At 40.6% G+C, this 71,523-nt stretch overlaps 4 protein-coding genes across 6 annotated transcripts; 2 read left to right on the top strand and 2 right to left on the bottom strand.

The window, feature by feature from the left end:
• Positions 1-9,266: 9,266 nt before the first annotated feature.
• On the top strand, positions 9,267-13,748 carry LOC122037981. The gene is made up of 5 exons (XM_042597496.1): positions 9,267-9,522; positions 11,669-11,749; positions 11,826-11,870; positions 13,266-13,363; positions 13,445-13,748. The coding sequence occupies exons 2-5, from the start codon at positions 11,696-11,698 to the stop codon at positions 13,521-13,523; spliced, it is 276 nt and encodes a 91-aa protein (XP_042453430.1). The 5' UTR covers positions 9,267-9,522; positions 11,669-11,695; the 3' UTR covers positions 13,524-13,748.
• An 8,111-nt stretch (positions 13,749-21,859) lies between these two features.
• On the bottom strand, positions 21,860-33,696 carry LOC122037979 (DEAD-box ATP-dependent RNA helicase 46-like). 2 transcript variants are annotated; one of them, XM_042597491.1, is made up of 8 exons: positions 33,545-33,696; positions 31,547-32,937; positions 30,685-30,894; positions 30,167-30,235; positions 25,331-25,600; positions 24,547-24,897; positions 23,879-24,156; positions 21,860-23,220 (listed from the first exon to the last, which is right to left on the bottom strand). In XM_042597491.1, the coding sequence occupies exons 2-8, from the start codon at positions 32,840-32,842 to the stop codon at positions 22,188-22,190; spliced, it is 3,507 nt and encodes a 1,168-aa protein (XP_042453425.1). In that variant the 5' UTR covers positions 32,843-32,937; positions 33,545-33,696; the 3' UTR covers positions 21,860-22,187. The 2 variants fall into 2 exon arrangements, with proteins under 2 accessions (XP_042453425.1, XP_042453426.1); XM_042597492.1 differs by having other exon boundaries at positions 31,547-32,889; positions 33,545-33,684.
• A 698-nt stretch (positions 33,697-34,394) lies between these two features.
• LOC122037980 (lon protease homolog, mitochondrial-like) lies at positions 34,395-54,290 on the top strand. Of its 2 annotated transcripts, none has more exons than XM_042597495.1 (20): positions 34,395-34,938; positions 35,752-35,817; positions 36,408-36,593; positions 36,682-36,747; positions 36,816-36,857; positions 38,467-38,589; positions 39,181-39,279; positions 39,710-39,775; positions 39,855-39,941; positions 41,448-41,487; positions 41,600-41,771; positions 41,970-42,094; positions 46,504-46,634; positions 46,732-46,836; positions 46,973-47,086; positions 48,332-48,499; positions 51,721-51,822; positions 52,559-52,789; positions 53,063-53,581; positions 53,734-54,290. In XM_042597495.1, the coding sequence occupies exons 1-20, from the start codon at positions 34,597-34,599 to the stop codon at positions 53,917-53,919; spliced, it is 2,970 nt and encodes a 989-aa protein (XP_042453429.1). In that variant the 5' UTR covers positions 34,395-34,596; the 3' UTR covers positions 53,920-54,290. The 2 variants fall into 2 exon arrangements, with proteins under 2 accessions (XP_042453429.1, XP_042453428.1); XM_042597494.1 differs by having other exon boundaries at positions 38,464-38,589.
• A 530-nt stretch (positions 54,291-54,820) lies between these two features.
• On the bottom strand, positions 54,821-64,029 carry LOC122037978 (acyl-CoA-binding domain-containing protein 1-like). The gene is made up of 5 exons (XM_042597490.1): positions 63,182-64,029; positions 61,499-61,604; positions 61,327-61,430; positions 61,145-61,215; positions 54,821-55,158 (listed from the first exon to the last, which is right to left on the bottom strand). Exons 1-5 carry the CDS (start codon positions 63,940-63,942, stop codon positions 55,103-55,105), a joined length of 1,098 nt encoding a protein of 365 aa, XP_042453424.1. The 5' UTR covers positions 63,943-64,029; the 3' UTR covers positions 54,821-55,102.
• Between the last annotated feature and the right edge of the window lie 7,494 nt (positions 64,030-71,523).

Genomic DNA, 71,523 nt, shown 5'->3' with positions numbered 1-71,523 from the left:
AGGTCTGGAGAACCTGATCCCTGGGCAACCGAATACTGAGTCTTGGTAAGTGAAACCAAGTGGAGAAAATCTTAAGGGGTGGTAACCTTAGGTTCTGGTGAGTGAAGCCAGATGGTGAAAATCCTAGGGGGAGATAACCTTAGGTAGCGAGAAGTCTTTGAGGAGTGAACTCCAAGCAAGGATATATCTTGGGGGCTCAAATGGAATTATGAGGGGAGGGAGGGCATTTTAGCTTTTCACATGTTGAGGGTAGAGGTTTTGGAGAGGAGCACTGTTCACACGTAGAGGGGGTTGGCTTCTTCGTGCTTTCGCCCTGCCGCCAAGGGGAGGGTCACCTTCTTCCTCCCTCTCACACTCCTCTCCTCACTGACCACGGTCGCTCCCCTCCTCTTCTCTTCTCTCCTCGCCCTCTCCTCCGGCCGGTCGCCACCTCTTCCCTTCTCCACGCTGACCGCCAACGCCGCTTGGGAGCCGCCGCCGATGCTATAGCCCGTTGCCACCTCGCACATTGGCCTCTCATCGCCTTCTCCTCAACCGAGGAAGCTATTGTGGAGCCGCATCTCTCTCCCTCTCGCACGCCAGCCCCCCTCCTCTTCCTCATCTCCTCCTCCCTCGCATGGCCTCAACAACGTCTCCATTGTCGTCTCCACTGCACTGGCCCCCATCGATTGCTGCCTAGAGCCACCTCGCAGCCCCAGCCACTGGATCAGTTGCCGGCGTCTATAGCCATTTCCAACGGTGGCCAGCGTCCACAGCCGCCTCCTGCGCCCGTCGGTAGTCCAACTTTGCCTTCCTCTCCATCCTTACCATTGCCCTTCTCTTTGATGTTCAATGCCATCCGACACTGCCCTCCGGGGCCACCGCCCACCTTACCAACATTTATTAAAGAAAATCTTGGTCAAACCTAATATCTGTCAAATGGATACATTCAGTTAATAATTTGACTTCATTTTGGTTCAACACACCTCTAGAGAAATGATCCACCATTAAATACAGGATATCCACGTGTAAAATCATAACCGTAACGAAGATAAACCAACAAATTCAACTTGACTAAATGTTTCCTGATACGGATATATCCCAAGGGCAGAGTAGTAATTAGGAGGGGGAGGAAGGGTATTTTGGTCTTCTTATTGGTTAGGGCTTTAAGAGGGGAAATGAGGCACTGTAGCAGGTGGGGGCTAGTTCGGGTTTGGAGGTCGCCACCAAGAAGAGGGTCTTCTTCCTCGTCCTCACGCTCCTCGCTGACGACGACGTCGGTCGTCACCTGCTCCCCTCCTCTTCTTCCTCTGGTCACCACCTCCTCCCTTCTCTCCACCTCATGCGTTGCCACCGCCACAGGAGCGTGTATCGTTGCTGTGGCTACGAGCTTTCTGCATCGTCGCCGGGGGAGGACACATGGACCAACCTCCTTCTCCTCTCTTCCTCTCCTCTCCTCGGTAGATGCCTCCGGTCGTCTCTTCCCCTCGCCTACACGACCCCCGTCTCAAACGCCGCCGCCGCTTCCTCTCGTGACGCCACTGCCACCTCTCCTCCTCCGATGCCGCCGACGTTCGATGCCGACAGCTCCCTTCTCTTACGCACGAGGCCTCATGTGAGCACGATGACTTCCCCTCCTACCCTTTCTCCTCTCATGCGTCGCCACCTTGTTGGTCCTCTTCCTCTCCCTAGTCATCTCGCGCCTACAACGAGCATCAGTTCCAACGGGCCATTCCGACCAAGTACTTCTTGGCCTGCTTGTCCTTCACCACAGCACTCTTGGCGCTGCTCGTCTCCTTTAGATTTACAGAGGGCAGAGAATGGAGTCCGACGACTTGATTCTGCTCATACTAGAGCTCACCGTCTTCCCTACCCTTTACTTGATTGTGTTGTACTATAGGGAAGGCACCTTTTGGTCGGCGTTCAGGAATATTTGGAAGCAGCCAACCAAAGTCATGCATTCATTAGTGTGTCTGGAGGGCTAATACTTGATCCCATTTTGTTATGTCCTGTGAGCCGTGATTGTATTTTGGATTGTGTGCTTTGTGTCTAGCTTTTGTGTTGTTGTCATATTCCGATCTGCGTGTCGATATCTTATCTCGGCCTATGCGTCGAAGTCGCATCCGATTTCATGCCACTGCGTCTGGCTTCGAGTTGTCAGATCTAGCTCTTCATCCGGCTCGACGTCATCTGTTCTTTCGGGTCACAACAACTTGAGCAGCATCCCATCCGAGGGCGCTCCCTAGGCTAGAGTACGTTTTCAGTACTCACGCCTCATTTATCTCAGTATTATATTATTAGCCTGTTACTCATATATTCGTTGCATCTGCCTCGAGCCTTGGGGTTCCAAGGACCGGGGGCAACCCGATCACTGGCTGCAGGTAGCGTTGACCAGAGGACTTATGACGACTTAGTCAACATAGAAGTCATCTCAGCATACCCCTCCTTCGGGACGTTGCGATTCGGTCAACATTCCATCCACCTCACCCGGCGGTCCATCTGACTCGGTTTCCGGATAGGATCAATTTGGTGTCGTCTGTGGAAATCTTCTCCACCTGTTCTGGAATATGAAGATGGACGATGTTGGGAGGTTCTCTGCCATTATCACAGTCTCGAAGGATCCCGATGAACGTATTATCTTCTACCCTCACTCCACGGGTATTCAGGAGTCGGAGAATTGAGTTGGAGCTTCAGCTGGCCGACAGATTAGTTTTTTTCATTATATTTTTTCCTTGACTCCACGAGTATTCAGGAGTCAAGGGGTCGATATCAACCCTCAATCAGTTGGTGCGACTCCTCGATCAGGTACGCTACGGGCTCTAGTCTCTTTTTACGGTTATAGGATCTACTATACTTCTTTGATAAGAGAGTAAGATCTTAGTTCCTTGATCAAAGACTAGGGTCTTTGATTTTTGATCGGACACTAGGGCCCCAGCTCCCCGATCAGACATTAGGGGCACAACTCCTCGCTCATACACTAGGGGCACAACTTCCCAATTAGTGATACAATACAACTTCCCGATCAGGATCTAGGGGTCTTACTCTCCAATCAGGGACTAGGGGCTTAGCTCCCCAATCAAGTGTGCTACAGGCTCTGCACCTTTCATCATGGGACTCTGCATCCTCTTAGTGCTACGGGCTCTGCATCCTCTTACTATTGTAGACTCTGCACCTTTCACCATGGGGCTCTATATCCTCTTACTGCTATAGGCGCTGCACTCTATCACTGATATATATGCTATATATTCTCCACCTGTTTTGCATTCTCTTACCTCTACTGGCTCTGCTCCTTTTACCTACGGTGCTCTGCTTCCTTCTAATGTTACGGACTCTACTCCCTTATATTGCTATGGGCTTCACTCCTTTTGACGATCAGGGCTTAGGATTATTCTCTCCCGGACTCTGTGGACATTTGGGAGTTACGGGATCAACACTATTTCTCTCCTTGACTTCATGAGCATTTGAGAGTTGAGGGATCGAGACAGATCCTCATCCGGTGACACCACTCCATGGTCAGGTACGATAAAGGTTCTCCTCCCTCGTATTGCTACGGGCTCCGCTTTTATGGATTTCAAGGCTTTCCCTTCCCCATTCGGGGTCGATCTATCACCACTGGTCTTGGACTAGAGTATCACCACCGGTCTCGGATCGGAGCATCGCTAACGATCTCTCGGTCAGGCTTCCAGACCAATTTACGGTCAGGCCTCCAGATTGCATTTTGGTCAGGCCTCCAGATTGCTTTTTGGTCAAGCCTCCAGATTGCTTCCTGGTCAAGTTTTCAAATTAAGTCCTGGTCATACCTCCAGATCAATTCCTGGCCAGGTCTCCAGATCAAGTATTGGTCAGGCCTCCAGATCACCTCTCGGTCGAGATTTCAGACTCTCGCCCTAGTGCGAGTTATAAGTGAGTATGCTCTCACGCCTCCAGACTCTCGCCCCAGTGCAAGTTATAAGTGAGCATGCTCTCACGCTTCCAGACTCTCGGCCCAGCGCGAGTTATAAGCGAGCATGCTCTCATGCCTCCAGACTCTCGCCCCAGTGCGAGTTATAAGTAAGCATGCTCTCACGCCTCCAGACTCTCGCCCCAACGCAAGTTATAAGTGAGCATGCTCTCACACTTCCAGACTCTCTCCCCAGCGCGAGTTATAAGTGAGCTTGCTCTCACGACCAACGACCTCTCAGTCGGGATTCTAGACTCTCGCCCCAGCGCGAGTTATAAGTGAGCTTGCTCTCACGACCAACGACCTCTCAGTCGGGATTCTAGACTCTCGCCCCAGCGCGAGTTATAAGTGAACTTGCTCTCACGACCAACGACCTCTGGGTCGGGATTCCAGACTCTCACCCCAGTGCGAGTTATAAGTGAGCATGCTCTCACGCTTCCAGACTCTCGCCCCGGTGCGAGTTATAAGTGAGCATGCTCTCACGACCAACGACCTCCCAGTCGGTGTTCCAGATTCTCGCCCCAGGGCGAGTTATAAGTGAGCTTGCTCTCACGACCAACGACCTCTCGGTCGGGATTCCAAACTCTCGCCCCAGCGCGAGTTATAAGTGAGCATCCTTTCACACCCAACGACCTCTCGGTCGGCGCTCACCGCTCACTCGTCGCTCTGCTCGACACTCATCATTCGTGACTCACCCGCTGCTCTGCCCGACACTCACCATTTGCGTCCCAATCGCCGCTCTACCCAGCACTCATCGTTCGCGACTCACTCGCCGCTCTGCTCGGCACTTATCGCTCCTACCTCACTTGCCGCTTTGCTCGGAACTCATCCCTCGCATCTGACTCATCGGTTTGCCCCGCATTTGCTGCTCGGTCGATACCCGCTTTCCTCCTTGTACGACATTCGCATAATCGCCTGATTGTTCTGCTCCCGTTCATGCTCCATCCATAGGCTCTACTCACGTTCGCGCTCGATCCACGGGCTATGCTCTCATTCTTATTTGGTCTCAGGTTCCATGTCTATCCGGTGCACAGGCTTCATGCCCACTTGGCATTCTTTCGATCACCTAGTTGACCTTCTCTTAGTCAACTGATCAGTATCGCTTGGCTATCTGCTTAGTTGTTCGCTTTGTACCGGTCGACATTTTTCTTAGTCGTGATTTATTATCTCTCGGTTGACATTTTCTCGACCGTGCGTTTGATACCGCTTGCCCATCGTCTTTCGACCCGCTCAGCATTTTTTCATCCAGGTCAGCATTTTTCGATTGCCAGCTCAGCATTTTTTGATCCAGGTCAGCATTTTTCGATTGTCAGGCCAGCATTTTTTGATTATCAGGTCGGCATTATTCAATTTCCCGATCGTGAGTTACTGTCGCTCGGTCGACATTTTTTCTCGGTCGCGGTTACGACTCCGCTCGTCCATTATTCTCTCGATTGTCTGGTCACGATTTATTATCGCTCGGTCGACATTTTCTCGATCGTGCGTTTGATACCGCTCGCCCATCGTCTTTTGACCCACTCAACATTTTTGATTGTCAGGTCGACATTATTCTCTCTATTGCCCGATCATAATGTACTATCACTCGGTCAATATTTTTCTCGGTCGCGCTCACGGCTCTGCTCGTCCATCATTCCCTCTATTGTCCGGTCGTGATTTATTGATGCTCAGTCAGTATTTTTCTCGGTCGCGCTCACGACTCTGCTCGTCCATTATGCCCTCTATTGCCCGATCGTGATTTATTGACGCTCGGTCAGTATTTTTCTCGGTCGCGCTCACGGCTCTGCCCGTCCATCATTCTCTCTATTGCCAGGTTACGATTTATTGATGCTTAGTCAGTATTTTTCTTGATCGTGCTCACGCCTCTACTTATCCATCATTCCCTCTATTGTCCGATCGTGATTTATTGATGCTCGGTCAGTATTTTTCTCGATCGCGCTCACGGCTCTGCTCGTCCATCATTCTCTCTATGCCCCGGTCGCGATTTACTATCGCTCGGTCGATACTTTTTCGATCGTGCCCTTGGAACCCTTCGCTCGTCGGTTCCCATTCCATCCGATCAGCATTATCTCTGTTGTCTGGTCAGTATTTTTTCGGTCGTGCGTTTGGTACCGCTCGCCCATCGTTTTTCAACCCACGACATTTTTCGATTGTCAGGTCTGCATTTTTCAATTTCCTGATCAAGTTTTACGGTCACTTGGTCGATATTTTCTAGTTGCCCGACCATAGTTTGTTGTCGTTCGGTCGACATTTCCTCGGTCACGTGCTCGACACCGCCCGCCTATCGTCTTTCCACCTGTTCGGCATGCCCCCTATCGCCCGCTCAACATTCGATCTATCGCTCGGCTTAGCATCGTATGACTGTCTGCTCGATATCGCTCAATCTCCCGCTCGACATCCGATCGATCGCTTGCTCGACAAACGCTCGGCACTATTTTTCGTTGCTCGCTTAGTATTATTTTAGTCACTTGCTCGGCATCGCTATAGCTACTCGTTCGATGTTATAAAACAAGCCCAGTGATATGAGTTTGCATTCAGTAGCGATTCTGTTTTACGATTGGGCTTGGTCTAGTCAGTCGGACTTGCGCCTCCTTCGACTAGACTTGGAGGGGAGGCTTGTGATACGGATATATCCCAAGGGCAGAGTAGTAATTAGGAGGGGGAGGAAGGGTATTTTGGGTTTCTTACTGGTTAGGGCTTTAAGAGGGGAAATGAGGCACTGTAGCAGGGGGGGGGGGGGGGGGGGTGGTTCGGGTTTGGAGGCCGCCACCAAGAAGAGGGTCTTCTTCCTCGTCCTCACGCTCCTCGTCGACGATGACGCCGGCCGCCGGCTGCTCCCCTCTCTTCTTCCTCCGGTCACCACCTCCTCCCTTCTCTCCACCTCATGCGTTGTCGCCGCCGCAGGAGCGCGTATCGTTGTCGCGACTTCGGGCTTTCTGCACCGCCACCGGGGGAGAACGCATGGGCCAGCCTCCTTCTCCTCTCTTCCTCTCCTCTCGCAGGCAAACGCCTCCGGTCATCTCTTCCCCTCACCTACACGACCTCTGTCTCAAACGTCGCCGTCACTTCCTCTCGCGACGCCGCTGCCACCTCTCCTCCTCCGATGTCGACGACGTCCGATGCCGACAACTCCCTTCTCTTACGCACGAGGCCTCACGCGAGCACGGCGGCTTCCCCTCCTACCCTTTCTCCTCTCATGTGCCTCCACCTCGCTGGTCCTCTTTCTCTTCCTAGTCATCTCACCCTACAACGAGCATCAGTTCCGGCGGCCCATAATTCCGACCAAGTACTTCTTGGCCTGCTTGTCCTTCACCATAGCGCTCTTGGCGCTGCTCATCTCCTTCAGATTTACAGAGGGCAAAGAACGGAGTCCGACGACCTGATTCCGCTCATACTAGAGCTCACCGTCTTCCCTATCCTCTGCTTGATTGTGCTGTACTATAGGGAACCCACCTTTTGGCCGACGTTCAGGAATATTTGGAAGCAGCCAACCAAAGTCATGCATTCATTAGTGTGTCTGGAGGGCTAATACTGGATCCCATTTGTTCCGGCCTGCGAGCCGCAATTGTATTTTGGATTGTGTGCTTTGTGTTTAGATTTTGTGTTGTTGTCATATCTCGATCTGCGTGCCGATGTCTTATCTCAGCCTATGCGTCGAAGTCGCATCTCATTTCATGCCACCGCGTCGTCAGATCCAGCTCTTCATTCGGCTCGGCGTCATCTGCTCTTCCGGGTCACAACAACTCGAGTAGCATCCTATCCGAGGGCGCCTCCTGGGCCAGGTACATTTCCCGTACTTACCCCTCATTTATCTCATTATTATATTTTTAGCCTGTTACTCATAAATTCATTGGATCTGCCTTGAGCCTCGGGGTTCCAGGGACCGGAGGCAATCCGGTCACTGACTGCAGGTAGCATTGACCAGAGGACTTCTGACGACTTGGTCAACATAAAAGCCATCTCAGCATACCCCCCTCCAGGACGTCGTGATTTGATCAGCATTCCATTCACCTCATTTGACGGTTCATCTGACTCAATTTCCGGATAGGATGATTTCCCTAGTGGCAGAACATAGTAGGTCCATACAGATGCAATGCTGTGTATATTCAGTGTAGAGCTGGGACCAAAAGAAAACCTAACCAAATGAGATGGAGATCACAAATGTGGTTTACGATGTTTGCCATAAGGTGTGAAATAGAGAACACTGTCATTCTCACTACAGCATTCACATATATTTTTTATCCTTTTTAAATACAATTTGCAAAAATAATCCAAGTTTTTTCTTCCATTTTAACCTTCATAGGTTTAAAGATGAAACAAATCATTATTCTCTACATTACATGTACTACAAAATTACCAATACCATCGGACATTTTTTTTTTGGATACATGGATGAATGTGAAAAGTGAATAGACCAACCTCACCCCATTTGCGTAACAAAGCAGGGTGGCCTCAATCATGGTGGAGAGGACCTGGATCAGAGTAACAAATTGTCATCTCTAGTCAGATGAAAACCCGCAAAATCAAGAAGCAACCCTCTAAAAGCAGAGTTAGGCATGGAGGATCATTGTGGCAACAACTAGAAACGGATCAGGCACACAGCAGCCAACTCCAAGAATCATCACAATGATCATCGACTAAGAAGTTGACAGATCATGAAAATGCTGAGAAATCCTGAGCAAAGAAACTTGTTTGCATGATCTAGAATTACCAGACAGTAAAGATTTGGGTGCAGACTCTCCTAGAAATCGGAACACCTAGGTTGTCCAGGCTATTATTTCCCAATAATGGGTGCACAAAGGATCACATCTATTGGATGGTACAAACAATACAACGGATATCACCAAAACCCAAGAATCTTCTTGGATGGAGAATATTGCACTATTCCACCAAATCGAGAATGCATACTTGTGTTTCTTGAAGCTTATAGTGGACAATCCTGATGTCTTTAGCCTCAACCAAAGGACCAACAACACCTGGATTTTAGACCATTAGCCAAGAGCAACAAGATGGGAGAACTTCATGAGTTACACTAGAAGGAGTCAATACAATTTTAATTTTTTTTAAAGTGTTGGACACGGACATGATACGGACACGATACACAAATACACGTGTCGGATACGGTAAAAATTATGTCATTGACTTTTTAAAAGATTGACCAGTCGGATACGATTAGGACACGGCTAAAATACGGATGAGAGATATTTTCAGATATTTTTGGACTCAATTACATAAAAAAAATAAATTAAAAATTTTAAAGGTTAAATTAAAAAATAATAAATTTATGAGGACTAATTAATAAATAAAAATAAAATTGGCCTACAAAACCCTAAATCCTTTATTCTCCCGATTCTTTCCCCTTCTCCTTCTTCCGCCGAACAAACGCCTTATCCTACTTCCGCCGAACAAACAAAAGGGCAGCCGCTTTTTGTTTCTGCCGTAGACAAAGGACGAACTGCCATCGCCCACTGGACCCTGGCCTGCCTCCCTCCTCTGGCGAACCTGCTGTTTGCACCGCCGGACCTGCTGCTTGCTGTTGCTTCCCTTTGTGCCACCGGACCTGCTGCTTCCCTTTCCCACCGCTGCCCTCCACTCTCCAGTTTCTGGCAAGTTTACTGTTTTGTTTTTTCTTTTGATATCACTGCTCAGAATTTCTGAAACGCCGCCTTCCAGAATCTGTTTTTTCTTAATTGTTGTTTTTAGCAGAAAAATTAAAATGTTCAACCTATTTTGCAATGGAATAACAGTATAACACTTCTTTAATTTGTTATGCCAAAAGAAAAATATTGTACCATAGGATGTTGGAAAAGTCTATTGATCAATATGTTTACGTTATTTTCAGCTTATTGGCTATGGAAAGTTTTCAAAATGAGAGTGGGCAGGAGGATATGTATATTAATCGCCCGTAAATTTGTATCCAAGGTTTAAAAAGTTTTATTATGAAATGTCTTGTGTCCGATACAATACCCGTACCGGTATCCATGCAACATAGCAATACAGACATCAAAAGATTTTGAAAGCCTTCATATGGAGCATAGTTGCTAAAAGCGATCGCTTCGCTCGCTTAAGCACGAAGCACAGTGAAGCGCAAGACTTGTGCTTCAGAGACCTCAGAAGAAGCATGCGCTTTGCGCAAAAGCACAAGTGTTCTCTTTTGTGCAAACCACATAAACTTTACTTTTTTATGATGTTTTCGATGACGCTCCCGACGTCCCCATGGCGTTGCGAGACGCGTTTGGCGCTACAGGACGCTTCTGGCGCCGTCTAACGCTTCCAGCGTTCCGGAGGCATCTTGATGCCTGCAGTTACTGCAGCACTGTGAAAAACTTTGTGAGCGGATTTAATTAATTCAATCAACTCCCAACTTAAATGAGATAGTTCGAATAAACTTTCATAAATCCTAATTAAATTATCCGAATAAAATATATAAAAAATATTTTTAAAATTTTAAAAATTATAATAAATTTTATTAATTCATATAAATTAGATTTATATTATAAAAAATTCTAAAAAATTATTTTTTTAAAAAAATTCTATTATATTTTCAAAAACTTTTGATTTATTTTTAGTTTTTTTTTTTTTTTAATAATATAGAGTTTCATCAAAGAATATTTTGTTTATGGTCATTTAAATTTTCAAAGACTTTCAATAGCTATAATAGTCCTTTTGTTTATTATGCTTTTTTCGTAAAGCCTGCACTTTGCGCTTTAAACCCCAAGACGCTTGAGCACTTTTTTGCGCCTCGTGCTTTTGACAACTATGATATGGAGATCTCTTAAGACTGAACAAGAGGTAGGCATTTTTCCAAGAGATCTTTATCATTCTCTACAGGTAGAGGGTGAAGGAAACCAACCTAGGAGCCTCACTGAAGCCATAAACTTAGCTTGCCTGTGTGCAAAACTCAACCACTAAACATGGACACCTCAAACTAACCAAATCTAAGGAGAGACCACCAGCCACTACCTACAAATTACATGGACTCTTGTCCAACTGCCATTAAGTGCCTGAATCACACAAAAATGGCAAAGCAATGAGCAAAAAGGGGTATGATTCAAATCTTTAACAACGAACACTGTGAGCCCTTGCTATCTAAAATTGTCGTGGATGGAAGGAGTGGAAGAGGAGGGTTGCTTACCTGATCAACGCAAAGGACCAGTGTCTAAGGGGAACAACATCCAAAACCATAAATACAAGCCCAGCTAAAGGGCATAACACTGTAAGTCCTCATCTTAATGTACTGACAAGAGTCCTGCTAAGTCTCGAATTGGAGCAACAAGCAGCAATTTCAGTGTATAAGTTTAGCGAGGACAAGCTGAAAAGCTCAGGGAGATGTCCAGGAGTGTAGCTGCAATTAGGAGCAGAGTTAATACAGCCTGACTTGTATCTCTTGCCTCTTAATTGTTTCAATACAATCTAAGAAGTCCACTAAATTCGCAAATGCAAACCAATCGCATGGGACCTTGATTCCATGACCATGAACTTCTCCCTAGAGGAGACATGTGGAGAAGCATTGAGAATCAAGGCTGAGGATCCTTAATCAAGGTTCAACCCTAGTCCAAACTGTTCTAGGGTCTCCTTTCAGCGTTTCCTTTTCCCTTTTTATTTTATTTCCCTTTTTTTCATTGATTTGTACTCTGTAGACACTTAGTTTCATTGATGGATAATTATGTTTCATGTTGGTTTGTTCGTTTTTTTTTTATTTTGCAATTAATCTCCATAATTAAAGATTGAATGAATCTGCTGGTCTTTCAGATTAATTGAAAGGTTACGGATAACGAGATGCCTACGCTTCAGTCCGCTTTACCTCCTGAGCTCGCCGACAACGTCATCCGAGTAAAGACTGATATTTCTGAATTCGCTGCACTTTCCTGTGTAGTTTTCTAACTCCTTTTCCCCTTCGAATTTGTAGTTGTATCGTGAATGCCTGCGAAGAGCACGTTTTGTTGGTCATCAGGTTAAGTTCGTTCTTCCATCTTTCTAGAGTGCCATTAATTGAAGTTTTAACTGAGGCTTTCGGTTAATCAGCTATTGAGAAATGTAATGGTCTCTTATGCTTTGATTACTCCAGAGCTCAAATGAAGGGAGGGATTGATTTCACCGAAATCATGACAGAATCCCTCGTTTATGATCCATTTGTGGATCACTTTTTTCGTCCACCCGAAATCAGATGAAACGGAGTTTCTATCCTTCTACAATAACTTTCTCAACGAACTCCGCTCATCAACATCATTAACAGCGCGAAATCACAACCCTCACAACAACTCCCCTGATGAACTCTTGTAATTAACAACCATCATACAGTGAAAGTGCAGCTCGGCTGCAAATCACAACCGTGGAAGCTGCAAGCTTGCGGCCTAGCCACGAAGGTGGCAAGCTCGCCTATCATTTCCGCCTTTCCTTTCTTCCACCCATCAGTGTTTCTCCTTTTCCTCCCTCTTCCTTCTCTTCCCTTAGTGATTTTTTTTTCCCTGGCCCTGATTCCTTTTCCTCCACCATCCACGCTTCAGAGTAATGACAACATTAATGACAAAATATGGTGACAATTGTTAGATGAATTAGGCACTAAGATCAAAACTCCATATTTTGAACATACCTTTTACCATATCATCCCTTTTTTCTCAACATGCTATCCATTCAGTTGCTTTCTGATTCTCTTTCTTAGTATCTGGATGAATGTCAGATAATGCAATTTTCCAGTGTGTGATTGATGACTACAACTTTCCTTTAATTCATCTAATTGTCCAAACAAGCTTTGGAAGGAATCAGATATAATATGTTTAAACTTTTAACAAGTTGGGGTTTTGGTTGGGTGCAGGACACAATTGTTTTTTTGCTTTATTAAAGGGTATATACTACTATACGGGTAAGGTGTGAACTAATAGAAGAGTGTGATGAAGCAACGCATATTATCGGCTAGGGATTTGGGACTTGGAGGAGGGCATCGGTATAAATGTTTAAACTGAAGGAGATTTTGACACCTAATTTAGTCTCACATGGTTTACATGAGAGAACTATCAAGAATTTGATCTTCAACATTTTGGGCTGACGATTGAGCTTAACAAGTCAATGAACCAATTCTCACTTGAGTTTTGGTCTTCACATATTTTGTTTGTTCGATATTTTTAAAGAATTTATTTCTTGTGACTTTCCTGAACAGAACACCATTCCATTCTCCCTTGTTAGTGCACCTATTTTGCTTGGTTTATAAGGAGATTGAATTTTCTACACTGTACATGGTTTATCTCAGGGCATATAATACAAGTTTAGATCTCAGATACTTGTTTTATTTCTTTAATCTGTAGCTGCATTCAGGATATAGAGTATTCATGCAAATGGTATCTTTTTGCAGCAACACAACACTGCACTTGTAGTCGACATGGTGAGGCAACAATTCAGAAAACATATGCATGAAACTGATCCGGAGAAAATACAAAAGTTGAAGGATGAGTAAGTTGGTACAACCGGAGCGCATTTTGTCATTTCAGCACACTCGGACATGACTTTTTTTTTTTTCCATTTTCCATGCAGTGCTGCCAGGGGCCTTATCAATCACATCCTCTATGAATCAGAGAAGATGACTGGTAAAAAATTTTCAGGACCCAAATGATTTCATGTGCTCGAATGTTCAAAACCAAGATGAATAATTTGTCCAAGTGCTACCTTTCTGCTAATCTGCATGGACAAATCTCAGAAACTATGATCTAATTCATTGGTTTCTTAGAGATTCATGTTGACTCTTGATTGCATTTGAACTCTTAAAAATTACGGATATTATATGCATAATTGTACCAGAATTTTGAATTGTTCAAGTCACCTTTAGAGTTTCTTGCCAGCTGGATTGTCTCCTTTCTTCTCTCTCCTTGCTATGAGTGGGCGTTCAATTCTGTTTCTCCCTAAAATGCTCTGGCGTTGATGCAGAAAATAAGATTCTTTTAGCGGTAAAAAAGGTTATAATCTTAAATAATTTTATCGGGACCTCCGTTTTAAAAAGCTCCATGCTTTTCCATGGCTGAATTACTTGATCATGTGCTTTAGTTTTTCCTTACCCGAGTTGGTGAGTGATCCCGTCCGAAAGTTGAGTCAAACGGACCATCGGGTGAGGTGGTGAGAATGTTGATGAAGTCGCGACGTTCCGGAGGGGGGTGTGCTGAGATGGCTCCCGTGTTGACAGAGTCCTCAAAAGTCCTCTGGCCAACGCTACTTGCAGCCAGCGACCGGGTTGACCCGGCCCCCGGTATCCCGATGCTCGAGGCAGATCCAACGAATATATGAGTATAAGACTAAGCCATGAAATAATGAAAATGCATATGAAATATGAATGAGGAACGTACCCTGGCCCAGGGGGGGCGCCCTCGGATGGGACGCGGCTCGAGTTGTCGCGACCCGGAAGAGCAGATGACTCCAATCAAGATGGAGAGCTGGATCTGACGACGAAGAGCTGAACGCGGCACGGGCCCGAAAGACGACCTGCAGATCGGGATTAGACACTGGCACGCAGGCCGGGACACGGGATCAGCCCACAGACCAGGGCACTGGGTCGGCACGCAGGCCGGGACACAAGATCATCACACAGACCAGGACACTGGGTCGACACGCAGGCCGAGACACGAGGTCAGCACACAGACGAGTACACTGGGTCGGCACGCAGGCCGAGACACAAGATCAGCACACAGGCCGAAATAATACACTATCGTCGTACAAGTCGAGACATGACACACCAATCAGATCCGTGCAAAGGTCGGGACACAACCACACACAAATTGACGCGAAGGCCAAGGCACAACCAAGAGGGAACACCACCAGATCAACCACCACCTGGCCTACACCCCTCGTGGACGACCCTGTGTTTAGGAACAGCAACCGGAGAGGAGGTTCCAGCTGACCACGTAAAAGGAGGTGGTGCCTCCTTGGCTGGCTCCGGCGAGAGTAGAGGGAGGAGTGAAGGGGCGGTGGCGAGCACTGGTGATGATGTCATGAAGATAAGGAGAAAGGAGGATGCGATGTTGTGGCCGGTGGCGCGAGGAGAGGTGGCGGTCAGAAGTGGTTGCTGCCGGCGTCGGATTATAGGCAGCAGAGGTGGCTGGAGGTTGCTGCCAGCGAGAGAGCAAGGAGAGAGGAGCAATGGCCGGTCAGGCGGCAGCGTAGCGAGGAGGAGAAAGGCGTTAGACGGTCTCGGCGGTGGCGGCGTCACGCGGGAGAAGGAGAGGAAGAGTTGTGGCCGGTGACGTCGCGATGAGGAAGAAGAAGAGTCCGCGCTGTGGCGGGCATCGTGAGGAAGAGATAGAGAGGAGTATGGGTCGCGGCCGGCGGTGGCTCCGGCTTCGGCGAGGTTCGAGAGAGGGAGGAAGGCGGAGGCGGTTCTGTCGTCGCGACACAATTCCGGGCAAGAGGGAGATGAGAGAAGAGGAGGGGATGGAGGAAGGAGGGGAAGAGAAGAGAGCGGCCGACGGCCAGCGTTGTCGCCGGCGAGGAGCCCGAGAGGGAGAAGCAGATGGCGGCGGCGCAAATCCACCCCCTCCCCGAACGAAAACCCCAGCCCCTTCTTCCGTGCATGCTACAGTGTCCCCTTAAAGCCCTAGCCTACCAAAAGACCAAAATGCCCTCCTATCTCCACATAATTACCCCTTTGCCACATATCCATATTACAAGCCTCCCCCTCAAGTCTAATCGAAGGAGGCGCAAGTCCGACTGACTAGACCCCTCCGAATGAAACACATAACCGCTACCGAACGCGGAGTCATCGTGAGTCTGTCATGTGACGTAGAACGAGTAACTGTGGCGTGGCGATGCTGAGCTACACAAGGGCGGGAAAGCCGAGTAGGCGACCGAGCGAATGTTTAAGAAGCGCAAGTAAGCGATCGACCGAATGCCATGGAAAACTGAGTGATGGACGAGCGATGTTGAATGCACGACCGAGAAAATGTCGTCCAAATAAATCGTGACCAGGACGAGTAAAAGTCGTAAGTGTGACTGGGAACGTGCTGATCGAGTGCGGGTCGACCGAGCGAGCGCCAACCGAGCGAGTGCCGATTGAGCGAGTGCCGAGCTAGTGAGTGTCGGCCGAGCAAGTGCCGACTGAGCGAGTGTCGACCGAACTATAGCGGTGAGCGCAACATGGACGATGAGTGCCAAGCATAGCATCAAGCGAGTGTGACGAGTGCCGGGCGGAGCGGCAAGTGAGCGGTGGGTGGGATAAGTGACGGACAGAGCAACGAAGCGTGCCCGATGAGTGCCAAGCAGAGTGGCGAGTAAAACGATGAATGCTGACCGAGCAATAGCAGTGAGTGGAACGTGAGAGCTGAGTGCCGGGCAGAGCGACGAGTAGGACGAGTGCCATGTAGAGCTGCGAGTGAGTGATGAGCGCCGACCGAGAGGTCGTTGGGCGTGAGAGCATGCTCACTTATAACTCGCACTGGGGCGAGAGTCTAGGACCCTGACCGGGAGGTGCTCTGGAGGCCTAACCAGTACTCGATCTGGAGACTTGTGACCCAGAAGCAATCCGCAGGCCTGACAAAGAAGCAACCTGAAGGTCTGACCCAGCCTTGATCTGAAGGTCTAACCCAGAAACAATCTGAAGGCCTGACAAAGAAGCAGTTTGGAGGTCTGACCAGGAATTGATCTGAAGGTCTGACCAGGACTTGGTCTCTGGAAGATCGAATGGGCATTGGTCTGACCGCCTGACCGAGAGATCGTTAGTGATACTCTGATTTGAGACCGGGGGTAATACTCTGGTCCGAGACCGGTGGTAATAGCTCAACCCCGAACGGGGGAGGATAAGCCTTGAAGCCCATAGAAGTGAAACCTGTAGCAATATAATGGGACAGAATCTTTATCATACCTTATCACAAAGTGATGCCAACCGACTGAGGATCCGTCTCGGTCCCTCAACTCTCGAATACCCGTGGAGCAAGGGGAGAAGAGAATAATCTGAGCCTTGACCGTCGGAAGTCTGGGACTACCTACCTGAAAGGTCGTTGGACGTGAGAACAGAGCTCACTTTTAATTCTCGCATGGGAGCCGACCTGAAAGGTCGTTGGTTGTGAGAGCAGAGCTCACTTATAACTCGCACTGAGGCGAGAGTCTGGGGCTACCGACCTGAAAGGTCGTTGGGCGTGAGAACAGAGCTCACTTTTAATTCTCGCACGGGAGCCGACCTGAAAGGTCGTTGGTCGTGAGAGCAGAGCTCACTTATAACTCGCACTGAGGCGAGAGTCTGGGGCTACCGACCTGAAAGGTCGTTGGGCGTGAGAACAGAGCTCACATTTAATTCTCGCATGGGAGCCGACCTGAAAGGTCGTTGGTCGTGAGAGCAGAGCTCACTTATAACTCGCACTGAGGCGAGAGTCTGGGGCTACCGACCTGAAAGGTCGTTGGGCGTGAGAACAGAGCTCACTTTTAATTCTCGCATGGGAGCCGACCTGAAAGGTCGTTGGGCGTGAGAACAGAGCTCACTTATAACTCGCACTGAGGCGAGAGTCTGGGGCTACCGACCTGAAAGGTCGTTGGGCGTGAGAACAGAGCTCACTTTTAATTCTCGCATGGGAGCTGACCTGAAAGGTCGTTGGGCGTGAGAGCAGAGCTCACTTATAACTCGCACTGAGGCGAGAGTCTGGGATACTCCGGTCCGAGACCGGTGGCGATGGCGCTGGTCCGAGACTAGTAATGATACTCTGGTTCGAGACCGGTGGCGATGGCGCTGGTCCGAGACCAGTAATAATACTCCGGTCCGAGATCGGTGGCGATGGCGCTGGTCCGAGACCAGTAATGATACTCCGGTCCGAGACCGGTGGCAATGGCGCTGGTCCGAGACCAGTGGCAATGGCGCTGGTCCGAGACCAGTAATGATATTCCGGTCCGAGACCGGTGGCGATGGCGCTGGTCCGAGACCAGTAATGATACTCCGGTCCGAGACCAGTGGCGATGGCGCTGGTCCGAGACCAGTAATGATACTCCGGTCCGAGATCGGTGGCGATGGCGCTGGTCCGAGATCAGTAATGATACTCCGGTCCGAGACCGGTGGCGATGACTCGACCCCGAACGGGGCAGATAAGAAATCCAATAAGTTGGTCTGAGACTAGTGACTATCGCTCAACCCTGAACGGGGGAAATATGAAATCCAATAAGCTAGTCCGCGACCAGTGAAAATCGCTCAACCCCGAACGGGGGAGGATAAGCCCTGAAGCTAGTAAAAGTGAAGCATGTAGCAGCATGAGGAAATAAAGCTTATGTCATACCTGACAACGGTGTGGTGCCAACCGACTGCGGATATGTCTCGATCCCTCAACTCCCGAATACCCGTGGAGCGAGGGGAGAAGATGATAATATGAGCCTTGACCGTCAAAGAGAATGAAACCTATGGTAATATAGGGGAGTAGAGTTCATAAAAGTAGATGCAAGCATAGCACCGTGGGTGAAGGAAGCAGAGCCTGTAGACATAAGAAGATGCAAAATAGGTGGAGAATACAGAGCATATCATAGCAATAAGGTGAAACTCCTATGACAGTAAGAGGATGCAGAGCCCCATGGCGAAGGGTGCAGAGCCTGTAGCACACATGATCGAGGAACTGGGCCCCTGACCCCTGATCAGAGAGTAAGGTCCCTAGCATGTAATCAAACAGCGAGGCCCCTAGATCCTGATCGGGAAATGGTACTGCAAGTCTATGATCGGGGAGCTGTGTCCCAAGTGTATGAGTGGGGAGCTGTGTCCCAAGTGTATGAGCGGGGAGCTGAGCCCCTAGTGTCCGATCAGAAATTGAAGGCTCTAGTATTTGATCAAGGAACTAGGCTCTTACTCTTTTATCAGGGAAATATAGCAGTTCCTATAATCGTAAAAAGAGAGCAGAGCTTGTAATCATACCTAGTCAGAGAGTCGTGCCAATCGGCTAAGGGTTTGTCTCGGTCCTTTGACTCCCAAATACCCGTGGAGTCAGGGAAAAAACATAATGAAAAAACTAACCTGTCGGCCAGCTGAAGCTCCGCTCAATTCCTCGACTCCCGAATACCCGTGGAGTGAGGGTAGAGAATAATACATATGTCGGGCTCCTCCGGGATTGTGATAATGGCTGAGAACCTCCCGACGTCGCCCATCTTCACGTTCCAGAACAGGCTGTTGTGTTCCCACAGACGGCGCCAAATTTGATCCCGTCCGGAAGCTGAGTCAGACAGATCGTCGGGTGAGGTGGTGAGAATGTTGACGAAGTCGCGACGTCCCGGAGGGGGGTGTGCTGAGATGGCTCCCGTGTTGACCGAGTCCTCAAAAGTCCTCTGGTCAACGCTACCTGCAGCCAGCAACCGAGTTGACCCGGCCCTCGGTACCCCGATGCTCGAGGCAGATCTAAAGAATATATGAGTACAAGACTAAGCCATGAAATAATGAACATGCATATGAAATATGAATGAGGAACGTACCCTGGCCCAGGGGGGCGCCCTCGGATGGGACGCGGCTCGAGTTGTCGCGACCCGGAAGAGCAGATGACTCCAATCAGGATGGAGAGCTGGATCTGACGACGAAGAGCTGAACGCGGCACGGGCCCGAAAGACGACCTGCAGATCGGGATTAGACACTGGCACGCAGGCCGGGACACGGGATCAGCCCACAGACCAGGGCACTGGGTCGGCACGCAGGCCGGGACACAAGATCATCACACAGACCAGGACACTGGGTCGACACGCAGGCCGAGACACGAGGTCAGCACACAGACGAGTACACTGGGTCGGCACGCAGGCCGAAACACAAGATCATCACACAGGCCGAAATAATACACTATCGTCGTACAAGTCGAGACATGACACACCAATCAGATCCGTGCAAAGGTCAGGACACAACCACACACAAATTGACGCGAAGGCCAAGGCACAACCAAGAGGGAACACCACCAGATCAACCACCACCCGGCCTACACCCCTCGTGGACGACCCTGTGTTTAGGAACAGCAACCGGAGAGGAGGTTCCAGCTGACCACGTAAAAGGAGGTGGTGCCTCCTTGGCTGGCTCCGGCGAGAGTAGAGGAGTGAAGGGGCGGTGGCGAGCACTGGTGACGGCGTCATGAAGATAAGGAGAAAGGAGGATGCGATGCTGTGGCCGGTGGCGCGAGGAGAGGTGGCGGTCAGAAGTGGTTGCTGTCGGCGTCGGATTATAGGCAGCAGAGGTGGCTGGAGGTTGCTGCCAGCGAGAGAGCAAGGAGAGAGGAGCAATGGCCGGTCAGGCGGCGGCGTAGCGAGGAGGAGAAAGGCGTTAGACGGTCTCGGCGGTGGCGGCGTCACGCGGGAGAAGGAGAGGAAGAGTCGTGGCTGGTGACGTCGCGATGAGGAAGAAGAAGAGTCCGCGCTGTGGCCGGCATCGTGAGGAAGAGATAGAGAGGAGTATGGGTCGCGGCCAGCGGTGGCTCCGGCTTCGGCGAGGTTCGAGAGAGGGAGGAAGGCGGAGGCGGTTCTGTCGTCGCGGCACAATTCCGGGCAAGAGGGAGATGAGAGAAGAGGAGGGGATGGAGGAAGGAGGGGAAGAGAAGAGAGCGGCCGGCGTCGTCGCCGGCGAGGAGCCCGAGAGGGAGAAGCAGATGGCGGCGGCGCAAATCCACCCCCTCCCCGAACGAAAACCCCAGCCCCCTTCTTCCGTGCATGCTACAGTGTCCCCTTAAAGCCCTAGCCTGCCAAAAGACCAAAATACCCTCCTATCTCCACATAATTATCCCTTTACCACATATCCATATCAGTGAGGTTATGAGGTCTGGGGATAGGAGATACAGAGAGGTGAATGGGGAACAATGACACGACCATCCTCTCAACTTAAATACATATCTTTTGTTCCTAATATAAAATTCCTAATTCCACCCTTGCTGGCAACATATTGTGAAAAGTTAAAATGCTTCCAACAAACAGCTTGTTTGAAACTAATCTTTCACAAGTAAATTGTATATTTGTTAAAAGTAATTATACTTCTAGACATCTTACGTAAACACATGAGCACAGAAGAAGTAATTATACTTTTAGACATCTTACGTAAACACATGAGCACAGAAAATGACCCTACTGTACGTTAATGACCCCCGATATCGTATTTTAAATTTATTTTAAATTGTTTTATATTTTAAATGACCCATGATTGAATTCTGCCAAAGTAGGTCATTTTTATCCTACCAATCCCACAGGGACGGATCCTCTGGTCCGTAAAGACTGGACTAATACATGATCCAACCTTTGCATTGGTGGAGGACAATGACCCTTCATTTGTTAACAAGTAGGGGTCATTGCCTTCCACCAATTCTCTTATCCTGGTCCAAGAGCAGACCAGGATAAAGAGACCAGAAGATCTGATCTCCCATCCCACATATCAGCACAACACCTATTAGTCAACACAACCCATGATGGATCATGCCTAAACCAGTCCAATCCAACCTACATGTTAGGCTGGACCGAGTTTATTGGTCCACAATTCCTGATTCCTTTTTGGTCCTTTCATAATTTTGCACATCGGATCATGGTCGAAATCAAATCAAAACTAACTATGATTTTTCTTGAATTTATCTTTTCATCCAGATTATAATTTGAATAAAGATAAGTGTCTAAAGGCCGTCGACAATGAACAAACTATATGACACCGAACAGAGGGCTATCCACCCACGCCGGCAACTTCTGAACACCTGCCTCTATCCAAACTATAACTTGGATAAAAAAATAAACCTAAAAAAAAATCAATCAATTTTAATTAAATTTCGATCACAATCGTAACATAGACCCACGATTGCGGACCAGGCTGGATCAGGCCAATCCCCTACTGGGCTATGCAATCCCAGCTCAGATCAAGTTGGACCTCGTGCAGTCCAACCCAATCCACACGTGCCCCTATCGAACCGACACTTGCGCATTTGTAAAATCCAAGATTCCGGAATCCACCTTATACACCGATTGACAAGCTTGAAATTTTCACTGCTGCAAATCCCCAGGTACAAATAATTTATGATTAAAAAACATATGGCCGCAGGAATTAATAAAAAGCCATCCGAAGAAAACCCCTAGCTGGGCGTTCAACAATAATCAGCTAAAAACAGCTTATACCTTGAAAAGAAAAAACGACACATGCAATCTTACATTTCGGACGTCAAAAATGCCACTAGGATCCCTCCACTAATCCAATGGAAAATCTGACTTTTGGTATACAAGCGCATTTTTCCAGTAGCAATAAAAATAAACCGCAGGAAACCCAACGGGAATCAACCCGCCACAATACGTTCAAAGTTCAATCAGTCATCGCCCTGTTGCCAACTCTTAAGTACTAGTTTAGGTGCTCGGCATCCCTGGGGCTCCCGCCGTCAGGTCGTGGAAATTGCTCCTGCAGCTCGTTTCTCGACAAAGATCCATTACCATAGCCTGGTGACGTTGCCGACACAGGGCCTGAAGCCAGTACATTGAGCTCATGCCCTGCAACTAGTGAAGGTCCATGCCCCTCCACAACCTGTGGAGCTTCTGCTACTGCTGCAACGGGTGTTGCAATGAGACAAGGAGCAGGGGTAGAGTCCCAGCCACTAGGCCTCTTTACCCTCTCACGACTCCTGCTCCTACTTCGGCTCCTGCTTCTCGATGACCAACTCCGACTACGGCTCCAACTGCGACTACGACTGCGACTCTGACTCCTGCTCCCACTTCTACCTCTGCTTCTATCATAACCCCATGTCCGAACCATCTCTGGACTACGACTATAACTTCTCTCCCTGCCCCTTTCTCCAAATCCCCTGCGGCCATCATATCGCTTTCTTCCATCTGAATTTATGCTTCGGTCATGTGGACTCCAATCATGTCGACCACGACCTCCAGGTCCACCTGGTCCACCAAACCCACGACCTCTTGGTGCACGACCACCAAAGAAATCTTGCCTGCCACCACGCCCGCCAAAGCCAGGAGGCCCACCGAAGCCACCAGGACCATCCCTCATGCCACCGCCAGGTCCATCCCTCATGCCACCGCCTCGTCCAGCAAAGCCACTGGGACCATCCCTCATGCCGCCGCCACGGCCTCCTCTAGCATTCCACCTACCAGCGCCGCCACCATTGCCTCCACCTGAATCCCATCGATTGGGTTCATTACGAGGCCTGGACAGGGGTGGACCACCACGACCAGCCATCTCACGAATCTCAGGAGGAACTCGCTGGTTTGAACCTTCAAGAACTTTTACAAGATCAACAGCATGTTTCCAATCTTGGTCAGTAAAGAATGTGTATGCTACTCCTGTAGCACCAGCCCTCCCAGTTCTTCCAATCCTATGAACATAGTCCTCAATCCCAGTAGGAAAGTCAAAATTGATAACTATCCTGAAATACATCAAACAGACAACCAAATGTCAACCTGTAAACCCAAAAATATACTTTGCATAAGTTTGAAATTTATTAAGATATACATCACATAACAGAATTTGCAGGTGAGTAGACTAGATATGTTATATAGATTAAGCAAAATTGATTATAAGGATACGCCTACTGATGAAAACATTCTGTTTTTAAGTAAAAGTGATTATATGGATACACTGAAAAAGCAACAAGGAACAATTAAGTGTAGTTATTTTAGCAACCATGAGACAATAATACTCCATGCAGATTAACCAATCCGTGGGGCATATTGATATGACCTTTAAGCAAAAGTATATCCATAAAACATAAATATGAATTAAAAAAACTTCAATAGGGTATATTGGTAAAATTTCAACATCTAGACATACCATCCAGCTATACACACATGGGAAGCTAACTCAATAACAGAAATCAAATCTGAACTGACTAGGTTCACTGAAGTACTAAAAAAAAAGTACTGGAGAGAAAAAAAGATTAAGAACCAGCAGACACGCAGTAAAACCTACAGATTTCCAAAGACAAAAAAGACTAATGCTCATCTTTAAGACAAACCTATGGCATTTACAACAGAAAAATTTAACAGAAGAATAAAATAATACCATGAAGTTGAAGAAAGACCCACCTGATGTCTTTGATATCAAGTCCCCTGGCGGCAACATCAGTGGCAACAAGAACTGGAGCCCTGCCAGAGCGGAATTGGAATAGAACATGATCCCTTTCACTTTGAGATTTGTCGCCATGAATGGAAGCTGCACCAAATGTTCGCCCTAGACTGCGAGCCAACTGATCACACTGCCTCTTTGTGGAACAGAATATAATGACCTTAGATCCACGCTCTTGAGTTCTAAGAATCTGTTCCAAGCGCCTTGATTTATCCATTGGTGTAACAACCTCTATATGCTAAGAGTCAAAGAGTCAAAATTAAAAGTGAACTGTACTATCTATTAAACAAACACACAAAAGGTAGATATACTAAACATCAAATGTTCCCGCAATTCACAGTAAGCAAGTCAAATTCACCAATAACCAAGAAAAACCACATTATCAAGTGTTAATAAAAACTAATCTAGAATTTAACCATAACTCATCGTACAAAACAATAGTATATTTTCAACTTAACTGAAGAAATCAAGTAAAATACATAAATACTAAGGGGATCAGCAAATAATCTTCTCATCAGCCAATTGCTCATGAAAAATTTATGCCATTTTCTACTGAAATTAGAAAAACAGAAATGAACAGAAATTTGCTGAAATAGACAAGAACCAGATATTATGTTGCTATATTTACCTGAGTGATTGACTTATTAGCAACAAGCTCATTGACATTGCCAATATTCACCTGAACTGGATTCTTCAACAAATCATTGGCTATTTTTCTCACTTCCTTTGGCCAAGTTGCTGTATACATGAGAGTTTGCCTGTGAGGAGGGATCTCATTAACAATCTTCCTAATTTGTGGTTCAAAACCCATATCCAGCATGCGGTCAGCTTCATCAAGGACCAGAAAGGAAACTTGACGGAAACTGATTTTCTTCATCTCAAGGAAATCGTTGAGGCGGCCTGGAGTTGCAATTACGATATCTGCTCCTCGTTCAATCTCTTTCAGTTGAGGACCTTTTGGAGCTCCTCCATATAAGCACTAATACAATAAGATGAAATCACATATCAATTATCAAAGCATAGAAATTTTTTAAATAAGGTAACCGAAATTAATTGATCATACTAAGAAATTTTGTCCACAGGACAACCATGTATGCATCAGTCATGACTGGTTCCTGAATTTCTTGTTGCAATTGGAATCAGTCAAATAGAGAATTTATAATTTAAAATATAAATAGAATTGCATTTACAAGGTATAAAGTGAATTGGATACATGGAGAAAAGGCAATTGGTAAACATATGTAACTTGTGCAGCCCAATGAGCTTCTAGAATGAATGTACAAAGAATTCTCCCATTGCTGAGTGGTGTTTGTATACAAATATTATAGATAATGAATCAAAAAACATTAGCAGCACATCTAAATTACTGAGACTTCAAAGGAAATATAAAAATCTATCATCACAAAACTTACTGTACAAGAAATTCTTGATGAGCGTCCAAATTTAAAAGCCTCATCTTGTATTTGAGAAGCAAGTTCCCGAGTTGGAGCCAAAACTAATACAGTTGGTCCAAATTGAGGATTATTTTGGCAACGTCTAAGATGAATGAATGCAGGTATAAGATAGCCTAGTGTCTTGCCCGAACCAGTTTTGGCAATTGCAACAATATCCCTGTTCTGTAATGCAACAGGCCATGTTTGTGCTTGTATTGGTGTTGGAGTTGAAAATCCAGCCAGATGCATCTGATAAAGCAATCAAGAAAAATAAAATGTAAACAAAACATTATGTGACATTGACATAGTTAAATTTAAAGTCCCTGAATCAAATTAAATCCCCAAAAGGCTGGGACAAACATGGCTTGCCGGCAAAACTAAATCATGTTAAAAACATCAAGAGTATACAAACATACCCAACTTACCAACATTTATTAAAGAAAATCTTGATCAAACCTAATATCTGTCCAATGGATACAATCAGTTAATAATTTGACTTCATTTTGGTTCAACGCACCTCTAGAGAAATGATCCACCATTAAATACAGGAATTGTACCATCCCCACGTGTAAAATCATAACTGTAACCAAGATAAACCAACAAACTCAACTTGACTAAATGTTTCCCTAGTGGCAGAACATAGTAGGTCCATACAGATCCAATGCTATGTACATTCAGTGTAGACCTGGGACCAAAAGAAAACCTAACCAAATGACATGGAGATCACAAATGTAGTTTACAATGTTTGCCATAAGGTGTGAAATAGAGAACACTGTCGTTCTCACTATAGCATTTACATATATTTTTATCTTTTTTAATACAATTTGCAAAATAATCCAAATTTTTTCTTCCATTTTAACATTCATAGGTTCTATAACCATAAAATCATGTGCAAAAATACACAAACTTTAAAGATGAAACAAACCATTATTCTCTACATTGCATGTACTACAAAATTACCAGTACTATCAGACATAAATATTTTATAGAGATATGGTTGAATGTGAAAAGTGAGTAGACCAACCTCACCGCATTTACGTAACAAAACAGGGAGGCCTCAATCATGGCGGAGAGGACCTTGATCAGAGTAACAAATTGTCATCTCTAGTCAGATGAAAACCCGCAAAATCAAGAAGCAACCCTCTAAAAGCAGAGTTGGGCATGGAGGATCATTGTGGCAACAACTAGAAATGGATCAGGCACACAGCAGCCAACTCCAAGAATCATCACAATGATCATCGACTAAAGAAGTTGACAGATCATGAAAATGCTGAGAAATCCTGAGCAAAGAAACTTGTTTGTATGATCGAGAATTACCAGACAGTAAAGATTTGGATGCAGACTCTCCTAGAAATCAGAACACCTAGGCTGTCCAGGCTGTTATTTCCCAATAATGGGTGCACAAAGGATCAAATCTATTGGATCAGCAGGTACAAACAATACAACGAATATCACCAAAACCCAAGAATGAGATGGAGAATATTGCACTATTCCACCAAATCGAGAATGCAGACTTGTGTTTCTTGAAGCTTATAGTGGACAATCCTGATGTCTTGTAGCCTCAACTCAAGGACCAACATCACCAAGATTTTAGACCATTAACCAAGAGCAACAAGATGGGAGAACTCTCTGAGTTACAGAAACCAAAAGATTTTGAAAGACTTCATATGGAGCATAGTTGTTAAATGTGAGCGCTCCGCTCACTTAAGCATGAAGTGTAGCGAGGCGCAAGACTTGCGCTTCAGAGACCTTGGAAGAAGCATGCGCTTCATTGCACTTCATGCAAAAGCACAAGCTTCACTTTTACTCGAATCATAGAAACTTTACTCTTTTTTTGACACTTCCCACGATGCTTCCGTAGTCCCCAAGGCGTCGCGGGACACATCCGGCACTGCGGGATGACTCCGACACTGCCGGAAGCGTCACAGGACGCTTTTAGCGCCACCTTACGCTTCCCACAATGCTCTCGACATCCCGAAGGCATCATGACTCCCATAATTACTGTAGCACCATGAAAAACTTTGAAACAAATTTAATTAATTTAATTAACTCCCAACTTAAATAAGATAGTTTGAATAGACTTTCATAGATCCTAATTAAATTGTCTTGATAAAATATATAAAAAAATATTTTTAAAATTTAAAATTATAATAAATTTTATTAATTCATATAAATCAGATTTCTATTATAAAAAATCTAAAAATTTAAAAAAAAATCTAAAAAATTTTATTAAATTTTCAAAGACTTTTGATTTATTTTTAATTTTTTTGAATAATATACAGCTTCATCGAACAATATTTTGTTTATGGTCATTTGGATTTTCAAAGACATTTTTAAAGACTTTTAATAGATATAATGGTCCTTTTGTTTATTACGAATTTTTTGTAAAGCGTGCCCTTTGCTTTGCACTTTAAGCCCCAAGACGCTTGAGTGCTTTTTTGCGCCTCGCGCTTTTGACAACTATGATATGGAGGATCTCTAAAGACTGAACAAGAGGTAGGCATCTTTCCAAGATATCTTTATCATTCTCTACAGGTAGAGGGTGAAGGAAACAAAACTAGGAGCCTCACTGAAGCAGTAAACTTGGCTTGCCTGTGTGCAAAACTCAACCGCTAAACATGGACACCACAAACTAACCAAATCTAAGGAGAGACCACCAGCCACTACCTACAAATTAAATGGGCATAACACTGTGAGTCATCATCTTAAAGTACTGACAATAGTCCAGCTAAGTCTTGAATTGGAGAAACAAGCAGCAATTTCAGTGTATAAGTTTAGCAAGGACAGGCTGAAAAGCTAAGGGAGATGCCCAGGAGTGTAGCTGCAATCAGGAGCAGAGTTAATACAGCCCGACTTGTATCTCTTGCCTCTTAATTGTTTCAATACAATCTAAGAAGTCCACTAAATTTGCAAATGCAAACCAATCGCATGGGACCTTGATTCCATGACCATGAATTTCTCCCTGCAGAGGAGACATGTGGAGAAGAATTGAGAGTTAAGGCTGACAACTCTGCCAAATTAATCCACATGATGGAGGAAGGAAATGCAAACCAAGCATTGAATCACAATCAGCTTGAGGCACAATCAACAAGCATTCAACCTAGTTTAAGACTCCACACAGGCTGCCACCTCTTCAAAATGAATCTCACAAGATCATATTTGCTAGTTAGACAGATTCTATGCAGTTTGGCCTTACCGCGATCTGTTTTGTCAGCAAGACGAGATTGAGAATCAATGTGCTGAAATTGCTGCAACAACATATGCTAAAACCAAGTAACTCACCTTTTTTCCACTCTGATGTTATTAATGCAAAAAACAAATGGGACCATGAAGACTCAACTACCAGGCTCTTAACGCAACACTAAAGACAAATTCCCTATGCCAGTGATTGATGAGCTACTAGAAAAGAGGATGGTGCATGCCACTTCACTAAGCTTAGTCTCCACTCCAACAACCATCAATAAGGATGCATTGTCAAGACAGTTAGAAAATATCTTTTGGTTCTCATCATGGAACCTTTTGAATTCTTAGTGATGTAATTCACACTTAACAAATGCACCCTTAACAAATCTAAAATCTCGCTCGTCACCCCAACATTCACATCTCCATCCTAGACAAAATCAGCACTATTGTTGATACCATGCCCCGCCACCTCTCTGCCCATCCCCTTTCTTTCCACTCAATCCTCCACTAGTTTAACCAAGTTGGTAAAAGGTGACTACGCTCGCCTCCAACACTCCCATCAATCCGTCCTAGGGTCAACACGGAGGAATTAAATAACAGGTGACTACTAACCCTTGGAATACTAACTGGCGCACGAGGGAGTTCAATCAAAGAAACACTTCAGATGGATCAAGTTCAACACTAGCCCATGGCACACTCTTCTCAAACTGAATGACATCATCTTGATCTCCCAACTCCTTATCTGGTCTAACTCCTCATGCTATCTCCCATCCAAGAGCCACTCCAGTACGACTTCCAATGCTCATGCCCACACCTTGTCCCCTCTGCCACCTTGAAAATGATGTTCTTGGGTTTTAGACACCCCTCAATTGCTACATTATCCATATCAATGCATGACAGCATAAGTCCTAGTGTATGAGCAGCATGTGCAGCAGATCGTTATAGTGTCAAGATCATGGGTGGCAAGTATGCAGTCAGTCTTGCTGGCGCTGAGGACAGAAATGCTGATGCCAAGGTGATGAGCAAAGACAATTCAGATCCACTGACCAGCTCCAGTAAGAAAATATGTCAAGAAATACCAAACTTGCTCTTAAAATACCAAAAAGTGACTATGTTTTAACCCTTCCTGTGAAATAACAAAGAGGGGTATGTTGATGATGATAACAAAAGTCAAGGGCCATTTTGATGTTTTCAAACAGGCAAGCATTATGAAAAAGAAATAAAACTAGAGTATCTTTAATCTCAAATCAATAAAAGATTGGGAAATAAATCCAAATATATAAATGTAACAAACTATATCCACCTTTGATTGGTTATGAAATTTGACTTGTGCTAATATCATCAGAGAGACAGACAATGCTAGCAAAGAATTGCATACATTTTTCCTTGAGAAGACTAAAGTGTAGTGTGATGGAGTCTTCTTTTGAGGGTGCCAAGAAAAAAGTAAGAAAAGAGATACACTCACCCGAAAATTTATATATATGTATATATTCAAAAATCAAAATTTGTCCAAACTATTTGGAGTCGGCTACATAGATCATAACAACCCAATGAACTCTATGAAAGGTAAATATTACACATACCTCAATAAAAACAGTGATAGCTTTTAAGAACAAACAACAACAATAATACCTCTCTGAGAATCTCTGGAGGGAAACCAGTGGCCTCAAATGTCATGAATGGTAGAGGAACATCATTTCCCTGAAAGAATGGTAAACCTAAAAAGTCATCAAGCTGCAGAAGATGAATAATTTATACAAATAGTTAACAGAAGTAAGCTAATGCAAATGGCACTCCACTGGTTTAACTTATCAAATGCCTCATGCATAGCAAAACAATATGAGAGGCTAAGCTAATGCAAATGACACTCCAACTAGTTCAACTTATCAAATGTCCTGAGCATGGCAAGACGAAATGAGAGGCAAGGTTATCATGTCTACTCTCCATTACTTATGCATACTTCTCAAAGAGTGTTATAGAAGCCAGAGACAATTTTTTCTCAATGCATAGTCAATTGATGATGTTGACATGTATATGACCAAGTAACCAATTTTACACATTTCTCAGATCACACATCACGGTCAGAAGTACACATTATATATTGCTGTGAAGCAATCTGTTATGCAATGCAGTCTAACACCATTTTTTACCATTGCAGTAACTTCATGGTGCTGCTTGTATGCATCAGCGGCAGAAATATTGTGAAAATCTGATGAGCCCAACATTCCTGGTGATGGCCTTGATACACTTGGATTATGGAAGGCAGCATGACCATGCATATTAGGTGGTGTATTCTGTGGACCAACACCTATTCCACCTGAGAGATCTGGTGCATCAAAGTGAGAACGGAAACCTGGATCCTGGTGCAAGAAGCAACTTGTCCATTACTGGAATCAACAATCTTCTTAGCATAGTAGTTCCACATAGAAAGGAAAAGTGTAAAAGATATATAAATAAATTACTTGACTATTTCTACAACCCCATTAAGCAAAAGAGAATTCACTGTCATGTCAAGCAAAGGTATCAAATCAAAAGAAATTAATTTCATTACTGTTGTTATGCTGCTTAGAGGGGAAAAAAGAAAACCAAAGGCTGTATCAGGATTAATATTTGCTTCACAAGCATATTAAAATCACATAGATGTCTACAAATAAATCCCAGAGAATAACAAAATCTCCTGAAGTCCTGCAGGATATGATGCTATTTAAAATGGATTTCAAAAGGCCAAGATCTCCTAGAACTCAGGAGCATCAAAAACCATATCAAATCATTCAAGCTGTCAAGATAATTAGATGGAATGCAATAATTAAAGCATGAACTAAAGCATGTCTCCAAAAAAACTAAAATCAAATAATATTTCAAGAATGCCAGGCATGTGCTGTTGCAGAATCATCTGCATTCAAAAAGGATGCAAGATCACAAGAATCATGTTGGAGTTAAAACAAATCAATGTTGGATCTTTAAAATAGAAAAAAAGAAAAGAAGAGGGAAAAAAAGAAGGGTGAACCATACTGATTGGTTTTGTGGGATGGGAAGGGCAGCAAGCCTTGGCTGATGTGGGTACATCATTGATCTTTCCATTTTCGCAGGTGGATAAAATTCATTTCCTGGAATTTCATTTTGAGTCCCTCCATACGTAGTCTTTCCACCAACTGGAGGTCGAACAATTGGATTAGATGATGGATTTGGAACTGCAGTGCCTCTCTGCTGTTGAATCCCAAAATTTGCTTCTATCCCTGTATTCCATGCCTGAAAAGGTGAAGCATTTTGCGTACTAGGTCCAGCAAACTGATTAGGCGACTGAGAAGTGCGGCCAGCCCCAGGTGGAATACCAACCTGAGGAACCAAATCTGGCAGGTGATGACCAGCTGATGCAACACCAGGTGAGGGAAGTGTGCCTAGTTTTCCCTCTTGATGCAATGCATCTTCCATCCAAGGAAACCTTGGTTGTTGTCCTTGTGACTGCTGGACCTGCTGGTTTCCACTCTGAAGGCCCTGTGACTGTTGACCTTGTTGTTGTCCAGCTTGTAGAGTATGCTGGGTCTCCTGATGCAAAACCTGATATCCATGTGAAAGAGGAGTCTGTGACCCAAGTGTCTGCTGACCCTGCTGTTGTTGATTTGGGATTTGCACCCCTTGTGGACCTTGTGGTTGTTGCCCCTGCTGATATGGTCCTTGTGATTGTTGCACCTGTTGGTTAGAAAACTGAAAACCATGTTGTTGCTGAATCTGGGGTGGTTGCACCAGAGACCCTTGAAGATAAGGAACATGCTGATGTAGGCCATCCTGTTGATGAATTGGCATATACTGTTGAGGTGCTTGTGGTGCCGTCTGTTGATTTGGCAACTGATGTGACTGATGAACTGGCATTTGGGTATTCTGAAGTAGCACTTGCTGACCACTAGGATGCTGAAGTTGGAGATGCTGACTTGGTGGTGGTTGTTGCCGTTGCTGTGGTGACTCAGTTAACTGGCCCTGCTGCTGAAATAATGGCTGGCTAGGCTGTTGTTGTGGCTGCGTTTGATGCAAAGATTCCTGAGAAATCTGCTGGGAGGGTTGATGTGAGCTAGTGACATTGGGAGGAAAATTACTAGCCATGGGAATAGGAGCAAGCTTAGGCAAGGAGTTTGATGGGGGAGGGACTGATGCTTCCGGTTTCTCATATTGTGTAATGTTATTTTCTGGGTTCCAGTAGTATAAGAAGCCAGTGTTCCCATCGATTAAACCTTTCCATGGCTTTGGAAGTGTTGGATCATCAGGTGCATACTGCGGACCCAGTGAACCAGGGGCGGCATCAGCTGTCGCCATAAAAAGAGCTTCACCAAACACAAGCTTCAGATTCGGTAAACTCTATGCTGCAATTGGATGATAAAAACCATTCCTTCAATGCTTGTGTTCAAGTCCTGTACATAAAATCATATACATATACATTTTATTTGAAGATAAATAGAAAAAATACTGATCGTGTCTAAGAGCTTCTGACTTCAAATATTATTGATTCTGTATTTGTGAATATGAAAGCAAGAGTAAAAGATACAAAATTCAGATTACTTCCGACTACCCTTTTCTAAATCAACGTGCAACTATAATTTCCAGAGCTTGGCGTCACTGTACCCCACGAAAATCACACTCTTCGCAGAGCAAAACTGGAACAACCAAAGCCTTCCGCACAAAAGCGTTATCAAAATAAAGCCCTTCAAGCACAGAAACAGTGTAATCAATATATTTCTGCCACAGAAGGAGAGACAATATAATGAAATACTAGGACTAGGTTTTCCCGGCCAAATAGTATCATTCCTAAAGCAGGGCTAACAAGTAGACAAGTCTTGCGTTTGCACGCAGCCGTTTGGAAATTCTTGAAGTCAGGTACGCGAATCCGAACATACAAACTCCCAAAGACCTAAAAACCCTATATTTATCGCAAGAACCTACGAGGAACCATCAGAGCCCTAATCAAAAGACCAGGAAGCTGAAAACCATGCAGAGAAACGAAGAAGGAGAGGAGAGTGCCTTCAAAGATGCGGTTCGGCGAGCAGCCCCGTCGTTGCCTCCCACCTCCGGTACTCCTCGCCCAACTATAGATGCGACGGAACACGGAGGCACTCGCGGTGTGGGAAACAAAAATAAAACCCTAACTCAGGTCATGTTAAATTTTGTCTCTCGCTCCTCCTTTTTCGTGGAATATAAAATGAGGCCACGTAGACGAAAAATAAAAATGAAGCTGCCTATTTTCATCAATCGGGGCTTAAAAAAATAATATATTAAAATGTGTCTAAAAAAAATTCTTTTATTAGAATATTATTATATTTAATTTTAGTTAAAACTATTTTAATTCAAAATAATTTTAAGCACAAGTAACTAATAAATTTATTTTATATTATAATATTTTTAATTAATGCCGTCTATATTATAATAAATTTAGTCAAAATTGATACGATTATTAATAATTTTAATTAAAACTATTTATAATTAAAACAACACTCTATCACTACACTATTATTCTGGATTAAAACTATTTTTTTAACTTTATAATACGTGAAAATTTATATAGAAATCATGATAATTAGTTCTACTTATATTTTTATTAAAATATAAAAATTCCTCTTTTTTGTTTTATTTTTTTATTTTAAATATTCAGGCCGAGCTAGCACGTTCGTTGTGCTTGGCTTGGCTTGGCCCACAGACCGAACTATTACCGTGCCTTACTGGGCGGAACCCAAGTCATGTCAGATCATGCCGTATCACGTCAGTCCGGATCAAATCAGAGCAGATCACGCCCGATCCGATCTGTTACGAACATTCACCGACGGAAATCAAATCTAACTGTTTCGTAATTTCGGTCTAGTCGACTGGAGTATTCCACCTCCATCCCTGGATTGCGGCCCAAGGCGCCGCCGCCTGTCTGAATACTGAAGGGTTTAAGGAGGGCCGAAGGCCGCGAGTGCCGCCTCTTTGTCCCTTGCTAAATCCAAGCGAGAATTCGTAATCCCTCTCCCGAACGCTCCAAGGGTTGGAATTTGCGATCTAGGCTTCGTTTTTTGGATCCCTTCCAGCTGTCCTTCATGCTGAAGGTTCTCTCTTCTCCGCACGTCCGAGGCCGGTTGCACTCCCTCCCGGGGAAACGCCCAGCGAGTATCGTCAATGTAGGCGAAGGGAGGTCTCCGTTGCCCCGCTTGCTTCGGTCCTTGACGGACCAGCAGGGCAGAAGTCCGGTGTTTTGGAGAAAGGCGTTCTTTTGCTCGAAGAGTGGCGATGGTTCTGAGCCGCCCCCGGACGCTAAGGCAGCCGAAGAAGTTGATGCCATTGCGTCCATTGACGCTGAAGGTGGTGCCTTTGAGGAGGCCGAGTCCAAGGCATCGTCGGCTATTGTTTCCACGAATCCACGGCCTGAAGATTACATGTCTGTAAGTGAAAATTCTTTCCCCGTTAACCATCAATTTTAGTTTACTTTTTGCATAACTTCTTATGCCCTAGGGTTGCTTAGCTTTTGGTTGGAAATTTCTTGAACTCTCAGGTCGAATGCCCATTCTTGTGCCTATAGGAAACAGAATTTGATTTTTGGTAAAGTCATTTGAAGATGTTTGAGGACGGAACCTACCTTCATCGGTTTCCATATATTCAATAAAATTCTGATTTCTTAAATTGCTTTAATACGTTATGTTTCTATAATTCTCTTAGGAATGCAAAACACTAATTTGAGTTGAACATATAGGCAATACAACAACTGAACTTAGTGAGATTTAGAAACCACAAATTCGCAAAGTGTCAAAATTTTAATTCCTTTGTTTGTTTCCTGCAAACAAAGGCATTTGCTTAAAGCATGAATTTTCAATTCAAATTTCATACTTGTTTTTGGTTCCAAAAAAGTAATATTCTGGATTCAATCGCAACAGTTTGTATCTGTTCAAGGGTAAATTAGTTGGTATTTCATGACACTTAAATAGTTAGGAAGGTGCAGAGCGGAATTGAAAGCTTAACAATTATCATATGATTTTGGAACACTACTTGATTTTTTTTTGTCAGGCTATACTTAGCAATCAGTTGTTTGTTATGCCCTGTTGGTCTACTATACTGAAACAAGTTGCTACTACTTATCATTTGATAACATTTTTTAATTATTACTACTTACAAACTGAACAACATGCTATTAATTTGTTCTGGTGTTATATGATAGCTAACATTTTTTTTCTTCTGTTCACGGTGATAATGTGAAACAGGTTGTAGCATTGCCACTTCCACACAGGCCATTGTTTCCTGGTTTTTATATGCCAATATATGTGAAGGTGCATAATCATTGTCACTCTAATCTCTGTGAAACATTATTTATGCTTCCTTTATGCCTAGATATATGTGCAAAGAATAGTTATGATGCAAAAATCACTCAATGATCATTAGTTGGTATTTTAAAGTAGTGCCTTTTGTAATTCTACCTGTGCAATGTTACCCTAATTAATTTTTCATCACCATTGAGAGACTAATTGTGTTTGTTAGTCAACTATCCCATTATATTATATGATGCTCAAGTATTTTGGATCACACGATCTTTCTGCTTACTAGTTCAATGGAGTCTCAGCAGGACTGGAATTGCCATTAGTTTTTTCCAAATGTTTTTAGCTTGGGATGATATAGGATCGTGGTTATAAGTTGGATTGGACCTTAATGACAACTCAAGTTGTTTCCTTCAGTAGAAACTTTTGATAAAAAGGATAGTCACTCCTATGAATTTGTGGTGTATTTTGGTTCCGAAGATTTGATAAAAGAACAAGAAAATTATACTCTAATTACACACTCTTTAATTGTTTTGCAATCCTTTAGGTTCCTTTTATCTGCTTTTAGTACAAAGATAATCTGCTGATTCTAAATATCATTGCAGGATTCAAAACTGATGGATGCTTTAAAGGAAAATCAGAAAAGGTCAGTCTCCTATGCTGGTGCTTTTCTTCTTAAGGCGGACCCAGAAATTGACTCATCATCTGGCTCTGAGTCGGACAAAAGTGTTTATGATCTCAAAGGAAAGGAATTGTTCAAACGCCTTCATGAAATTGGGACGCTAGCGCAGGTTCTTCTTGGAATACACTTAACTAAAGACTGTTGTAGGTTTTGATTTTATTTTCTATTGCCATAATGCATATCACATGTTTGTGCAGATAACTAGCATTCAAGGTGATCAGGTAGTACTCATAGGTTACAGAAGACTGAGGATCACAGAAATGGTGAGATATATATTGTTATATTCACAAAAAAAGGTTATGTTTGAGTTCTCAATTTGATTTCAATGCAGGTCGATGAAGAACCTTTGACAGTTAAGGTTGATCATCTAAAGGTATAAATTGTTTTCATTACTAGCTATCTCTTCTTATTTGATTAGAATTTCTTCATCAGTATTTGTTTTTGTATTCACTAGTGTGTTACTAATGTTCATTTTGTAGCTCTCTATTATGTAGTTGTATCACCTCATTGATCATGACATTTTTTGTGACATGCCAGTTCTTTAGAAAATTTTAACCTTTACAAAAGGCTGGAATAACTTGTCATATAAGAATGATATTTGTTCTTATTAAATATTAGTTAGGAAATCATTAGTATGCTATTGAGGATTGATAAGAAAAAATCCATTATCTTTCATTGAAAAATTGATGACCTTTGTATCCATTTGTTCTCATAATACGTGTTAAGTTGGATCTTAATATCTGTGTCTGGAAAATCAAACTTTTATTTTGGGCAATTCAATCTTTTTTAGCAGAAATGCTTGGATATATATCATTATTGCTTTCTCTTGCTACTTTTTAAGTTATTTTCATCAACTCATAAAGTTGCCAATGCTTTGGTATGTTTGCAGTTTTCTTTGTTCTAGGTGTATCTATAGACTATAGTTAGCAGTTTTTTCTCTCTTTCATAGTGAATTTATTCCTATTGGTGTATTCCCCTAGAGTAGACATCCTTTATTATTTGCCAATGATATTGTGCTAATTGATAATGATGATGGATTAGACAAAAATAACGTGAGATTGAATTCTGGATAAGAACTTAGACATCCTTGTTCGGATGATACTGTGATTATTGATGATAGTTTAGATATAATTATAGTAAAGCTAGAGTAGTAGATAAAAACTTCCAAAACTAAAGATTTTGAACTAAGTAGAAGTGTAGAACAAACCTGTATATATTAAATCTAATTTCAATAATAAGAAAAAAAATACATGGAAATAATTAGAGAGCGTTTGGTTTGTGCGTTTTCCATTTTCATTTTCAGGAAAACATGCATTTTCTGTAAAATAGTGTTTGATTTGTATTTTCCACATCTGTTTTCTAGAAAAAGAGATAGCATTTTATGGAAAAATAGAGAATGTCTAAAAGTCATTTTCTAAGAAAATGGAAAACACACGTTTTCCAAAAATAAAAATGGAAAACGCACAAATCAAACACTCTTAATTTGGATGGATGAAGAATATTAAAAGCTCCATTTGCCATTCAACAAAGAAGAGATATTGAAGAATTGGACACCTGATATTGTAAAAATTGGAGAGGAACTTCTTAAGTCTCATGCAATCATTATATACCCTTTTGGTTAACTAAAGTTGTGGTACGACCAACCACCTTTTGTTATGGAAGTGTGTCTTTGTGTGTTTTTGTGTATATAATTGGTGCTAGAGTAAACATAGATAAAAACATCTACTTAATTTAACCAAAGGCATTTAATAGCCGAATACTTAATTCTATATTAGTGATATAGAATTACCTAGAGTTTAATGAGGAATAAAATCCATGTAGCCGAGTACTTAATAGTTAATAGTTGGACTAATGGGTTACTTATATACACGTGTACTGGGACTCTCCTTTCAAACTTAGACATCTCACTCATATTTTTCATTTGTGGTAAAGTTGTGAAGTGTTTTTTTATCATTATTTGTTTGTTTGTTTTTTGTTAGCAGGAGAATTCTTATGATAAAGATGATGATGTCATTAGGGCAACAGCCTTTGAAGTTATATCAACATTGCGAGATGTTCTAAAGACAAGTTCCCTTTGGAGAGATCATATTCAATCTTATACACAGGTTAGGATCAGTCTAATTCTAATTTTTTCTCTCAATTTTTTTTTTTGCTTTCACACTTGAGCTGTTAATTGAATCAGTTGCATGTGTGGGACCATGCGAGTGTGTGATTTATTTTGTTAATTTCTTGAACAACAAGTTTTGCAATATACCAAATGTATCCATCTCTATTGATTGTTTGCATGCTTTAAGTTTGTTATAGAAAGCCACTTAATCTCCCTTTGATATTTTGAAAATTCGTTCTTTTAAGTTGTTCAATGTTTGAGGATATTGATTTCTTTTCTGCTCCTGATTTTTTTGCTTATTGGATGAAGGTTTCCATAGCCATGATCCATATGATTTATTATTAAGTTATTTGTGACAATTATTTTGTTTCTAGTTTTCAATTTGACAAAACATATGTGAATTGATTTTTCTTGGAAATTATCATATGTTTACTAATGTTTTTGCCTGTGTGAATCTATTTTGTTTGGAACTTGCTGTATGTTTACTAATGTTGTTTGCTCTTGTTGCTGCTGCTGCATTGAACTATTTCTTATACTTTTTAGATGAACTGAACAACCTAAAAGATTTTATTGTTTGTCAAAAACTCAGCATATTGGCGAGTTCAATTACCCAAGACTTGCTGATTTTGGGGCTGCTATATCAGGAGCTAACAAATTGTTGTGCCAACAAGTGCTTGAGGAGCTTGATGTAAGTAGATTTTTGCTACCAACATCTCTTAACTAACATGCAAACTGAAAATTTTAACTGGATTCACTTTTTATACCTGAAGGTTGTCCCCTGGTAAAATTTAAATAAAATATCGTGGCAGATTTCAAAAGATTTGTGATTATGAGTTGCACTATAATTTTCACATACCATATGGCATTTGTACATTGTTTAGATATTTTGAACTTCAAAAGCTTATGTTCAATCCCCACATTCCAGTATTAGGTTTCATGGATTATATGTTTTGTTTGGTATATTTTTTTTTTGTCTTTGTAACTACTTTAGCCCTATATGACAATCTTTAGACCGCACCCTATCAAATTTAAATTATCACTGTACGTGATTAGGTTATCTTTTTTTGTTTTTATGAGTTATTCCAAGTTGCAGTAGCTTCTCACTGTATTCTTACTAGGTCTACAAGCGCTTGAAGCTTACACTGGAATTACTCAAGAAAGAGATGGAGATAAGTAAAATACAGGTATTATATTGCAATTTTTTGTGTTTATAGTGGCATCCTGAAATCTAAACTCTTCACCTAAGCCATATTTCAATAATAGGAATCAATTGCAAAAGCAATAGAGGAAAAAGTAAGTGGTGAGCAGCGGCGCTATTTATTAAATGAGCAATTGAAAGCAATAAAGAAGGTAAGATGCTCATTCACATCTGTTTTTCAATAAGAGTGCCATCTTATTTTTCATAAGAGTTTCACAGGCTGATAATATGCCTCCAGATCAAGAAGTCTTGTAATGATTTTTTTTTCTCTTATGGCTGTTTGAGATCAAGGAGTCATTTAAAGCATGTATTGTAGGTTGCATTTGATCTAGGAGTCAATGTAATACTTCAAATGTCTTTTGCATTTTAGTTTTTTTAAGGACTTGCATTTCTTTAACTATTGTTGCAAAGCTGTATTTGTAGACAAGGAAACAACAGAATTAAAATTGCATTTACATGCGGATGCAATTATCAATTGCATATAACCAAATGCTTTCCAAAGGAAATAACCAATCTCGTTTTCTCAAAGTTTGACTCTCTCTTTTTCTCATTAAATGAGATTTGTATGAAAACGTGCTAATTATTTTCTTTCTCCTAGCTCTTCACTATACATTTTTTTTTTTGATTTTTCTTCTTTTTGTTTTATAGAACCCAACAAATTCCCCATTTTAATTCAGTTACCTTTATGGTGATGATATATTTCATTCCTGGTAACCTTGTCATCAACAATATTGACACAGACAGTCAAGCGTACCTCTTAGATATTATGGAAAAAAAAAATAGCTTAGCAGCTCCCATTCCTGTTTATGCCCAGTTAATTGATCTTATGTTGCCAAGGCCTTGTTGATTAAGTAGAAAGTAGAGAGAAATAGTGAATGATGCCTTCTGATCTTCCTCCCAAGGAAACAATCGAATGATCATTTCAGAAATAAATTTTCATATCCTTCCTTGTCTTTCCTATTGAACAACTTGGTGGAAAAATCAAATCTCATTTATTTTTAGCAACTTCCATCAAGGGCTAAAAATTGTTCATTGCTGAGGTATCGATCCCTGAATAGAATGAGATGTGTTGGTTGATGCTCATCATGTCAAGTGTTGGTCTTTGTGTGGAACCCAGAATGAAATATGTTGATGGTGCTGATCATGCAGAGCCTCATTTCAGTCCTACTGTGATCCAATGAAGAATCTGTGCAAAGCCATCAAAATGAGAAGATGAAAAAAAAGCAGAAGGAGACTTGCCTATGCTGTAGCTGTTGTTGCCAGATGCCACTGTCGACCATTTGCTAGGGTGTTGTGTGTTGGCTCTTGCAGAATGTATTTATTGAGAGTCTGATACTACTGAAACTTAAAACCCTGGCTTCCATGCTTCCTATATCCTCTATCCGTCCTATTTTCCATTCTCACAGAAAAATAAGGATTAAGTTTCCGATTTGTATTTTGCTACTCATCTTTGCTGTTGGAACTTCCATTTTAAAGTAGATAATCAAGTCCAATGGGTAGCAGTAACTGTAGCAAGTTGTGCAATTTTTTCATACCATGATTATGTCTTTCATAACAATCTGGGTTAGAAAACCAGTGAGTGCTACATGTTATAAAATCACCCTTCTAAACCTCTACTGATGTTTAATTTCATTGTTACGTCTATTGACCTTTTCTAGGAGCTCGGCATGGAGGCTGATGACAAAACAGCACTAACTGGTTTGTTTTGACTAAAATAACTCTTATCATATAAAGGGGTTATCAAAATTTAACTAGATTTTTTATGTTCAACTACTAATTGAATTTATGTTATTCTTTTAAAACTTTGCAGCGAAGTTTAGGGAAAGACTTGAACCAAATAAGGACAAGTGCCCTCAGCATGTGTTACAAGTTATTGAAGAAGAGCTCACAAAATTACAATTTCTGGAGGCTTCTTCAAGCGAGTTTAATGTAACACGAAACTATCTTGATTGGCTAACCTCAATGCCCTGGGGAAACTACAGGTGTCATTACTGACTGAAAATTGTTACATTATTTTGTTTATTTTGGTATGATTTTAGAGTAAGCGATTACTTGTAAAACTTGATTAGGAAATTGCTTTGACCTCTCCTTTCGTCACTATCTTGTTCAGTAGCTCATATAGATCACCTATCATAGTGCAAAAATTACTGTGATTCTTATTCTTCTATTAATGCTTACAGTGCTGAAAATTTTGATGTCCATCATGCTCAAAAAATTCTAGATGAAGACCATTATGGTTTGTCTGATGTAAAGGAGAGGATCTTGGAGTTCATAGCTGTTGGAAAACTCAGAGGAATCTCACAAGGTCTCTTCCCTCTAAATGTGTCACTGTAATATTTCATTGCCATTGCAGTTTATCTCTCAAATAATTGGGACCTAATGGCTTATCGTCGTTGTAGCTGGTCAATCCATGTTGCTTTTGCTTAATCTCATTTTTGTATGGACAGTAGTGTGCATTTTCCAATCTAGAATTAGTGATGGTAGGCTGGCAGCATTCAATAACCTATTCTTTACTTTGTATTGTGGGCAGAGTGTACCAAAATTATTATGTTCTAGTTGGCACAATACCCCCTAAATTGATATGAGCCTCATCAGGATCAACTTTTATCGTCTATTTATTTGGAAGGTTGGAAGATTTCCATCCTGGAAAATTCCTTGTCTACTTCGTAAAAGAGGATGAATTATATTCCTCCTTCCTCCTATGTAGACACAGAGCAAACGGATTTAACAATCCATCAATGGATTATTTTTTAATCAATCTAAAACAGACGGAAAGCTCTTTCTTTCCTCCCTTTTGGAAGCATTATGCTCATGGTACAATTCACAACAGCGAACAAGCCTCGTGCGCTTGTGGGGTTGCCGCACGCAACCACTTGTCGTGGGCAACGACCTTGCGCAACCATGGGCAACGACCTTGCGCAACCATGGGCAACGACCATGCGTGACAGCAAGCAATGACCTTGTGCGACCGCAGGCGACAACCTTGTGTGGACGTGAGCAACGACCTCGCGTGGCGTTGGGTGACAACCTCGCTTGGCCACGTGGCGGCCTCGTGCGATGGATTCATTCATGGCAAATGTTCAATGAATGGATCTATTAAACTACTGTGCTAATGCTAGGTCCTTTCTCGAAAGGAACGCATTGCAGGGCCCAATTGTAACGTCTTGACAAGGACTGCTACATCTCTAGAACTCGGGTGCAATGCTAAATATGCAAGAGTTCACGTTGCAGGTTCGAATGTTACGTATAGGCAAGGATCTCTACTTCTCCATGAGAATTTGGGTGTAGTGTTAAATAGGAAAAGTTCTCACACCATAAGTTGGATAAAAACAAATATGATAAGAAAACTAAATAGTCTAAAATTTATAACATGGGATATAGGAATCCTTATTGCTAAACCAATGGAGGTAGTAGATATGATGATTAAGAGAATAATTAGTATTTTGTGTGTACAAGAAACAAAATGGGTAGGCGAGAAGGCAAAGATGATAGAGAACTCGGGTTTTAAGTTATGGTACATAGGAAAAAGTAAAGCAAGAAATGGAGTATGTATTGTTGTAGAGAATTCGTTAAAGGATGAAGTTGTAGGAGTAGTTAGAAAAGGGGATAGAATTATAGCCCTTAAGATAATAGTGGCGAAAGAAACTATGAATATAATTAGCGTATGAAATGATTTTAATAGGAGGTGATCTAAGTGAGTATGTCGGAGTGAAAAATGAGGGATATGAGTGGGTACATGAGAGTTATGGGTTTGGAACGAGAAATGCGAAAAATTATATTAGATTTTGCGATAGCATATGACTTTATATTAGCTAATACATATTTTAAGAAAAAAGAACACTTAGTCATGTTCAAAAATGAGCATAATAAATCGCAAATTGACTTTTTTATGGTTAGGAAAAAGGATAAAAAGATTTGTAAAGATGGTAAGGTCATCCTTGGAGAAAGCTTAACTATCCAATATAGGTTAGCAGTGTTGGATATATGTCTCAAGCATAGTATCAATAGAAAGAAAATTATAGAAAGAAAATATATACGACTCATAGAATTAAGTGGTGGAAATTAAAGGATGGGAAACAAAATTTATTTAAAGAGAAGGTAGGAGTACAAGCATTAGGTGAAATATATGGTGATTCTAATACGACATGGGATTAGATGGTATCAAAGTTGAAAATAGTAACTAAAAGTGTACTCCGTGAGTCAAAGGGACATGCACCAATGAGTAAAGAATCTTGGTGGTGGAATGAGAAAGTACAAGAGAAAGTGAAGATAAAAACGAACCGCTTATAAGGAATTATATATTTGTAAGAACGAGGAAAACTCAAAAAACATATACAATAGCCAAGAAAGAGGCTAAGAAAGTAGTGAATGGAGCAAAGAATGAATCTTTTGAATGATTATATCAAAAATTGGATATAAAAGAAGAGGAAATAGATATTTATAGAATAGCTAAAGTGAGAGAAAGGAAGACAAGAGATCTTATCCAAATAAAATGTATTAAAGATGAATATAATAGGGTACTAGTAAACGATAGAGAAATAAAAGAGGAAGAGTATTTTCATCAACTTTTTAATGAAGGTTTAGGTGACCAACTTAACTTAAGTAATTTAAATAGGTCAATGAGTATAGAAATTTAAAATTTTATCGTAGAATTCAAACTTCAGAAGTAGAACAAGTTGTAAATGGATGCACAATGGTAAAATCATTGAACCATATGATATTTCGATAGACGTATGAAAGTGTCTAGGGAAACAAGGTATTGAATGACTTACAAAATTATTTAATATGATATTAAAAATGAAAACAATGTCTAATTAATGGAGGACAAGTACTCTAGTTCCTTTATATAAGAACAAGTAGACATACAAAATTATGTAAACTATAGGGGTATTAAACTAATGAGTCATACTATGAAATTTTAGAAAAAAGTAACAGAGAAAACATTAAGGAAGGACCACTGTGAACTAAAATCAATTTAGGTTCATGTCTGGAAGGTCGACAATAGAAGCTATACATCTTCTTAGACAACTAATTGAAAAATATCCAGAGCAAAAACAATATCTACCCATGATATTTATTGACTTAGAGGTATTTATTAATTTAGAAAAAGCTTATGACAGAGTCGAGAAATTATATGGAGAATTCTAGAAAAGAGAGGTGTTAGTGTAACATATATTGAATTAATTAAGGATATGTAAAATGATGTAATGACTAGAGTAGAGGAGTAACTGAAACATTTCCAATAAATATAGGGCTACATCAAGGATTAGTTCTAAGTCCTTATCTTTTTACACTAATTATGGTGAACTCACTACACACATTCAAAATACAGTACTGGTGCGTGTTATTTATAGATGATATTGTTTTGGTAGATGAAACACATGAAGGAGTAAATGCTAAACTAGAATCTTGGCATAAAACACTAGAAAGGAAAGATTTTAGGTTTAGTAGAATAAAGACAAAATATATGGAATTTAAGTTTAGTAATATTATACGTAATGAAACAATTGTTAAAGATAGGAGATGACGAGTTGCCCGAAACGTAGGATTATTTTTGTAAAGCGATAGAAGGATTGAGAGAGATGTCTTACATAGAATACATGCAGGATGGTTGAAATGGAGGAGAGCGTCAGGTGCTTTATGTAACCGTAAAATACCTCTAAAACTTAAAGGAAAGTTCTACAAAATCGCAGTTAGACTTCCTAAGTTGTATGGAACTGAATGTTAGACTATGACTTAGCACATGAGCAGAAGATACGAGTTGCAAAGATAAAATGTTAAGGTGGATGTGTGGACATACGATGATGGACAGAATAAGAAATGAAAGCATTAGAGAGAAAGTCGGAGTTGCATCTATTGAGGAAAAACTTCAAGAGACACGTTTAAGATGGTATGAACATGTACACGATCAATAAATGCTCCAGTTAGACGATATGAAACTATGACAAACACGCATATTAAACGAGGAAGAGGAAGACCAAAAAAAGACTTGGTTAGCAATAATAAAACAAGATAAAATTTATTTAAATATAGATGATGATATAGTAGGATATAGAGCTCAATAGTGTAAAATAATCCATATAGCCGATCCCATCTAGTGGGATAAAACTTGGTTGTTGTTGTCGACGTCGTCGTCTTTTCTTTCCCTCATATTTGCTTCTTTTATCTATCCTTTCTCTCACCTTTCCCTAGAGATTTTTTTTTTCCATTTTCAATTCTTTTCCCTCCCCATTCCATCTTTCAAAGTAAACAGAGCTTTAGACTTGTGATATTACTTGATTTTGAATACGTGTGTGTGTGTGTATAATACTGTTAAAGCAACTTAAAGTGTTTTAGAAAACTGTACTCTGTTTAAGTAATGCAGATGACTAAATAAGGTACATATAAATTTAGCTCATTTTTTATGAAATATCTGATAACTAAATGTTACAATGCCCTAAATATTGCAATGCCTTCTTTCAGTGCACCATCTTGAATTTTCAAAAATTTTGCCCGTTTTAGTAACCATACATGTTCATCATATCGACAAGTGCCTTACCACAGTGCAGATGACACATGTTTTATGCTCAACTTTCATTTTGAATTTTTTTTCCTCCTATTGTATTAGTGGATTGTTAAAAAAAAATCATCAAATTTAAATTTCTTTCTATATTTGCATTGCTTGTGTTTGAACTCCTTGTGTTGGCTTATGATTTTACCAATTCTTTAATCTAGGAAAAATTATATGTCTATCTGGACCTCCTGGAGTTGGCAAAACAAGCATTGGCCGTTCAATTGCACGTGCTTTAAACCGCAAGTTCTATCGGTTTTCAGTTGGCGGCTTGGCTGATGTTGCTGAAATCAAGGTGCATATTAACTATTATCTCACATTTGAATAATCAGTTCAGAATCCAACGTTGTTCTCATCTATATTATCATATTTATTCGTATTGACTGTTCTAGGGCCATCGCCGTACTTATATTGGTGCAATGCCAGGAAAGATGGTGCAATGCCTAAAAAATGTAGGAACAGCAAATCCACTTGTTTTAATTGATGAAATTGACAAGGTATATATATTATTCTCTCATTATGATAGTTTCTTATTTTTATTTATAGCAGTATCTTGTTGTCACGATCTGAAACTCCTATACAATGATGTCTGCTTCTAACAAGAAATCTCCATGGTCTTAAATCTCACAACAGTTGGGGAAGGGGCATGCTGGTGATCCAGCTAGTGCTTTGCTGGAGCTTCTTGATCCTGAGCAAAATATAAATTTCCTCGACCACTACCTTGATGTTCCAATTGACTTATCAAAGGTTTCCCACTATTTCTCCCAACTGTTTCTGCTATTGAACTCATGATTGTGAAACTTTTTATTAGTTCATGGAGGTTATTGTTCGTTTTGATTTAATTAATCTACTGTCAATTGGGAAAATCCTAATGATGAACAAGGACTCTCAAACTAATTGTGGTACTTTTTATTAGTTCATTGAAGGTATTTGATCTTTTTGATTTAATTAATTTACTTTCATCTTGGAAGAATACAAACGATGCACAAGTACTCATAAGCTCCACCTACCAATAGGAAGTAAAAAGTATACTTCCTACTTGCTAACTTATAGATAATAGAAAATTGCAATAGGAGTTATTTAACACCATTTTTTGAACTTAGTTTTTCTCTTATTTGCACTGTAATGAAAACTGGTCGGACTGCTAGGGCTGCTGGGAGCCTGGGACTGCTGATTAAATTTGAAAAGGGGAATAGGACATTTCTCCTTGTACGGCTGATAGTTCATGACTCAAATGTTCAAACAATCTCAGATTGGTTTTCAGAAAACCAAGTCAATTTGTTATGTCTCTTGAAATGTTAAATATTACAATTTCAAATAATTAAATTTGAGAAAAATAATTATTTTTCATATTTTAATCTACCATGATAGTAGTTACACCTAAAAAAAATATAAAAAATTCAATTTAAAATGTAATTGCAAGTTGAGTATTTTAATTTTAATATTAATACTAATTTCGTGTGTACTGGTGATTTATATCAATAGTTATGTTTTTAATATTTGTTATGGCTATGTACTGGTGAGTTATATCAATATAAAGCTCATCTGGTTTGATTTTTGTTATTTTTAGTACTATGCACCAAATTGTAATGTAATAAAAGGAATGAGTTTCTTTGTGATGTGGAATTTGCTTATGGGATATAATTTCTTAGTCTTCATTATCTAAATTTGTAGTTCATAAACAAAATCCATATACTTGCGATTTAGCTTAGATTGGTTTGGTCAGTGGGTTCCGCCAAGTCAATGTCTGGGTCCACATGGTTCAACCAATTGATCTACTCGCTTGATCATTAAACCAGTATCCTGGAGGTTGGCCGGTGCAGTCTCTTATTTGATCTTTATAATTATGCTTACTTGTTTCTTCTAGTTATCATTAAATGGTGGATATGCTATTCTCTATGGGACAAGCATCTACTATTCTCTTAATTTTTTCTAGTGTAGATTAATTATTATGGCATCTGAATATTATCTGAATTTGACTTTTTTACACAGGTTCTATTTGTTTGTACGGCTAATGTGATTGAGATGATTCCGAACCCTCTTTTGGATAGAATGGAAAATATTGCTCTTGCTGGCTATATCACTGACGAAAAGATGCATATTGCAAGGGACTATTTGGAGAAGACAACTCGAGAAGCATGTGGGATCAAACTTGAACAGGTATGTCCATGTATTTTTTATATCTCCATCATGTGCTATTGTCAATTTACCTTCTGTTAGTTTTTTCTAGGCAAAAGATCTATCCTGCATATTGACTTATTTCACATTGAAATTGGATTGTTTTCTGATTGATTGCCTCTTAAATTCTAAATCTTAATGTATCTACATTCAGCATATACCCTATTTTATCTCTTATTTTTTTGGTTGTGTATAAATGATTCCCATATACACTTTAGATGTTTATTTTTCAGTATCATTACATTCTTATTTAGTGCTTCATTAGAAATTGTGAACTATATAGCAAGTAACAAGGCAATTTTTTTTTGGTATGCTGACTCAAGGCTGTTTTTAGTCATAGCCTATTATTGCTTGCATGGAGCATTCTTCTAATTTTATTTTCTTAATCAAACAACCATGGCTAGGCTTCTCTATTGTCATAGGTTAGAATTTGCATGAGCTTCTTTTCTAAGCATAAAATTTGTAGGATCGTTGTAGCTTATGACACACGGGGATGACTCAAGGCTGTTTTTAGTCATAGCCTATTATTGCTTGCATGGAGCATTCTTCTAATTTTATTTTCTTAATCAAACAACCATGGCTAGGCTTCTCTATTGTCATAGGTTAGAATTTGCATGAGCTTCTTTTCTAAGCATAAAATTTGTAGGATCGTTGTAGCTTATGACACACGGGGATGAGTGAGTAAATGTGACCCCAAAATAAAACTTTCTTGTAAAACAAAGTCAATTCAATTGTGTATTTCCATGAGTACTCGTGTGTGAGTAAGAGTTCACTACAACGGCTACTTTCAGGAGGCAATTGAGCAAGCCTCTTATACTCTCAATCCTTTGGAATGATTATTAGTCATCCTTCACGTACAAGTCTATAGCTTCAGGCTACTTCAAAGTATTCCTCGTGCAGCCTGTATCCTTCGAATTTATCAAGCTGGCCAAGCTCCTGCACATGCCATTCTTCTTCCCTGCCTTAAAAATTTACCTCCCATTAGGCCATCAAGTCATCGAATCATCCACTATCAAATGACTCGACCACATTGAGTTTCCAAATTCTCTGAGCTCCTATTCCAAGTTTATGCACATTTGATGACACATTGGCAACACAACACAGATGAATCTAACTTAAGAGTCTTTGCCAAACACATCTAATCACACGGTCAAACCCAACCACTTGGCAATATCACTACACCAAGAAAATTTTCTTATATAATTCACCTTTGCTTTTTGCATCCCTATTACTGCATGCATTCATCATCTTGTGGCAATCAATGGGTGAGAATATGAAACTATTAAAATGCCTATGAATAATCAATATCTGCACATGCCTATGAAGGTAACAAAAATTTGAAAAATACATAGAAGTTTGAACATAGAAACAAGAGGGTTTTTTACACAATTATCTGCTTGCAAGACCATGATGATGGCTTCCTTGCCCCTTTATTCAAAATATATATATATTAAAAGAAAATATGCTATCATGTTTTTGAAAATGTACTTTCTTTAACATTGAGGGATATACTGAGGATCTAATCTTGAATTAGTAGTTTACATTTTCCAGTGTAAGATTTAGTAAAACTGAACAATGATGACAGGACAGCGGTTTAGTATAAGTATAACAATTTAACTAAGGAATTTTTTTCTTTATTAATCTTAGTGTAGGAAGGATGAAATATAGTTTATTCAGGCATATTGCCTAAAATGAAGCTCAATTATGGAAGAAATCCACAACACCTTCTGTTTACCCCAAGACATGTTAGTATGCATGCTAGACAAACAAACATGGGTTTTTTAAATAATATTTTAAATTTTAATTGTTTTTATTATATAGACGTCATTCATTGAATAGGAATTATAATTTTCTATATTAAGCATGTTGGCATTTACATTCAGTCCTTAAATGCCCTTATAATATATAGTATTCACGTAGAGTAAGTACCACATTTCAAAATTAGCATCTTAATCCCTTTTTTCATTGCTATGTGATGCAAAAAGGTGATGCGCTCACCCCAGACGCCTCTCCACGCCCTCCCCAAGGCATTTAGAAGGAAGATAAATCATGGTACTGAGCGACCTCCTAAGTGGGAGAAACTTATTCCCTAAGGGAATGAACCCAAGGAATTCAAACCTTGCTCTTGTGATGCAAATCTACCACCCAAGTATCAAAAATTAAAGTGTGGCCTTTTTTTTCATTGCTATGGCTTTCATAACATGTTGGTAGTAGGTACTCTCCAGGCAAAAAATCAAAAGGGTGCCTTTTTTTTTCCAAATCATCAAAGGGGTGCCCCCTCACTTTGATTTTTTATCAAAAGGGTGCCCTATCACCTTATAAAATGACACAATTGTCCTCCGGTGCTATCCTAATTATTATCACGCACTCTTTTTCTCTCTCTTCCCTTTTTTCTTGCTTAAATTCTGAACTAGTTGAGCACGTTGTAACAGCTACGAAATTGTAGCTCTACATGTAGCAACTACGGTTTCATAGTTACAACATGGAAAAAAATTTTAATACTAAAATTATTCATATAGCACCTATGGTTTCATAGCGGTTACAATGTACATGTTAAATCCTAAACTTTGAGAGACTGTAACTTTTAACTCGGGCTGAACCATGGGATGCATAATATATCATCAAATCGAAATTCGTGATCTACAATTGGTTATGGGTGGAATGACCAGTTTCAGTTAAAAAAACGTCATTTAAATCCTTTTCAGAGGCTTCGAACAATTAGTCTTAAAAAAAAGGGAAAGGAGAGAAAAGGAGTGACGTGATAATAATTAGAAGAGGTTAGTTGTGTCATTTTACAAGAGGATGAGGCGCCCTTTTGATAAAAAAAATCAAAGTGGGGCACCCCTATGACGATTTGAAAGAGAAAAAAAGGTGTCCTTTAGATTTTTCCCAAAGATTGTATTTGACACAACAAAATCGTAAAATGCCAAAATTTTGCTTAATGTATTGACCATTGAGATTATTGATTATTCTAATTTTTTAACAGCTTATACTCATGTAAAAATACTAACAATGGTAGTTTACATGGCTAACCTTCCACAATGGTAAGTTCTATTAAAGAAAAATTTTATTTTCCTATCTGAATTATGTTAACAATACATTGTCAGAGAATAACGCATCTTGATGATGCTGATGTGTTTGAGTTTCCATCTTTATGTTTAGTCGCATGTCAATTGGATGCAGTCTTGTGCTTAATTGTATAGGTGGAAGTCACTGATGCAGCTCTACTATCATTAATTGAGAATTATTGCCGAGAAGCTGGTGTTAGGAACCTACAGAAGCATATTGAAAAGATATATCGCAAGGTACATATTTCTTGATTCATGAAATGTAAAAGATAGGTGTTAGCTTGTTTTTTCTCTCGTAAAGCATTGCGAGCTGTATTTATAATTTTTTAATTGCATACATATTATCATACTAAAGTGATTGTTTGTTTCTAAATTTTCTAATGCCTGATCTACTTCTGTTCGATTCTTATTTTCAGAAGAACTTTGTTCATGATTGTTTTTTAGTGTGACTATGATCCATTCATCCATCATATTCATGCATTACGACTTGATGGTTTAATGCTAAGCCTTGAAACAAATTTGTTGCTAGCTTGTTCTGCTAGTGCTGTTCTGTTTTGCAATGTTTATTATTTCTAAATGAACCTTATGCCATGTGGCAACCCATTTCTTTTAAAAAAAGGTAGATCCGCTACCTTAGCGACCCCTCTAGTGCCGACCCCATGGATATGGAGGGAGGTTCATGTAGGTACACAGGCCATAGGCGCATGGCGGGGTAAACTCCAGGTCGTTAGTTCCTGAGAATCGACCCCTGACCATTACGCCAGAGATACCATGCGCCCACCGTCTGCGCTACGCCTTGGGGGTAGCAACCCATTTCTTTTAAGAACATACCTATGGTTGAATGACCTTGTAGCTTGAACTGTTGATTTTTACCACATTACTATCAGTTTTTTTGCTATGCTTTATGACATGGTTTTTTTAAGGATTATGTTGCAACAGTTCTTCTCTCACTATGATGCCTTCTATTTGCCAGATAGCTTTGCAACTTGTTCGTAGAGGAGTGACCAATGAGGATAGCTCTCAAAAAGAAGACTCCCAGGAATCGAGCAATTTGTCTAAAGTGTCAACTGAAATTGTTGGGGATAGTCAAATAGGTAAAGATACTAATGCTCCAACCTCAAGTGTAGAAGCCCTCAAATCATTCACAGAACCTAATCAGGCAGAATCTGGTCCCTCAGTGACCGAGAACTCAAGTAGCCAAGAGGTATTATATTTGTATTCAATCTGTTAAACTGCGGTAGACAGTTTCAAGCGAAGTGCAAATATTTCTTTTATGACAATTTATTAAGGCTCTAAAGTATCAGCATAATAGCATTGTTCTATTAAAACTTACAAATCGTTGATAGTAATAGTACAGTTATAATATCAATTGAATGGAATTAGCTAAACAAGATACATGAATAGTTTTAGTTTTAGTTTTTTTTTGGGTCCTGTTTGGAAGAAGTAATAACTGATTTTTCGGTTTTATGATTGGCAGGTCAATCAAGAGACAACAGATGCTAATGAATCAGTTATCAGTAAAACATCTGATAAAATTATCATTGATGCATCTAATCTTGCTGACTTTGTTGGTAAACCAGTATTCCATGCAGAACGGATTTTTGATGAGACCCCAGTAGGTGTTGTCATGGGTCTAGCATGGACTGCCTTGGGTGGCTCAACATTGTACATTGAGACCACCATTGTGGAGCAAGGAGATGGGAAAGGTGCACTTCATCTAACGGGTCAGCTTGGGGATGTCATGAAGGAAAGTGCCCAAATAGCTCATACAGTTGCCAGAGCAATATTCCTCGAAAAAGAGCCAGAGAATAATTTTTTTGGAAATTCCAAGATCCATCTTCATGTACCGGCAGGCGCCACCCCGAAGGATGGGCCAAGCGCTGGGTGCACTATGATCACATCCATGTTGTCCCTTGCAATGAATAAGCCTGTGAGGAAGGACCTCGCTATGACTGGTGAAGTAACATTAACTGGACGTATTCTGCCAATTGGAGGGGTACTTAGCTTGCACTTGATTTTGTTCATGATATTTCATTTTACATTCCTGCGTGCCTCTTATGGATAATTCATTACGTTTGCCTGGCAGACTTATTAGGATATCCTTGCTTTCTTCACCATGGAAGTTCATGTCTTTTCAAATTTGAACAGGTAAAAGAGAAAACAATTGCTGCTAGGAGGAGCAACGTCAAGACTATAATATTTCCATCAGCTAACAGGAGAGATTTTGACGAGCTGGCTGATAATGTGAAAGAAGGCCTTGAGGTTCATTTTGTAGACAACTACAACCAAATTTACGAGATTGCTTTTGCAAGTGAGCATGATGATGCCAAATAATCTGTGTTCCCCTCAGTTATCCTGAGCTTGCAATTGAACATTTTTTTTATTGGGTTTCATGAAAGCTCCACACAAGATCAAGAACAAGATATCTAGCAGGAAGAAAAATGCCAGCGATCCCTTTGAAGATGAAATTAGGAGTTTTACATCATCTTGCTATAAAATCTCTTAACTAGTTTGTAACAGTAACATTTTTGTAGGTGGCTGTGAGACACTCAAAAATATTTATCAAATTCATGTGGAAGCATCGTCCGTTTACCAACAATAAAGCTCCCAAATATTTTAGTTAAACTTGTATCCTTTTGTAACCTTTGATTTTTATTTATTTGAACTTTGAAGTATGATTTAAATATAATTTTGCGAGAGGTAAACATTGACTTTGTTTTAAGTCTATGGTTGAGATGCTTTGCGAGATTATGTCAGTATTCATTAGGATACATGTGACTCAGAATAAGGCCTCCAGAATCCATCGAGTAGGAATGTTCTGTTAAATTTAGGCTTTGTCAAGGCTTTTCTGTTTCTATAAGATTGTACGAATGTCTAATGTTACATGATAAGGGTGAAATATAATAAATGGACGAATATGAAGTCAATTTCTGAATGTACATATCTTGAATTTTCTGAGAGACGAATTAAGAGAAAGGTTATTTATCTCTAAAGTTAATTGAGCAAGCGAAGATTGGGCAAGTCACGGCCGTATGAACCAACGTTGATCTGGATAGGCTATTATATAGAAACTGGATCTTTTCATGGTGTCCAGACACTGAAATCAAGTTAGCAGTTTCTCTTTATTTTGGTGCCAACAAACTACTCGAAAGTCCTCTGTGGGAACTCTTAATTTTTCTAAAAGAAGGGATTCGAGCTTATCGTTATCATATTTAAAAAGAAAAAAGGAAAAAGAAACTCAAATCACTATTCGTTCAGCTATTCTGGTGCGCACTATAAACAACAATCTTCTCGAAAGCTGCAGCTTGTTCCAATGACACAGCATTAATAGATAGATATTTACCAGCTATATACAGTATGAACAACCGTGAGTACTGAACGAGCATTAAAAGATTATTCACCAATTAAGACAAATGATGACACTGTGCACTTATCAGCTTGCAACTACGAATTTGAACCAACTTGAAACGTGAGCATTAATTCCTCGCAGACAGGTTCGACCAAGCTTGTAATAAATTCAGAATGCCACTCTAGGAGGTGAGATCAGGTTGAAAAGCAAAATATTCGCCAATCCTGAAAAATACACCAGTTGAAAAAAAGTGATATTTGCCTAGCCAGTAGCAAAAAGATAAAAGTCTGTCATCACTGAATTTTTGCTTCACATTTATATCTAATCAGACGATTTCATAATTTCCATGAGAGGTTCACCATGTCAAAATTTTCATCACAGCAAGCATATTTAATCCATGAGTAAAGTCACATAATCTGAAGTGGATATATCATTCACATGAATACATGATTCCTTGTGCGATAGAAGGGTTTAAGAAATCCTTCTTCATTGCATATAAGACAAATGTCTACTTCCATAGAGAAAAATGGTGACAAAAATGGAGATTACGAGAACAATCATGGATCATCCATGTTATTTAGTCATGCGGCTTACAAGCATTCCTTGGTGGAAGTCACTAATCCATGCCTCAGTACAGTGATGAATAATACTCCAATTAGCTGGCCTCTCTAGTTATTGGAACATAGAGAAGTTGATATTTGTTCAACCAGGTAGACTCAACTACTAATGCAGTAGCTTAGCGATGCAAATGTGTTTAAACTGTAGCTAGTGAAGTGATCCATCCAGCCTAACCTATATAGGATCATGATCAGAAGCACCCACTTCTGTGAAACTAATGAAATCAGATTTGAATGGTGAATCCAGTATAAGAATGAAGCTATGGAATGCTACATTAGTGCTTTCAACCAAAGTCAAATTCTAGTTCTCAGAGATTGCAGTTACACCAAATAACCAATTAAAAAACTAAGTTATACATGACCAGTGTTCTAAAAATCAACCTATGCGGTTGCCTAGGCACTAGGCACCTGTGAGCCGCACTCAAAACATACTAGACGGCTAGCCTAGGCGGCCTTGGTGGAATTAAGCTCTACTAATCGATCGAATCGTCTAGTCACCGCAGAAATAGAGTGGGTTTGCATGATTTGTTTTCATTTGGGTTTTTAAATTTAAAGCCCAATTTTAAAAAAACTTAAATGTAACTTTTTTTTTTGTTGGGCTTAAGTTTTATAAGCCCTAAACTTTGGTCCAACAAAAAATTGGTTTGTTGCCTTGCCCTAGCGGCTACGACAAGCACCAAACTTCATTTTCATCGTACCATGTAGAAATCAGAGCGAATAAAAAAGTCCAAATTTTGGAGAAATCAGAGAGTTAAAGGACTAAAGAAATCAATTTGAAGAAAAAATTATTGTCTGATCTTTCCTCAACTGAGGGACTTGGAAGGGATTGAATTGAAGGTTGGCCAAAGCCTCATCCTTTGGAAATGTCATTTCATCACACACTCATAATATTCATTAAAATTGAAAGGTAATTTGTTTTAATTTTGATACTTGCAAATTGAAAGATAATTTATTTTAATTTTGATTTCTCTTGACTTGATTTCTACGTGAGTGTCATTTTTGTTTTTTGTTTTTTTGCTTAATGAAAAGAAAATATGTTTCTGTTTAAGCATCTTGTCCTGTTATTTTTTTTGCTGATAATATTGGATCTTGAGAAAAAAATAAATTTCAAAGTTATTTATGAATTTAATTGAAGTTAGAGTAGTGGTCTTTTATTTGTTAGATATCGAAGGTTCGATTAAATTGTGAGAAAAATGGTGGATAACATGAATAAGATGACTCAATCACATAGCTTCCAAAGTTGTTGATTTTATTCTTAAATCTCTTTTGGGTTATTATAATTAACTAATGAAGTGATTAACAATAGGTAACAATGTCAAGCAATCCATCTTCGACGACATCTATTACTCAGCCCAAATCTAACATTGAGAAAGTCAATTGACATTGGATGGGAGTTCGAGATTTTGAATTATCCTAAAAACCTCAACAAAGTTAAATGCAAGTTGTGTGGGAAAATAATGACGAGCGGAGTTTATAAGATCAAGGAGCACATTGGAAATATATCTTGAAATGTATCTGGTTATCAAAAAGCATCTTAAGAAGATCACAATAAGTGCAAACAGGCTATTTTAGAAGGAAGAAACAGAAAGAAGAACAAAAGAATAGAAGAAGAGAGTTGCAGAGCAGAGGTGAATATTCCTCTAGATGAAAAAGAAGGTAATGAAGTTGAAGGGATAGATGGACTTAAGAAACCTCTTCCACTTGGTCCCATAGATAGATATGCATCGATGATTTCTCCACAAAATGTAGGTTCATGTGAGAGTAAAGTGTTTCACCAAAAAAATATAAATGAGACTTTTTTTCAAAAAGAGAACTCAACAAGTTCAATAATATATTGGGAGATGGGTTTACGAAAATGGAATCTCATTCAATGTTGTTGATAATGATAGCTTCAAGCAACTAAGCAGTGGATCACTTTGGACCAAGTTTCAAGCTTCCAACTCAATATCAATTTAGGGAGCCACTTTTGAATGCCGAAGTTCAAAGAACCAAGCAAATGCTAAAGAAACGTGAAGAATGGGCAAAGAATGGGTGCTCGATCATGACAGATGCATAGAGTAATATAAAAAGAAGTATCCTAAATTTGTGTGTTACTTGCAAGGAGGATACTACATTTTGAACCTAAAGAGTCTTCAAACGAGGCACATACAACTGAACTTATTTTTAAGTATGTTGACAAATATGTTGAACAAGTAGGAGAACAGAGTATTGTTTAGATTGTAATAGACAATGTCACAACAATATGGCTACAGCTAAATTGATGAGAGAAAAGTGACCTAGGATCTTTTGGAATTCTTGTGCAACTCACACTGATAATCTCGCTTGAAAGTATTGACAAGCTTCCACGATATAAAAAGGTTGTTGTGCAAGCCAAATCTTTTACTATTTTCATTTTTATGCTCGCCATAAGCCTTTGTATGAGAATTTCACAAAGAAGAGAGATAGTACGACCAGAATTTACTGGGTTTGCATCAAGTTTTCTCATATTGCAGAGTTTGATTGAAAAAAAAAACTAATTTACAGGCCATGTTTACAAGTGATATGTGAGAGAAACATAAATAGTCAAAAACAAAGGGAAATTGCCTTACTCTACTGTAATGAGCATGAGTTTTTAGAATGGTGTAATATTTTGTTTGAAAATATTTGTTCTTTTGATAAGAGTTCTTCAATTGGTAGATGGATAGAAAGCTATCCATGGGATTTTTACATGGGGAACTTCTTCAAACTAAAGAAGATATCAAGGTGACTCTGAACAACGTGGAATCAAATTATCATCCTATATCATAGTGATTGGGACAAAAACTGTATGACAGATTTGATACATTATTGCATACAAGTGTCTTTTTTTTGTTGAGTCCCTATTTTTATTATAAAGATAGTTCTATTGCTCTTTATGAGGAGGTCGTGATGGAGATTTTTGAATGCATGAAAATTTTGCATGCCGATGAGTTTGATCTACAAGATACAATTATTAACAAGAAATATGCAAACTATAGAGAAAGACTGGATTATTTGGGAAAACATTGGCAGTAAAAGCACGTGAAAAAAATGATGATACATTTGATCCATGTGTATCGTGGAGTATCTACTGTGCTCACACACCCAACTTGCTAAGAGTGGCTTTGAGAATGCTTTTATTAACTACAAGTTCATCTGGGTGTGAAATAAATTGGAGTGGATTTGAAGGAGTAAGTTTAAACTTTAAGTCTTTCATTGAAGTAAAGTACTAACTTTTAAAGTTTATATTCATGTTACTAACTACGATATTTACTTTCTCTTTTTTTTTTTAAGATTCATATAAAGAAAAGAAATACGTTGAATATCAACAGGTTGAAAAATCTAGTATTTGTCCAATTTAACGCTAGATTGTTGAACAAAGAAAAAAAGAGAAAAAGAAAGGAATGTCGATGTCCTTCTTGCAAAAATGCTTCAAATGCACAACGTTGGATTGTGGATGGTGGGAAAGATGATGAAGTTAAACTAGGTTCCGGGATCACTTGGCTAATGGTTGATGAAGCAACTAGAGTAGATGAAAATCTACAACTCGAAGAAGCACTAGAGTGAGAGAACTTCATAAGGATGATTTTACATTCGAAGAAGAGGAGGATTACACTGATGATATTGAATTTGTGTCCGATGAAGAATAAGTTGTTGAAAATTATGGAGGAAAAGTAAATAAATTTGTGATATTTTATTAGTTGTGTAATTTTGACTCATTTTAAATTTAATGTTATTGTGTTGGAATTATAGAATGTGATTTATTATGTAATTTATGTTAATACCGTGGAATCCGCCTAGCGGCGCTTAGTCGGCCTAGGCGCTAGTCTGACACCTGACTTGCGCCTAGTGAATTTTAGAATCTTGTGCATTACCATATTCTACAATTTACAAGAAATATGTAAAAATAGACACACGACGACAGATTTAAAAGATGACACATAAATATATGGCAATATGGTTGGTTCAACTACCAGGCGGGGCAAAATGGAAAGAAAGAGAAATGATAAACTCAGTTAACCTCATTGACTATCCCTAGGATGACTGGCCCAACCCCACAAATTTTCCCACCGGTGACCAGGGTAAATCGGGAAACACGCCCGACGGGCAGCCCAAGAGCCCAGCATTCTTTGGTTGTGCACCCCATTTGGAGGAAAAAATCCTACAAATACGCCACATCTGGGGATCAAACCGCGGGTGCCTGGGTGACAACCTGGGTGACAATCTGGATGTCCTACCGCAACACCAGAGAGAGAGAGAGAGAGAGAGAGAGGGAGGGAGAAGCCATGCATCACAAGGAGGGGGATAAACAAGACTGGAAAGAAAAAATCGGATCGCGGAACAATGAGCTAAACAAAAACATAAGGCACTGTCCGATACTAGAATCTTCAATCAAGTAATATCAGAATTTGAGCATCGTGATCACTCTTAATGTCTCTTACATACCAGGTGAAATCACTATCTACTTTAAGTCCTCAGCTTGGGATTATATAAGTAGACACTTCTAAAAATCTCTGTGCTACCTATCTCCTCCCTTTTTCCTTCCTCCAACCTCGAGTTTAGTCTCCCTTCCATATGCCTAACCAGGATCAGGCTCAGCATCCCAAGTTCCCTCTTTTTACTTGATCATGGTAATGTAAAACACAAATATTTTTAAATGAAAAAAACAAAGGCAAAATCACGTTTGAAACAACAAGGCATCACCCAAACCCACTTCATTGCCAAATTGAGTTAATTTTTACCACATCTAATTGATGAATTCCCCTCCATTTAAGTCAGTGCAGGGCCTGCCTAAAAAAATATGGACACAAATATAAAATTCCACAACCAGACGATGCACACATGCAAAATCAAGATTTTAATGAGCATATTTATCATTACTTAGATCCACACCCATCTGTAATCAAATCCCTCATTTATTCAAATTCAAGGTTGTGTCAAACAGGAGTAATGACATCTTTTCACTTTGTAATTTCATTTCCTTAATATCCAAACCCAATATAGAAGGATAAGAAGACAGTATGAGAGAGAAGAAGGATCCCAATTGCAATAGTTATCAGTGACATACAGCAAATGTTGAAGCTACGTGGCTGTTTTAATATATAATTGTTTTATGATTTTGCAACCAGCAAAGTAACATTCCATAGCATTACTTAGGAACCCATGATTTTCAGTAGTTATAACATAACCTGCGTCTATGCTTATGCACATGCAAAATCATAAATAGCACAGGTAATAACACAGTAAGTTATTTGTTACACCTGTAATCAGTTTCCAGCTTGCATTCAATTCCTTTCTACCATCATAGTTAGTGTCCTTCATTAATAGAAAGTGCCAACATTTCATCTAGTACGCTCATCTACAGAGCTTAGATCTCATTAGCTAATTGATAGAGTTTCAGATTATTCATTGCATGCAGGATTGATCTGATAAGCTAACGAACCATTTTTCCAAAGGGAGGCAAAGCCACAATGGAAAAGACAAAATTTCAACCCGAGACCTTAGTGACAACTTAAAGACCTAGCAAAACTTGCACCTTCAATCTACAAAAACATAAGCATTGTTCTTCAGGAATCAACGTGGAGAGTATATTCACCTTGTTTTAAAAGTTTGGGACCAGTCTCTACATTTCCAGTGACATCTTCAGCAGATAAATCTTCAGTTACACTGCAAAGCATGGCACTATTCAACTGATGATATGGTGAAAACAAAGCTAGTAAGAAAGATGTTTAAATCCTTGAACTGAAAAACTATTTGGCAATGAATTGTCAATATTACATTTCAGATCCAGATTTAGAGTGAGAGGACTTTGAGCCAAGTTGACCTATTGATAAGTCATCTACAGAAGGAGGATCATTGGCATCAATACCTATGTCTTCCACCTGCATTATGAACCCAGAGTGCAATAGTTTCACTAAAAAATGAATCAAAAAAGTTCTGGCGGACTTACTTTGGATGTCTCTGCCTTCCATTCAGGAATACTTTCAGTAAGAAGATTGATATACTGTTCCATAGCAGCTTCTGGACTAATATTCCCTAGTTCTTGCCATGAATGCCTAGTACGAGAAATAGCATCCATCATCAGATGATAGAATTTTAACATATAAAAAAACAAGGTATATCTGAACTTCAGTTTCCCATTATTGTACATGTGCTAGAGAAAAAAATGAAATAAATAATACTAAAGACGGAGTAATGCATAATGAAACATGCCAAAAAGTTGTTCGTAATGAAATAGAGCAGAAGCATAGATCGAATTAAGAGCAGTGTTTTCCTTGAGAAGGGAACAAAGGTGGCTTTTCAGTGTACTGAAATGAATCAAAAAAGCACTAGAACTTAATCAAAGAACACAAATATCTACTATGATCAAAGGAATAATTTTCATGCTGCAACATGAACTCTTTCTCCTATATCATCACTTTGATGTTTTGGCGACACAGTTCCGGTACAGACCAAGATAAAAAAAAATGAAGAAAAAATCAAACAAATTTCACAAACCTTGATGCTCAGGTATCCAACTGCCAACATCCACATAGAATGAAACAAAGTAACAATTGCAATTCCTGGTTTTCAACAGGACAATGACTAACTAACCCAACACTCCGCATACACTCTAATCCACAAACTGATAAGGAATTGAACTTGGTTGCTTCTTTCCATCAACAACAAGCAATGCCATATAAGATGGAGTTCAAACAACTGAAGCTACATGGTCAAACTGGAATATAAGTTGATCTTTGGATGGTCCTCATTACTATCTGCACTGGAATTTCACTGGATAGTTATACGCCCATGAAGAGGTGGTGATCTTGGTTGGACTATTTTGCTTTATCAGCTTACACTTGAGGTTCCGTTGATTCTATTAATATTGTTTTGGGTCCTAATTTTGGCACATACGGATCTAGAATGAAACTATTGAGCAACTACCTTTTCTCTTGTGCATTTGCCGAGGACAGATGGTGCAGGATTCATACTCACTCTCCTAATATTTAAACGTTGAATATATGAATTTATGAGAATGCCCTCCGTCTGCTCAAACAGAAAGGTGATCTCCAAGATGCTTGATCTCTAACTGGCAATGAATTTCATTTGTGCGGGTGGAAGACTTAGAAAAATAATCTCTTTTTCTGGTGGCTAGCTCAGCTACCCTGTCTCTCTAAGTGTTTATCATTGATGCAAAATGTGATAACGCTCATGCCAAGCGCCCCTCATCGCCGGCCCCATGGTGAGATGAAGGAAGGTAAATTAGGTACTGAGTGGCCTCCTAAGTGGGAGGGTTATTTGCAGTAGTCGCGACTCGAATCCTTGCCCATTGATGCAAGTATACCACTTGGGCATCAACTCAGCTACGCCCTGGGCACTCTAAGTGTTTATCATATATCTACAGCTGGTGGTGGTGTTAAAAATAAATAAAAAAAGATTTAAGCTTAGTACATTGACCACCATATCAGTCAGATAGAGAAATCCCGTCAATGGCTGCTTGCCACAAAGTTCGTAAAAGAGCTCACAAGATCCAAATCGAAAACAAAATTTCATATCAATCAGCAATGCCGCAATAAACAAATTAATATATCTGAGAAGAAGCTAACAAGTATAGTGAGAACCGAGAACAATGAAAAGCATCCCAAAGTACCATTTGGTGCGGGCAGACAACATCAAAACCATGGGTTGTGGCTCATGGCATGGTCCCTCGGTCGCAACCTTATGCAGTCCGTACAACTTCATTTGCACTTCATTACTCAGTCTCGACACTGCAACCCCACCGATCTTGCCAGCGACAAACTTGCTCGCGACTCCAAATAATTTCTCTATATCGCTTCTCTCGATCCCTTCCCACTCATCCTCCCCATGAAACAACGATTCCCACTTACCCTTGTCAACATGGCATACTTCTTCCTTGTTTCCAGTCAGTTCGCCGCCTCGTTCCACGACTTGCTCCACCGGTTTTGCCTCACCCGGCTCCGCTAAATCATCCTCAACTCTTCCAATCCCGACTACCCTGTCAAAAAGGTCATCTTTCTCTTGGTAAAATCCAGCGACAACCCCGCCGTCCTTTTCCAATACATCCACACCCAATCTTCCCTCTTCGACCTCAGCGGGGTTTGTATCCGTAGAACAGAATTCACCAAGGGCAACGATCGTCGACTTCCCCTCCCTCTTCTCCTCCTGGATCGGATTCAAGGCCCTCGGTCGAGGCCCTAAATCCTCCGCCGCCTCCGGCTTGTCGGCGGAGAAATTTCCGAAGATGAAGGCGAGGAGGACAGAGATTAGCGCGGCGAGGAGAAGTTCCTCCAAGAACTCCATCATCTCCTCTCCCACTTCTCCACGGTGCTTTGCACAGGTCGGTGGCCTATCCAAAAACAAAATGGAGAGGTCGGTCGGCGGATGCCGCATCAGAGAGAGAGAGAAAGAGGAGGGCGGCGCCAAAAGAAAGCATATTCGCCAATCATTTACTACACGTGTCCACGACGACCCCTTCTTCCCGGCTCACGAGCTGTAGCCGTTCGGCTTCCTGGCTTATCCGCATAACTCCAGATCTTTCAAAGTCGCGCTGCATCTAACCGATCTCGGACGTCCACGTCGGGCTCTAGAGCCGCAACCGTCTCAATAAATGCGGGAACAAATGGAGCCCACTGCCTCCACTCGGAGCCGCTGGCTCTCCGAGCACAGCGGCTAAAGCGTTTGCTAAGAGGACAAGGCAGAGTCTAAAAATTCTACTTTTTATTATATTTTTAAATTTATTATTTTTATTATAATTTGAATCAAAATGAATAATAAAAAATTATTTAAAAATTATTTTATGTTAGTGTTCGATAATCTGACCATTTGTCCAACTTTAACGATTGACGGAGGATCTTCAGACAACTTTTGATTATTTGTCTTAATTTAAATTATAATTTAAAGGACGATGAATATAAAAAAAATCATAATTAATTATGATTAAATTATAATTATAATTCAATTGTAATTATAAATCATCTATCTTGATGCATTTGGACCAACAGATCTTATCTCGTGTATTAATGAGCAGGGGTGAGCATTCGATTAATTCGGTCCATAAATTAACCGAATTAACCGAAAACCGATTTAGTGTTTGCTGACCGAATCAAATCAAAGTTTTACTAAAACTGAATTAACCGAATTAGTTATTTCAATTAACACCGAATTAATTAAATTTGTTTAAAATAACAATAAAAAGAATTTATACAAAATTAATATCAAATTAACCGAATTAATCGAATAAACTGAATGTTCACCCCTATTAATGAGGATGTTGGCAGGGGCTTGAGGATAAGAAGAGCTGACCTTGGGACAAAGATCACGTTGTTCATCAAAGAAGTCATAGTCAACCGCGAATAGATTGAGTCGACCAAAGTGATATGGATCGAAGTCAGCGAGGGATGAGCTGGTGATGAGCATTAGGTAATGGGGGATGGAACCAAACAGGACTTAAATTTTTGAAGGGTTCCACATTATTTGTGCATCAAACTTGAAATTTTTAAGGACTATATGGTACAGTAAGCAAATACATTACCAACTCTCTTTCAACTAAATCTAGGTCACTAATCCTAGAAGCGAACCATCAGTGATATGCAATGCGGATTGATTGACTCTGAGAACTCATGAAAAGAGAAGGAAATCGTCAGTAAATAGGTCGAGAGGATCCCTAGCGATGGTGACACAAAACAAGCAACAACAAGTAAAAGGAGATGCATAGATGTGCGTATATCTCCTTGTGTTGACGGAGAAAGATCCTCTTTTACCATGTCTCTCACAATCTCCGTATTTATGAGATATTATCTTCCAATCAATAAATTTGTCCCATCATTATGTTTATATTGTATCTATCGATTGCATTGGTATGGAGAAGTGTACGTATTTATATAAAGATATGCTCCTCTGACAAACTCATGTATTGTATTTAGGGTTGTAAATGAACCAAGAATTCGTGGACAAGCTTGATGTTATGCTAGCTTGTTTATATTCGTTTAATATACACAAGATCAATTAAACAAACAAATTTAAACAGTTCATTAAACTAAACAAATAAGCTTGAACACATATATGTTCAGCTCGTTAACGTTCGTGAACAACATTCGTAAATAATATTTAGGAACAATATTTGTAAACAATGTTCATGAGTAATATTTACGAACCATATTCATTAATAAAACTCTTATCAATATGCTAAATAAATAATAAAATAAAATAAAAAGTTTGAGTTATCAATTCAATAACCAATCAAACAACTAAAAGTTTCAAACAAGCTTAAATTAAGAGCTCGATAATATATAAACGAACCAAGCTTGAACCAAACTTGAGCCAAGCTTGAACCAAGCTTAAGCCAAGTTTGAACCAAGCTTAAGCCAAGCTTGAATTGAGAGCTTGATAACATCTAAATGAACTAAGCTCAAGTTGACCTTCAAACAAGCTTAAGCTCATAAAAGATAAATCAAGCCAAGCTTAGTTCATTTTAAGCTCGGCTCGGCTTGCCTCGGTTACTTTATCAAACAAGCTTAAACATCCTAAAGCTTGACTCGGCTCACCTTGTTTACAACCCTAGTCGTATTAATGGTAGTAACTGGGCTTTTAGACCGAGAGGCATCTTGGGCTGCTAGCTAGAAGATGAGCTTCTCAGGGGTCCCATTTATGTATATGGCCTAATTAGGTCGTAGCGATGTCCTCAAAGGGAGCAGAGTTTTATGGATGGTGTAGCAAGTTAACATTAACTCTCTTAGGGTATGCCCAATCGGCAAGGCCGATCGAGAAAATGAGAACAAAGTGTAGGTACCCCAAGGTAGTTTTGATATGATCAATCGAGTTAAGTTAGGTCCTATGTTTGTTTGATGTCTTGTGTTTAAGTGTGTAGGAACTTAGAAGAACAAGAAGTCAAGAGAAAAATGCAACTAGCGAGAAGGATGACATGAGAGAGAGTCGATGAGCTTGGTACGTCCGAGGGACGAGGTGTTGCAGAAGAGTACGTTGGTGAACGAGAAGGAAGCGCGCGGCGTTTCTGAGAGACAAGAAGCGGGAGTGGAAACTTGCTCGAGGAAAAAGTCAGAAAATGAGTTCGGGTGAGCTCTATTCTAGATGGCCAAAATCACCCAAGCAAACGGAGCCAGAACAGAAGAAAAACTAGCAGTCAACAAAGGTTGACTGCTCCAGGCACCTGGAGCAATTCCAGGCTCCCGGATGCTTCGAGCACCCGGACTCCTTGGGACAACCCTAGGCGCCTCCCTTGGCGAGCTTTGAACGAGCCATGTCAGCATGGTCCAGGCACCCGAACTAGATAAGTTTTATCCTAATAGAGCTGCTACGATGTGGATAAGGTTTTATCCACACTCAGGCACCCGGAGCTACTACGTCAGTAAATGGTCAAATTCGACCAACATGCTAGAAATAGAGCTTTGTGTTGGATCGAGTCATATGATGGGAGGTAAACCACGTAGTTTTGAAAATTCATTCTTTTTGGTTTAGAAAGAGAAGTAGAAAAACAAGCAAAAGAACAAGAACACAAACGATGTTACTTGGTTCGGAGCCTTCGACGACTCCTACTCCAAGACCCAAGTCCCGCGGACTTATTAATGGGTAATCCACTAAAATACTTCTTCTGAAACCACCGGAAGAGGGGATCGAGCACAAAGAAAGTCGGAGAAGTGTAACACGCTAGACTTCCCGTTTGCAGAAATTAAGTACAATAAAAGAACTTTGGTTACCAAACAATGTTTAAAATCGGTCGGCTTGAGCTCGGTGTTTGGTAGGCTTCTCGGTGACAGTCAAAGGTAGCAAAGTCGTAGCAGGACAATAGCAAGAGCCCAGAGCAATCAGAAAGCCGTTTGGACGCGTAGAATCTTGTATCAAAGGTATCTCTGAAGCTTGCTCAACCCCTCCTTTTATAGCCCTTTGGAGGGGTCTCTAGAGCTTATCAGATCTAGGGTTGCAAACAAATTGAGCCGACTCATGAGCTTTTCGAGCCAACTCGAAAAATATTTGATTCGTATTTGAATTTATCAAATTCGAGCCGAACACGAACATGTTCGAACTTTTTTCCGAGCCAAACTCGAGCTCAAATTATATTATTCGATAGTTCACGAGCCGCTCGCAAGCCTTAATATTTTATTAATATAAGTTAAATATATATTAAATAAATAAATTTTGAGCCTTTCGAATACCTATTTTCGAGCAATAATTCGAATAGTTCGCGAACATGTTCGAATCTTTCGAGCCGAACTCGAACCCAAGCCTTAATTCGAACCGAACTCGAACATAAAATTTAAAATTTTTTGAGCTTCGAATCAATCTCGAACTCGAATATATCTATTTCGAGCCAAATTTGAGCTTTAGATTTTTTAGCAAATTTGGCTTGATTCGGTTCATTTACATCCCTAATTAGATCCCAAAAATTTAGATCAGATGAGGAGAATTCGACCTTATCCTTTACTATTCGAATCTGACTGATCTGAGGCACCTCCATTAAGCTGGTTCAACACACTAATCTTCTGGAGGTCATATCTTTTGACTTCGAGCTCGGAATCAAGCTCTATCAGTTGTCATGCATGAAGAATTCAAAGATCTACGTTTGTCTCTACAACATAGAGTTAGAATATATGCATAAATAGTTTATATATATTTATGAGTTAGATCCTATCTTACCAAAATCAAGATCTAGTCAGGGTCTCAATTTAGGTTTCCAAAATTGATCTAAATTAGACCGACGCCTACTGTCCCTTTGAGTGAGGACGCAACCTCACTTAGTCACTCTCCTCCAGTGACTTACCTCTACTTACTGGGTGTAGAGTTACCTTTCGAAATTGCGCATCCGGACTTCGGGAATCAAACATCCCGAACTATCAGAATCGCACATCCGGACTTCGCTCATCGGAAATCGGGCATCCCGATTGTGAATCGAGAATCGAACATCCCGACTGGACTTTCTTCCAATCAGAAATCAAACATCCCGACTGCCAATCGAGAATCGAACATCCCAAAATCTACACTCTTAGTAAATGCATTAGATCATAACAACACCTAACTTGACTCATTTGTCATTCATCAAATCTGAGTTAGACCATTAGTGTAAATTACATCAACACTCTGGTCTCAGTAGTTAAGACAATCACTTGTACATGAGTTCATTTTTTGTTCTACTACTTTAATTGTAAGTAGTCAATGTTGTAAGAGGCCACTCCGCCCGAAGAAAAATTCTAAGTGAGCTTTTCATAGTCTTGGATTGACAATCTTCTGATTATAAACCAAATAAATTTCTCTGCATCTTTCTTTTATTAATTAGTTTATTATTTATTTTTATACAAGTATTTTGTCTAAATTATTTCAAAAGATTGAGAAAGGTCTATTTTCTTTTTTCGAGAAATTCACCTCCTCTTGTCGGCTGACCAAGGACCAACAATTGATATCAGAGCAAGGCTCGCTTCAGAAGGACTAACCGCCATCTGAAGCAAAAGAAATGGTTGGATCCGGCATCTACCCGTCGAAATTTGAGGGAGACTTCGGAACATGGAAAAAGCGCATGGAGATATTCTTCAAGACCGATTTTGAAATCTTATTAATTATAAAATATGATTTGGAGCACCTATGGATCAGCATGAAGCCGAGAAAGAAGAGTACACATAGACGAAGAAGGAATAAGCCGACTTCATGGCTAATGGAAAAATAGAATTCCATCTGCTTAGTGTTCTTCCTCCCCAGGAGGTCAGCTGGATCGGAAGCTACGACTCCGCCAAAGATCTCTACGAAAAATTCCTGAAGCTTCATGAGGGTACTTCAGAAGCTAAACTAGCAAAGTGAGGCATCCTCTAAAGCCAATTGATGAACCTCCAGATGAACAAAGGAGAAAAGGTAGCCCAACTCCATGCAAGGATTAATAATCTGATCACTCAGCTCAACAACCTCAGAAAAAATGAAACAAATCATGACTCTTTAAGCTACGCACTTAACGTCTGTCTGAAAACTCAAGAGTGGTCAGCCTTAGTAAATGCTTACTACATCTCTAAGGACCTTGAGGCAGGTACTTTTGAAAGTTTATTTTCCACTTTTGAATTTCACGAGTCTCGTTGTGTAGATAATCAGGAAATAGAAAAATCTAACAACATTGCCCTAAAAGCCAAGAAGGATGAATCAGACGTCGACACCTCCCTCGATGATGATGAATCTGTTGGTGCAATCGACCTCTAGGGTTTCAATGTTTGACAATATACCTAAGTTTGGTCAATTTGACCAAGAGTTGATCCAAACAGGACTTGATGTTTGGAAGAGAGAAGTCTAGTCAAGACTAGATGACTAGCAAAGGTAAGTCATAACCAAAGAATAGGCATGTGAAAAGTCTACTGAGTGACTAGTCCTAACTGGAGGTTAGGCAAAGTGGAAGTCCTGGTGAGTGAAGCGGGGCCCTAGTGAGTGAAGCTAGGTAGTGGAAGTCCTGGTGAGTGAAGTCGGGCCCTAGTGAGTGAAGCTAGTTGATGGAAGTCCTGGTGAGTGAAGCCAAGCAATGGAAGTCCTAGTGAGTGAAGCTGGGCAGTCCTAGGGGAAGTAACCCTAGGTTATATATCGACCGAACCAGAGAATCTTGAAATCTATTAATACTGTCTTACTTTACTGTTTTATTTATTGTGCTAACTCAGTATTGCAGAGAACTCCAGCTAGGTCAATGGGCTGATCGGATAGCTGGCATGAAGTTCAAACAGGTCGACGGACTGACTGGATGTTTAACAAGATGGTAAGTTAATGTAGGACACTGGAGGGGAGTGACTTGGTGAGGACGTGTTCCCCGTTTGAGGGAACAGTAGACGTCGATCCAACTTAGATTCATTTCAAAAATCTAAGTTGAGATCTTGACAAGATTCTGGTCTCGAGGAGACAAAATCTAATTGCTACACTGTTTTTATAATTGTGCTAATTTTTGTGTTGTAGGGTAGTATAATGTTTATTGCCTCAGACTAATCTTTTTCTTGCAAGAAAAAACTTTGCTGGAAAAAGTGGTCCGGGCACCCAGAATGCAAAAGTCTATCTCGTCGCAAACGTGGAGTGCGCTGATTGACTGGGCCGACATCACGGTCCATGCACCCGGAAGGGATTCAGGCGCCCGGAACTGCTTATATAAGCAGTCTTCCACCAAGAGTCAAACACAACTTCTTCTACGATTGCTCTATTGCGCACTGCTCCAAAGACACTCCTGCGATGCTGCGAAGCTCCTCCGACAACCTACTACTCATTTTCATTTTCCTTCTTGTCGGTATTTTTTATAGTTCGTGTACTAAATTATGTAATACTTTTTGTGAATTATTAGTGATTACCCAACGAAAGCACTCTCACGTGCGAGCCTTGGAGTAGGAGTCGAAGAAGACTCTGAACCAAGTAAAATTGGTTTGTTAGCGTTGCTTCAATTTTTCTCTTCTGTTGTGTACTCAATTTAATTTACGATTTTCAACGAATGCTATTTACCCCTCCCCCCTCTAGCGAACTTTACGATCCAAAAGAATCAGCATATATGGTAAGGAAATTTAAGAAATTTTTTAGATCTAATAAATTTAATCAAGTGCAAGGAAGATAAGATGTTATAATTGCAATGAAGAGGGACACATCAAGGAGGACTGCCCAAAGCTAAAGAAGAAGGACAACAAGAAAGATCTTAGCACAACAAAGCACAAAATCATGAAGGCAACTTGGGACGAGTTATCATCAGAATCTGATCTGGAGGAGTACATTAGACTTGCATTGATGGCAAGTCACTAGGAGGAGAGCATAGACTAAGGGGGGAGGCTCCTCAAAAGAAAGCTGCAGCGAGAAGGTAGAGATAAACTTCAGAGTGGATTTGTAAGTGAGGTATGTTTACTACCACCTGACCAGTATTAAATCTATAACTAGATCTTTATATAAACTAAAGTCTAAAAACAATAATTTGAAAGAAAACACTTTAGAATTGAAAATAATTATAGCAAATATATGTCCTTTAGAAAT

This window comes from Zingiber officinale, chromosome 1A (assembly GCF_018446385.1).
Source record: "Zingiber officinale cultivar Zhangliang chromosome 1A, Zo_v1.1, whole genome shotgun sequence".
Taxonomy (NCBI): Eukaryota; Viridiplantae; Streptophyta; class Magnoliopsida; order Zingiberales; family Zingiberaceae; genus Zingiber; species Zingiber officinale.
Note: the sequence above shows the minus strand (reverse complement) of the source record. Positions and strands in the feature narration are given on the sequence as shown.

Bases quoted from the DNA above. Each gene is read 5' to 3' on its own strand.
- LOC122037979 (XM_042597491.1), bottom strand. From the start codon at position 32,842: ATGGCGACAGCTGATGCCGCCCCTGGTTCACTGGGTCCGCAGTATGCA. The intron at 30,236-30,684 runs GTAAAAAATGGT...CCATTCTTTCAG, and splicing joins ACCATGAAGTTACTGCAATG to GGAAATGATGTTCCTCTACC. The intron at 25,601-30,166 runs GTATTATTGTTG...TTGCTTTATCAG, and splicing joins CTCCAGAGATTCTCAGAGAG to ATGCATCTGGCTGGATTTTC.
- LOC122037981 (XM_042597496.1), top strand. From the start codon at position 11,696: ATGCCTACGCTTCAGTCCGCTTTACCTCCTGAGCTCGCCGACAACGTC. The intron at 11,750-11,825 runs GTAAAGACTGAT...TCGAATTTGTAG, and splicing joins TCGCCGACAACGTCATCCGA to TTGTATCGTGAATGCCTGCG. The intron at 13,364-13,444 runs GTAAGTTGGTAC...TTTTCCATGCAG, and splicing joins ATACAAAAGTTGAAGGATGA to TGCTGCCAGGGGCCTTATCA.
- LOC122037980 (XM_042597494.1), top strand. From the start codon at position 34,597: ATGCTGAAGGTTCTCTCTTCTCCGCACGTCCGAGGCCGGTTGCACTCC. The intron at 34,939-35,751 runs GTAAGTGAAAAT...AATGTGAAACAG, and splicing joins GGCCTGAAGATTACATGTCT to GTTGTAGCATTGCCACTTCC. The intron at 39,280-39,709 runs GTAAGTAGATTT...TATTCTTACTAG, and splicing joins AAGTGCTTGAGGAGCTTGAT to GTCTACAAGCGCTTGAAGCT.
- LOC122037978 (XM_042597490.1), bottom strand. From the start codon at position 63,942: ATGCGGCATCCGCCGACCGACCTCTCCATTTTGTTTTTGGATAGGCCA. The intron at 61,216-61,326 runs GTAATATTGACA...CATGCTTTGCAG, and splicing joins TCTAAATCTGGATCTGAAAT to TGTAACTGAAGATTTATCTG. The intron at 55,159-61,144 runs GTGAATATACTC...TGTATTTTTCAG, and splicing joins TCCCAAACTTTTAAAACAAG to GATTGGCGAATATTTTGCTT.